At 41.1% G+C, this 72,089-nt stretch overlaps 1 protein-coding gene across 6 annotated transcripts; it reads right to left on the bottom strand.

The window, feature by feature from the left end:
* Positions 1-14,622: 14,622 nt before the first annotated feature.
* On the bottom strand, positions 14,623-62,619 carry LOC148039994 (uncharacterized). 6 transcript variants are annotated; one of them, XM_087695654.1, is made up of 5 exons: positions 62,285-62,619; positions 16,350-16,461; positions 15,996-16,142; positions 15,193-15,760; positions 14,623-15,045 (listed from the first exon to the last, which is right to left on the bottom strand). In XM_087695654.1, the coding sequence occupies exons 2-5, from the start codon at positions 16,431-16,433 to the stop codon at positions 14,747-14,749; spliced, it is 1,098 nt and encodes a 365-aa protein (XP_087551780.1). In that variant the 5' UTR covers positions 16,434-16,461; positions 62,285-62,619; the 3' UTR covers positions 14,623-14,746. The 6 variants fall into 6 exon arrangements, with proteins under 6 accessions (XP_087551780.1, XP_087551775.1, XP_087551789.1 ...); XM_087695649.1 differs by having other exon boundaries at positions 62,280-62,618; XM_087695663.1 differs by having other exon boundaries at positions 16,260-16,461; positions 62,280-62,316.
* Between the last annotated feature and the right edge of the window lie 9,470 nt (positions 62,620-72,089).

Raw genomic sequence — 72,089 nt, 5'->3', positions numbered from 1 at the left:
AAACTATGAGTTCCTAATAATGATTGGCTTTTGCGAGGCTATGGTCGACACTTAGGGACCCACTTGATAATTGGATCCGTAGCTTTGGGGGTGGTTTCTAGATGCTAGTGGGACTTCACAATGGGTGTAGGTTGTGATGCACCACCCCCTCCTTAGGATTGACACTAGGGTTAACTACCAGTGGCACTATAGGCTTTTGGGTGGCTATGGTGTCCTTTTTGAAAGCCATTATTATTCTAACATTGCCTATGGCAAGGTGGATGTGTTGCAGAGGTTGTAATCAATATTATAGTGAACTTGTTTTTTGAACACACAACCCAACAGTGATTCCTTGCCAATACTTTGTTTGTTAGGTAGTACATAAAAGATGATGGGTAGGCTCTCAGTCTTGATAGAAACCATTACTTTGCACTTCCCTAATAGTGGATAGGAGTGTCCCCCGAATGTGTTGAGTTGTGCATTGGTTGGCTGTACTTGGGGTTGACCAATAATGGTCAAGTGATTATATGTTAAGATATTATAGTCAGCTCCCTTATCAATACAGCACATCAAAGGTGTATGCCTTTTGAGTAGTCATTGCTATACGTAGATAGGCTGGTGCTATCGCTTCCTCATTCTCATCCTCTATTTCAATGATAGTTGCAACTCTCACATTCATTGGTGGTTCTATCATTGGATGTCCATGGAGTGGATGTGACGGAGGGTAATACTTTTTTATGTGACTTTCGTTGAAAAAGCCTATGCCTTCCCCATCTAAGGTTTTGAGTTCTACATTGCTTGTTCTGCTGATGTTGCGAACCTTGAAAGGCCCCAATCCCTTGAATTTCATTTTCTGCCTGTGTTCCTTAACAAAGTACAACAAGACTAGGTTTCCTTGCTCGAAGTCTCATTGTTTGACATGCCTGTCAAAACCAACTCTTGTGTCGTGCCTTCTCAGAGATTAGGGCATGGATTACAATGAGACGAGTCTTGGATAGGCGTTCTAGTTCTAGCAAATGATTTGTCCATGCTTCTTAATCTCTCATGGACTACTATTCTCAGGCTTAGAACAAAGAACTCTACTAGTAGAATCGCTTCAATTCCATAGGTCAATTTGAACTATGTTTCTCCTATGGTTGTTTTGTGGCCTATCCTATATGCCTATAAAGCTGCCATGAGCTTGTTATCCCAATCCTTCACTAGGTGACGCAGAGACTACCTTTGTTAGGACATTTACTAAGATCTTGTTTGTGGATCCAGCTTGACCATTAGCTTGAGGATAATACGGTGTGAGGATTTTATGTGGATTATCAATAATCTAGATAACAAGTGAGGAGTCACTTCATTGATAAAGTGTGTGCCTTAGTCACTAACCAACTCTATGGGACAACTGAACCATGAGATCACTTGCTCACAAAGAAACTTGGCCATGATTCTAGCGTCATTTTTGCGAGTTGCTTGAGCTTCCGCCCACTTGGTGAGATAGTTTGTGGTAACAATGATGTGCTTGGCTTGTGTGAGTACTGTGCCATAGGGCAGTTGATTGGACCAATAAAGTCAATTTCCCATTTCTCAAATAGTTGGCATGCGATCACTAGGGTCAACTCCATTTTGTCCTTATGAATAGGGAATTTGGCCTATTGGCACTCATCACAGTGCTTCATAAACTTAGTTGCATTGTAGAATCATAGAAAAGTCAAATTCCAAAAGCAGAAGTAACTATCGAGCAATACATCCTATTGCGTAGGGTTGGTTCACAAGATAAAGCAATGCTTGATGATCCACGAAGAAGATAAATGGTGTCACTAAGAATTTGGGAATTTTCCAAGTCTCAATTTCAAATAAGTGATAAATATTTGACCACGTGGCTAAATCTTGATCCATATTTAAAAGTGGGATTTGGGAAGGTAGCTTATATAGTATTTAGGGTAGACTCCATCTTTAAGTAGGACAACAATATTTGACCATGTGGTCAAATAATAAAGGTATTAGGGATTCCCAAAGTGCATGGAAATTCCCTGATATAGTGTTTAGAGGTATTTACAAAGAAAAAGAATGGAATTGTCCATCATAGTCCAACAAAGGGAAAGAGGTGTCCCCTCAATCATGCCCTCATTATGAGAAGGGATAGGTAAGGAAACTTGGAAGGGAACTCCTTAATGGTTGATTAAGGAACTCGAGGTGCTATAGGGATGGGACTAGAGGTGCACATCAACCTTTTAATGTGTCAGGATTGACCAAAGGAGGTGGGGAATCTCCATCCACCATCTTCAAACTATATGGAGTAGGAAATACTAAAGAAAATTTGAGAATGGAAATAGAGACACCTTTTGTAGGCATGGAGAATGTAAGTAGGGCATGCAAATAGGAGCCATAAGTCACACCCAAGTTACATTAATGAGCATACTATGGGTGACCTTATTGAAGTATTGATCTATTCTCACCCATAAGTGGGCACTCCTATTACAAAGATGGCCCTTTAAAACCAAGCAAGAGACTGCAAATAGTTCCTTTAGAAGATAATGACAAGGCAACTTGGTAGGCATAAATTTGTCCTAGAGGAATTGGTATGTCTACTTCTAGAGAGCATCAAAGATCATAGCTATAGAAACTCTTGAAGTTGTGATGACATGATTTATGAGACGAAATGTCAAGAAGTTTGCTTTCACAATAGTTGCATGGTAAACTCTAATGGCATTAATTGACAACTAGTAGGAAAATTCTCACCACTCTAGTAAGGATAATGCCTCTCCAAGACCTTTAGGAGTCAAGGTAGGGATAGTATTATGGATCGACCCAATGTGCTTATGGTAGGTGAAAAGATATATGTCACAATGGCCTAAATCCAAGGGTTGAATGAAAAAATAATTCGTAAAAAACTCAGTCAACTTGACCTTGCAAATACAAACTACTTGTAGGAGAGAATTGTAACCCATGGGACATATTAGATTATCAAGGATTCCATTTCGACTAGAAAGAATAAGCACGCATACATATAGAGACTAGGAAAGAATAGGACATCCCAAAAAGAAGAAAAATAAGCATTGGCAAGTAGTAAAAAAGGACCCATATACATCGTCAACTCAAACAACACCCCTAGACAAATCACAATCCCACGAGAAAAATTTGACATGATTTACATACACATGCAACCAATAGCTTCATGAGATGCAAAGAAGCAAGCATCTAGACCCTGTAGACAAGCATACGAAAGAAAAATAAAGCAAGCAGATAGTAGCCCAAACGTCAAGCAAGACTTCAAACTAAAGGTGATATAACCATGTGAGAGTGTGTACCAAAAAAAGGAACTAAAACATAGAGAAGACAGCAAGAAGATGAAGGAAGAAAGAAATCTGCACTGACTGAAATAAATGCTAAATACAAATAGAAGGACTGGTCAGTCCTCCTTGCACACAACTAGAGGCATCAGTGAGGGCACCAGATCTAGTTGAAAATGATGATGGTAGTAATGGCAGAACGGAAGACGAAGGAGTTTGCTCGAAGCCAGAGGAGCAACCTGCAAAAGATTATGGTAAAATCGGGGAGGAACCAACTATAAATAGCTGAAGTCTCCCAAATCTTGCTAACCTTCATAAATGGGCCACAAATATGGACGACCAACTAAAATAAGCCGTAGGCATAGGATGGCAAATAAATGCAATTTGGCTACATGGAAAAATGCCATGAATACTATCATGGCATGTCGAACAGTCTGTGACCGGCATGAGGTGTAAACCAATTTACAAACATAGGAAAAAGGGCCTAAAACAAGAGAAATGCGTGCTAAAATGCTAGAGCTCCCATGTCTCCATTAGACTCTGATAAGAGCTCACAACTAGGAGATGACAGACTAACAACGCTAAAAGTGACAAGCTAACACCCCCTCTCAAATTTTGGGGGTGTTTGAAGACCCAACAATCTAATATGATGAAGCATAGAAGCCCTGGGAAAAAGCTTCATGAAGAGATCCACTAGATTGTCCTTATTACTAGGACAATAGGCCACCGCTAACTCATAATCCACAATCCTCTCTTGAACATAGTGGTACTGAACCTTGATGTGCTTCGTGCAAGCATGAAATGTTGGATTCTTGGCCGCCAGAGCAAGGGCACTCTGGTTGTCCAAGTGCAACTCAGTAGATCGTGCCTGTGGAAAGCCAATCACTGCCAACAAATAACAACGGCAAACTACCTCCATAGTGAAAACAGACAAGAGGGGAGAGAGGTGAAGTGCCCAAGAGCATACACACACACACACACACAAAAGCAATGGAGACTTTTGAACACAGAGAGATAGGGCTAAAATATTCTTTTTCTTCTTTCTTCTTCACCCATTCAAAAGAAATAAATCTACAACATGATAAAGGACTAGCATGAAAGTACCACAATATATGTACACACGGTCACTAAGTGTGAACTTGCTAGGAAAGAAGAGGCGGCACAATGAATATGCCATAGCCAATATTGGACTATGTGGGTGTAGTCCAACTGTAGAATCATTGGTATATCCTCATGTTGGTCACCTAACACACAAATAAATAATATCATGCTACATCACCAAGGCATGTAGTGGATGCCAACTCATGTAGAGCTCGATAACTCAACACTCCCCCTCGAGCTCATCATGAGCTTGTGAACTTCAAGCATAGTCTTGAAGCATTGAAGCTTCTCAACTCCCAAGTCCTTGGTGAGAATGTCAAAAACTTGATTCTATGTGTTGACATAAACCACGTCAATATCACCTGCTAATTTATTATGGAACTCATCAAGAATATACACAAGTAATACATCCAAATACTTTCAAATGGAGCAAATTTGACTTTCTACCCATAAACTTTTCCTTAGGTATCATACCATGTATAGCAGCAATGGATGTTTTGTTCATAATGTATACAGCAATAGCAATTGCTTCAGCCAAGAGTAATGAGGTAAGTTTCTTTCTGACATCAGTGCACAAGCCACCTTTGCAACATGCCTATTTTTCCGCTCAGCAACTCCATTTTGCTGTGGAGTATATGCATAGGTATATTGCATTTGTATACATTTTTTGCAAAAAAAAAACTCATTTGAGAGATATTCGCCCCCTCCATTCAACCTTAGGCATTTAATATGCAACCTTGTCTCCTTCTTAACCAAAGCCTTAAAGCTTTTAAAGTGAGTGAACACCTCACTTTTTCTTGCACATAAAGTAAACCCATACTTTGATAGTATGATCATCAATGAAGGAAAGTCAATACCTATAACTACTCAAAGTTGAGTCTTTGTATGACCCCACATGTCAAAATGTATCAATTCAAGTGTCTTCTTGCATACATGATTTTTATGTGAAAATGCATGCCTTGCTTACTTTCCAAACTCACATGCTTCATATACTTTATGTATCCCATCAACCTTGAACTTGGACAAGCCATCCACAATTTGTTTTAAGTACATCTCTTTCAATCACTACATATTCACATGACCAATTCTCTCATGCTATATTTCAATATCAACCACAACACCTGAACCTTGTGCAAACATGACAGCATCCATTTTAGGCAAACTTATATTAAGAATAAATAATCTACTACCACGTTTCTCTTTTGCAATCAACCTGCAATCATTTTTTAGATCGTCTGCATAATAATCATCATACATGAATCGAACCTGCAATCCCTATTCTACCATCTGACCAACAGAAACTAAGTTTTTTGTAATATTTGGTACATGCAACACATCAACCAAGTACTTAGTTTTGCCATCCTACATACTCAAAGGAACATTTCCATCATGAGTAATGGGGTGAGTTATATCATCCCCTATCTCCACATAGCCCGAAGACTCTAGACTGTGCATTTCTCTAAACCACTCTCCATGAGAAGTCATGTGGTTAGAGGCACCTAAATCTACATACCATATATCATTCTTTGATGAACTATCAGTAGTCATAGTATTCATTAAGTACTACATAACAAACAATTATTTTCTATTATCGTTGTTTTTGCTACTACTGGATGCATTATTACCTTGCTACTTTTTTCCATTTCTAATTTCATTTTTCTTTTTGAAGCAATTTTTAAAAATGTGGCCTTTTTTACCACAATGCCATCACTCTCTACTATCACCAAAATTATATTGCCTATTAGAATCTACAACTTGCTCTCTTTGACTCCCCCTTTCTTAGGACTATCCTCCTTTATTTTAATGTGCATCATAACCTTAACCATGACTACCACCTTGGTCTTTTTGCCATGACCTCTACCTCTACTAGTAGAGTAAAATACATATTCAAACTTTTTTTTTTTTAAAGAAAAAGAGAAATCCAAGCCAAGGTTCTTCTCCTCAAGTATCAACATAGAAATCAAGTCTGCAAAATCAAGAATATCATCCCTTGTATTCATAGATAACCTAAAGCTCTTATATTTATCTCCAAGTCTATCTAAGCATGCATGCACAACATCATAATCATAAACTACCACACTTATAGATCAAGAGCTTCCACAATACTCTTGATCTTCAAGTCACAATCATTAGTGGACATGTTTTCTATTTTCACTTGGTTCAATTGAGCCGTAGCTTTCTAGCCTTTGTATTTACTTCGAACAGCCTTGCCAAGTTCTTCCATGCAATAGCAGGGATTTTAGATTCCTACAAATAGCCCATCATACTATCTCTGACACTAATAGACAACCAATATATGACTTTACTCTGTGCATACTCCCAATATTTCTTATCCTTTACCTATTCTATAATAGGATTTCGTGCAGAAACTTCAAGTGCTATTGCGATGTCTCCTTCAATGTAATTCTAAATGCCTTTGCCCTTTAAGAAATTTGTCATCCTAAACTTCAATGCTGGATAATTGTTATTGTCAAGCTTCTCGCTAACAATCTGATTGAAGTTATCAAATATTTTGACAAAACAGAAAACCTTCCAAAAAACTACAATATGTAAGCAAGCTAATACCAGGTGCACCACAACTAAGCACACAACCTTTTTCACTGACTACACAACAATAACTGCAATCTACAATTTATATGCAAATGCCTTTTGTATCTGCAATTCTACAAACACCTGAAACCTTACAGATTCGAAATTTGTAACCTACGTACCTGTAAATGGTGAACACAATCGAAACTGCAGTATACCCAAAAATTATTGTTCGAATCACTTGCAAGTCCAGAACACGAAGGCCAAAATGACCTCAAATCCCAAAAATCATAGCAGATTGCACTAAAGGGTACAACTGCAATATATACATTGTTATTTCTACTCACCAAGTTTCACTGCAATCGAAGACTACAGCCTTGCCTATCTCAGGAGCCTCCTTCAACTATAGCGTAAGGCAAATCAAGCAAGATGGAAGAGCTTTTTACTCGTTGCTTGCTTGCTTTCTTTCATGCTCCAACACGTTCACCTTAGCCTTCAATTAACTACACACAACTGTGGGACGAAACTAATACCATGAAAACAAACAAGAGGGGAGAGAGATGAAGCACCCAAGAGCACACACGCACTAAAGCAATGGAGACTTGAGAACACAGAGAGATAAGGCTGAAATCTTCTTCTTCTTCCACTCAAAAGAACTAAGTCTACAACATGATAAAAGACTAATATGAAAGTACCACAACATATGTACATGCAATCACTAAGTGTGAACTCGCCAGGAAAAAAGAAGGTACAATGAATGTGTTATAACCAAGGATAGACTACCTGGGTGTAGTCCAAGTGTAGAATCACTAATGTATCCTCATGTTAGTCACCTAACATGCCAGTGAATAACACCGTGCCACATCACCAAGGCACGTAGTGGATGCCAACTCATGTAGAGCTCGATATCTTAACACATATAGTAGTAGAACAAAGGGCACAATACTCAACCTCTATAGATGGAAGTGCCACAATAGATTACTTCTTACTACTCCAAGAGATAATTCCCAATCCAAGGGAGAAGGCATAACCAGTAGTGGACCACCACATGTCTATGTCACCCGCCCGATTAGAGTCACTCCATCCTGAAAAAGTTGCCCTCTCTCCATACATGATCCCATAGGATTAAGTCCCCTGTAGATAGCACTAAATGTGCAAAGTGGCTCCCTAGTGCATTGAGTAGGAGTCTTCATGAAAGAAGACAACAAAGCCACCACAAAAGAGATATATGGCCAAGTGTAGATCAGCCATATCAAAGAGACTATGAGGCACCTGTAATGGGTGGTATCACTAAGGGATCTCCTGCTTCCAAAAGCTTGAACCCTGGGTCCATAAGGCAAGAAATAGGTTGACACTTAGCCATACCAAACTCTGAAAGAAGCTTAGAGATATACCATGCTAGAAAACAAAAATGATGTGTGTCATCTCATAGATCTCCAATTGAAGGAAGAAGTGGAGGATCCCAAGATTCGTCGTGTCAAACTCTTAGCCCAATGGCTGTCGAGTACGATCAACCTCTTGTGTATCACTCCTTGTAAGAATGAGATCATCAATATACAAGATGACCAAGATACACTTTTCCTTTGCAACCTTGTAATAAAGATTGGGGTCATGATATAAGTGATGGAAGTTGTTGTCCAAGAAGAATCAATCAATCCACTAATACCAAGCCCTAGGATCTTGCTTTAGGCCATAAAGGGCCTTCCATAACTTATAAACATGGTCCTCCTTCCCCTACACAAGAAAACCAAGGGGTTGTGAGACATAAATCTCCCCCTCTATGACACCATTTAGAAAGGCCAATTTCATGTCCGTCTTATAAATTAGCCAATGGTGATGGGCAGCCAAAGCCAAGATAGCTCAAATAGTGGACATCCAAGCTATTAGTACAAAAGTCTCAAAGTAATCCAAACCTGCCCTCTAAGAGAATCCCTTAGCAACAAGCTATGCATTATGCTTGTTCGTGGCCCCATCTGCAAGATACTTGGTCTTAAAGACCCACTTCACACCAATCACCTTCCGCTTCTTTAGACAAGGAACCAACTCCCAAGTCTAGTTTCGCTTGATAGAATAGAGCTCAGTCTATATAGCATTGTGCCAAACTTCCTATGCAAGAGCCTCACCAACTATAGTAGGCTCATGGTCCTAGAGAATCTGAGATATAAGGGCATAATTCACACACAATGAACTATTCCACCATGCATGCAACCTAGCTAACCTACAGGGCCAAGAGGCATCTTAAGGATCTGAGTAATACATGAATTATATACGCCACCGACACCATCAAGAAATGGTGATAGCCACATCCCTCTACAAAGGATACCGAGAAGCCTTTGGTACCTGTAAAGCACCTATCTGTGGAAGGGACTCCCCCTCACTAACCAAAGGTGGGTCACCCTCTCTCGATGAAGAAGACTCCCCCTCTAACAACTCAATCCCCCCAAATGAAACCCGAGGAGATAGGGGCGGGGTAGAAATACTCAATGACAAAGTAGCAGATGAAGGAGCCATCAATGGTGAAAAGGGAGAAGGGGAAAGAGGGGGAGGAGTCACAAACGAAGAAGGGGTGCCAACAAAACTGATGGTTGTTGTTTTTTTTTTGTTTGGGGGGGGGGGGGGGGGGGGGGCGGGGGGGGATTTCAGTCGTAGACGAAGAACCACTTGTAATAGAAGAACCATCAATCGGATCTTTGAAGGTTGCAACCTCATCAAAGATCACATCCCTACTCACCTCGATCTTTCAAGCTGTCAAGTCATAGAGCTAACAACCCTTCATAGCCTTACTATAACCAATCAAGATAAGCTTCTTTAACTTGGAATCAACTTTGCTCCATCTTTTCTTTTTTTCCACATGGACATATGCCTCTCTTCCAAAGATGCAAAAGTGGAAGACCTGGTAGAGATTCATATCCTTCAATACCGAAGTAAGTAACCTATTGCAGATATGGACCGCAGTAGCCACAACCTCACCCCATAAGGAATGGGGAAGGCACATGTGCTCCAACATCGATCGAGCCATCTCAAGCATGGTTCGATTGGCACACTCCGCCACACCATTTTTAGATGTTGTGCTTGGATGAGAATATTCACCTGAATACTTTTATGCCCACAAAACTCAAAAACTAGGTTAGAACAAAACTCATCACCATGATCAGCTCAAATACCACAAACTTTGGAGATTTGATTCTCCGTAATCACCTTCCGCTCGTAGAAATGGGAGTATGCCTCACTCTTGTACTCCAAGAAATAGGACCACACATACTAACTAAAGGCATCAACAATCAGCATAAGTTACTTGCCCTTCCCAAGGGAGGCCATGCCTATAGGTCCGCAAAGGTCTATGTGAACCAACTCAAGCATTGTAGATGCCCTTCAAGTAGCAAACTATGGATGAAGCTGTCTATGTTGCTTACCCCTCAAGCAACCAGGGCATAGTGTGTGAGCATGAGGGAAATTTGAAAATCCCTCAACCAACTTCCTCCTCGAAGCCCGTCGAGGAGCATTGAGATTCAAATCCCATAATGAGCATGCCAAAGTAGTCCAAGCTCATGTGAAGACCACGCACCAAGGGCTATGAGTGTATAGAGCCCACCCTCCTGTATACCATGTCCAAAGAGCAGTTCATGAAGATGTATCCTCCACTGTAGTTGCATCTTGGGTAAAGATGATGCAGGTACTTAGCTATGTAAGACCATAAACAGACAGAAGGTTAAAGCCCAAATCTGGTGCATAAAGGACTTTGGCAAAATAAGAATGCCAATTGGGCAGTAAGGAAGTGGTCTCCACTCCATGCATAGAGACTAAGAGTTGTCACCAATGGTGACGGATCCCCTCTGAATCGTAGATCCTGGAGCCAATCCTAGCAGTAAGTTGTGTGGAAAGAGGCCCCACTATCCATGAGCCAAGGCTTCTTCTTAGAAGAAGCAAGGGTCGTATCCTCCACCTCAAATAAGTGTACAAATATAAACTAGATGGTAGCAGGTGTGGCCTTCAAACCCTTGGACCATTCCTTAGGCTTCAAATGAGGGTACTTTTGCCAACACTTCTCAAGATGAGTGCCCTTCCCACAGTGTGGGCACTTGGGCTATTTCTTCTTCTCATCCTTGGAATCATCCTTCTTGTCCTCATATTTCTTAGCTTGAGGCTTCCCCTTCTTCTTCCCGCCCCCAGATCCTAAAATAAAAGTCTTCATGGAGTCGGATCCACTAGTCCCCAACTCTCTGAGCTACTCATCATGCTCCAAGACAAGCACTGAAAGCTCCTCCCAAAGAAGCGTATCTTGGGTCCTCAAGGTTAAAAGGCTGGTGTAGAAGACATCATACATAAGAGATGGTAATTGAGTCAATAGAATCATGGCCATATCCTCCAAAGATGTTATTCTCCCTTGGGGATGCAAGCTTGTCCCACATATCCTCTAATTTGTTGATATGATCCTTCAAAGGAGTCATCAACACCGAGCATCCAAAGCTTCTTCTCCAAGGAGATCCCATGGGCAAAAATCCTCTGATGGTAAAGAGACAGATGCTTCTTCCACACCTCCAGTGCAATCTTCAATCTACAAACATGAACTGAGATGGAATCTTGTAAACTCATAAAGAGAAAGGATCGAGCTTAAAAGTTGAGCCGATCCCAAAGGGCTACATGATCCATCAATGACCCATAGGTGAGATCTTCCATGGGCCAGCAAACAATGAGAAAAATAAACTCCCAAAGGTCAAAGGTGTTGAGAATGCACTCCATATTACATGACCATTGAGAATAGTTGGAACCATCCAACTTGTCTTCTGTGGGCAAAGAAGGAAGCACGGGCACATGTACAACAGGTGCCACATAAGGCATCATTAGACTAGTAGACCAAGCCTTATGGGAAAACATGATGGGAGGGAGGAGGAGAGGGGTGTTCCGAACAAGGAGTCTAAACAATGGACTTTGACCTTCAATAATCTTATCGCCTCTCACAAGAATAATGAGAGACCTCATCCTCAACCCAAAAGATGGTCACTGACGAGAAAATGTCGTTTTCAGCAAAACACTACAATAAACAAAGCTTGGAAAAATCACCTCAACTACAAGAAACTCTATGTCCTCTCATTTGGCAATGATACCACTTGAGAGCACAACAAAAGAAGGAACTTGAACATAGAGAACAGAAGGCAACAAGAAGATGAAGGAAGAAAGAAATTTGCACTAACTAAAATAAATGTTGAATGCGAACATGACTAACCAGTCCTTGCATTCAGCTAAGGGCATCGGTGAGGGCACCAAATCTAGATGAAAATGATAACACCAAAGATGGAGTATGCATAGAGTCAAAGGAGCAACCTACAAAAGATGACGGCAAAAGTTAGAAGGGACTAGCTACAAATACCTAAAGTCTCCCAAATCTGACAAACCTGTATAAATGGACCATAAATATGGCTAACTAACTGAAATGGGATGTAGGACTACAATAAATGCAATCCATTGCATGGAAAAAATACCATAAATAATGTCATGGCATGTTGAACGATCTATGACCAACCAGAGGTTTAAACTGACTAAGAGACATAAAAAAAGGGCCTAAAACAAGAGAAATGCATGCTAAAATACTAGAGCTTCCATGTCTCCATCAAACCCTGACAAAAGCTCACAATCAAGAGATGACAAAATTGACAACACTAAAAGTTACAAGATAACAAACTAGACTAGAGAAATATAGAAGGGTGGGAGAAGTGTTGGTGAGTTGCCTTATAAAGACCCAATAGAACAACCACAAAGACCATGCATAAGCAAATAACATAACCCATCCCCAAAGGCATTTATGCTCTTTTATTAAATGAGTGATGAAAATGTGGGTGAATTAAAGTTTAACTTGATTCATTGCTTCTTGTTAGAGAGAGAGATATATATATATATCTATAATTGGGGTGATTTTATTAGGTGTTAAAACCTAGACTAAGATTGTGTTCATTGTTTAATTATTTGTTATTGATGACCAATACATTAGGTGTGACCCCAACTACATGACACACTAGTTTTTAAATGCAAATTTCTTAATTCAAAATTTAATGTATTTCAAGTGCAATTACATATGCAATTCTATTGACAAGTTCATCATTACAATTAAGGGTGTGTTTAACGTGAGCATGAATGCAATAAGTGACAAAGGTCCATTTTTATAAGTTAAAATGTGTGGTTAACACAAACACAAATGCAATGGTGGGGGTGATGGAGAAAGGAATGAGAGAACTTGGATGTGTGAGCACACAACCAAGGTTCAAAAGCAATAATACAAAAAACCATCGATGTTATTTCAAGGTGCGTGGATAGCTTTATCTTTTAGGCCTTTGTTTTTTGTCCTCTCTTTATTTTGGATTGTGTGAATATTTTGTATTTATGGTCTCTATGAATGGTGTGAATAGGGTTGGAGATGTGTAATGATGTGTTCGCTGTTGGGTTGGTTTGTTTTTGTGTTTAAGAGAAGATATTACTCCCTTTATAAACACCCAAAAAAATATCAACTTGGTTCTCAACATTGAAGTAGCTCCTTATCAACCAGCATCATTGGCTGCTTGCCCACCCCCCAACTAGAGTCACATGATCATGAGCTCTAGGATACACAAACCAGTCTTATTGTCAATCACCAGTCAGCACACTCTCATAGGATATAATTGAGCATTGTCAGGGCTAAAGTTGAGCTGTAGTGAGCAGTGGAGGGTAACTATGTAAAAATGGTGAGTGGGGTGATGTGAGGAAGGTAAATGCAAAGCAAGAGTGTTGTGCTGAGAGAGAGAGAGAGAGAGAGAGAGAGAGAGAGAGAGTCTTTTGTGTTGTTCTATTTAAGTGAATTACATAATGTTTTTTTTCTTTGTTTGTTTTTGTTTTGGTTTTTTTTAAAATACCTCACTTCCGCAACTGGCAGGAAAGGAGACCAGCGGAGAAGAATCGTCTACAGATGGCAACAGCCATCACAAGTGGCGGTGTAGGCATCGACAAGTGGCCACAAGCACACCAGGCAGAGTGGCAGTGATGGGCCACAGGCTTGTGTAGGATAGAAATTAATAGTGGCAAAGAAGACTGCCTCTAGTAACAATGATGGCACCCATAGTTTGTCAACTGACTTGTTGCTCTCCATAGGGCAAAAGAAGGGCTGTAAAAAGCAAACAGATATATTGCCTCTGAATAAATCAACAACAATTGCTTCCCGTAGTTTAAGGGCAAACTTAATCTACAAACTTTTAGACACCATTATTCCTCTTACAATTCTAACGTACCTAATTAGCTCTATGAATGGTAGATGAACCATTGCCTTAATCTGACCATTTTGCCCTGCCATCGAAAGGGCAAAAGAAGGTACGAGGGGCAACTTTGCTGCTCATATAAGGTACACCAATATAAAGGGCAACTTACTTGTTGCTGTCTTATTCGGAGTCAAAATACCTGTTCGTTTTTTACAGCCCTTCTTTTGCCCTTAAAACTATTGAAAATGGTCTGATGGTTGTCTATATTGGTGTGTTTCCCGTAGTTTAAGGGCACAAGGGCTGTATAAAACAAACAGGGATTTTGCCTTTGAATAATACAGTAACAAGTATGGTGTACCTTAAAAATATACAGTAAAAATTTTCAGAAGTGCCTTTAAATATTTCACCTTGACATGCATCCACCTTAGATTCAAAAGTCACTTGAGCAATAACCACAAATAGCATTGCAAGGCACCTTAAGCAACCAGATGGGTGAAAAATAGACCAGCATCCACTACTATCAAGAATGTAATATATAAGAGGAATCATTCTTTGACCTATACAGAGTGAGTGCATATTTGGTTATGCCTATAAAAGGCTTCTGTTTGTCTTCCTTTGACTTAGACACACACTTACACATTACCTTGTAGAAAAACACCATCGCTCAAAACACGACTGCAAGTTTGGCCACTCAGAAGAAGAAGACACATACTCCCTCAGCCAGCAAGCAAGAGCAGTCTCCTGCTCAAGGTCTGAAAGTGTGAGAATGTTCTGTTCAAGGACACTTACAATCTGAGACTTTTCAGACGATGTAAAAATAGGGCAATCAAATCCGCTCTTTGCATGGCAAAAGAGAGGAAGCCATAATAGAAGTATTTTCATTTTCAGCTCCCTGCTTACTGTGTCTACTTCACATGCCAGTTCCTTCAAGAGAAACACTGAAACAAGAGAACAATCTAAGAATCACAAGGCAAACTGATGATTACCGGTGTTAGTAAAATCTAAGTCATCACTTTCATTCCAAGATGCACATGAGAGAAGTAACTCGTCAGAACAGTTTTCACAAAAAGACAATGAGAACATACCGGAAATTCTCAACAGTGAAGCTTGTACATGTGGTTGAGCCGATAAGGACAGAGTTGCTAGGTGCGACTCGGTAGCCCACTCTCTGATAGCTTCATCATTGGCCGAGCATCCCTGCAGCTTCTCAGTAAGCCAAAGCAGCTCCTGAGCAAGCTTTTCTGGGAGTGCAACATCACTTGATGTTCTAACACTAGTTGACCATGCAGATGGAAATTCTGTTGAGAATCTCCCACCTTTGACCAATGGAAATAGAAAGCTGCAGATGGAAGAAACAATATTTTCTAAAGAGAAAACCTGAGAAGAGGTGAAGACACCTCTAAAAAAGATTGATTGGATCAAAGACCATGACCAGCTAGTTCCTTTTGCCACTTGCTGCCTCTGCAGTTCTAGCAGTGCAAATGTGAGTAGCTTAAGAGTTCTTGAAAAGGCAACAGTAAGTGCCATTCTATTTGCCTGTCTTAAGACCGCATCACCCTGATCCATATTCTGCCACATTATTTTATCAACTAAAGCCCGTGCAAATTCATACTTCTCAGATGAGACAGGTGTATCATTCACCAGTTCTAGAACCTGAAAACAATCAGGCACAAACTCAGTTTTGGAAAAAGACAAAATGATATATTCATCATATGCTTGGTTCATTATTGTGCAAGTTACAGGCACAGAGAAGCAAAAATGGTCCATAAAATGACATGTTTGCTGTGCCTTGAGAGAATAGGATTCATATCTCGTACAAAGACCACCTGCATAATTTGTTCAAATCAATCTATTTCTGATACAACAGAATGTGAATGTATTTCATGACCTGGCAAAGCACTCTCCCTATGGAAGTGGCTGGCACATTCGTAGATGAGCTCTCCTCCTCTTCATCAAGGCTCCACCATTTACTTTTCTGTATCATCCGTGATGGAACATGGCATGGAAGATGCTCCCAAAGAAATTGAGCAGTCAACTGTGCGAATTCAAAAGCAAGAATTATCACTCTTCTAATCAACTCCACAGCTGTCCATCTTTTCCACCCAGATATATCAGTACTAAATATGTACGCCAAAGTGTTCAAGGCACATGCCAGAGGAAGTAAAACAGGAATTTCACTGAGGGGCTTAAATACTGTATTTAACAGACTTGTCATCTTGTAATATCAAGAAATCTGTCTCACATAGCATGACCACAAAGACTGCTTTAACCTCCCAGAATCTTCTACCCCAAAACTGTACAACCACTGAATCACTGTCTCAGACATGTCCGTTTACTGGACTATATCCACATCTCTGCAAGAAAGGACAAATAACAGATGAACCATTTCCATACAAATCCAAAAGAGCATCAAAAGAGTGGCATGAAGAATATCACCATCTCACTTCATAAAGAGATCTTAAAAACAGTCAACAGATATTGACATCAGTAAAGCTGCAACATTTGTCAAACTCCAGGCTTGAAGTGGTAATGTGAAATACAATGTAAACAGAACAAAACACAAAGTAGCCATTCAAAAGTCTGAGGCACCAAAAGGATCTGAATTATAAAAGCCTGGTTAAATTAGAGTGTAAAGCCTCTTATGAACCACAAAACGGTGCTCGAAGATGCCTAGCCCATCTCTCACCAACAGTTGGTGATAGCGTCTTATGCACTTGCTTTAGTACCTTCTCACCAGAGCTAAAGTAGAGTCCTTTTGAGAGGCAATGATGCAGACCATCATACCTAGAGTGAACAATTTCGAGTCTCGAGTTGATACCAAAACTCAAAAACTTCATCTTAACCACATGGTAAGGTGACTTGATCCAAAGAAATGCCAATGAGCAGCCTAGCAATTGCTTCAGACTGTGCTGCTTCCATGAAAAGAGGAGATGTGAGCAGGTTGAAAGCCTATAATTGTTAAAGCTTCCACTGAGCAAGTTTCTACAATGCCAGCACATCAGGATGTTTGAGTGTGCAATATCTTAAACTCTTATCGATACATAAAGTAAATAGATGTGTCCTGTGCAAATCTGACAAGACAGGACACAAAAGACATCCGTTTCCCTCTCTCCAACGTGTTGCAGATATGCCCGTGACTCCCAACAAGACTGCAAGTGATCACAACCATGGACAGGAGGCTCTCAAATGGCACTATATATCGTACAACAGCAGCCTGAAAATAGTGGCCCAGGGCTACTGAGTTTCACAATTGTGTGCCACACTCCAGATCCTGCATCCTGATTCACCACAGAGTCCATGTGCTGATTCCCTGCAAAGTCCACATGCTGATTCTCCATAGGCTCTACTGCAACTATAAACCTGTGCTTGTAACTATGTAAAAGATAGTCTTGCAACTCGAAGTGTTGCCCATTGCATTCCGTTTCTCTGAAACATGTACTTTATCATGCCAGTTCAATGTGCTGGAATCCCTTCTGCTCAGATCATGTGCGCTATATAGAGCAACTATTTTGCAAAACATCATACTTTTATTCCTTGACATATCTCTCAGCAGCTGAAACACTCTGTTCATGTATTTCAAACCTGCTTTTTCACTTTAAGTTAAATAAAGATATCATCCCGAAAAAGGAGAACAAAATTCCCTACATAAGTTGTGAGGACACATCAATGTAGCAGCTGTATTTGTTGGCCCAAAAAGTAAAACCAGAAACTCACAACACCCACTCTAGTTCAAAAAGCAGTCGTTGCAATTCTCTTCCTGAATCCTTGGTGATATTCTGACCCATTTTTCACGCCCTCTTTTGATGCTCAATAGATCTTGTAAGTACTGAGAAGATACAATGAAAAATTGAAATCAACTATGGGAATGGAAACATGGGACACCCCCAATCTCAGTAGCCTGTCCAAGATAGCATAAAGAATACTTAAAGATGAAGTACAGGATGAAGAGAAACTTCTTCCCACAAAAAGTTGCCAACTAATGTGCAAGATAGTTCAAGGAAGAGCTGCTCAAAGCTCCAAGAAGACCATCCAATAGTCCTCCAAGCATATGCAGTATTTGGGATACCACAGTACATTGAAGAAGCAGAGCCATGTCTCAAGCACTGAACTTGGCTCACAAATAACCTCTAAAGCACTAGTGCTGAATCATACAAAGAGAGAGAACACAAATACGCCAAGGAGGAGCCAAATACATTCCCATTATCCAGAATATGAAATCAAAACACGATGAAAACGTAAAAGTGCAGACTAGTTCTGATTAATTAAATCTCATCACTATTTTGCTTATTTCATTTTAAATTCCAGATGCAAGATTTGAATTTACAGCCTATGGATTAACAGTCACAATGCCCTCTGATAAGTTGAACTAGGAAAACTGCCCCCATGATGTTATGAAAGGTCCACCTGCACGAGGCTGGTGACGAGCTGACAACTGCTTCAAGAGGATGGTGACAAGTGTGAGGCTGCAGGAAGGTGTCCTACGACTGATGGTGATGTTATCTAGTTAGGCAGCAGCAACTGTTGATGGCGGCAACAGCTCTAAGACGTAGAATGGACAGTGTGAGGAGAGGTGACCGTAGGCTAAAGGTGTGATGAACAATCAAGACAAGGTAATGAGGATGCCCACAATTGACTCTAGTTACGGAAGAATTTTGTGCATTTATGCTACTATTCAAAGCTAAAGCCTTTTTTTTAAAATAACCGGCAAGTAATTGCTTTTGGGGAATTAAGGAGAATAAAATACGGATTAATGCATTGTATCATTCAAGAGATACAATTATGTGTTTCTCCCTCCAACCCGATCACAAGTTTGACACATTGTTGCTATGGCTTCTTTTCCAAACAAGGAAACACAAACCACTAGGTGCACCTATTGTGGCAAGAACAGCCAGTCCATCAAAGATTGTTGCCATTGGCCTTTGCTCCCTACACCAATGGAGCACATGCATCTAGCCACACACGTCACATCATTTTGGGCGACAGAGATTGTCCTGCATCGGCTATCAAAGTTCTATGCTCACGGCAATTAGACGCATAAGATACACACTAAGCCCTTGTGAAGAACATAATGCTCTAAGACCTCACAAGATGATAAGCTCTCTTGCTACGGAATTCCCCCCACCTACTATCAACTAGTGTCTTCCATGACCCTTGACTTCATAATCCACTCATTAAGCGGCACCTCCACTCTGCACTCTGCTCCATCGGAGAGAGTGGTGGTTCATCATCACCCTCAGCTCCACAATCTACACCATCGAGAGAGAGAGAGGCTTTTGTCCCACCCTTGGCTTTCCAATCTGCTCCATTGAGAGACACTAGCACTTTGCAATGATAGAGGTGGTTGTCCAATACTCATATCGCCATTTCTACTCTACCTCATATGACATCACTGACACCGACTCAAATGAGGGCATCAAGGAGACCATCTATGGCACCCCTCCTAGGGGGGGGCCTTCCTTTTTGAGTGGATCTGTGATACCCCTCTCTCCCTTCCCTCTTCTACTCAAGTTCAAAAAGACACCCAAAGGCCATGATTCCTGAATTTGTGGGTTCCCTCTCCCCTTCAAAGGAGGCTTTAGAGGAGGCTTCGAGAGAAATCTTGTGCCACTAATTTCATCGTGCAATCCCTTGCACACCTTGGCAAGAAGCCTTTGCATTCTTCATTTATCCTGGATGGGGGTGGTCAGTCTCAAGCTACCATCTCACCAAAGCCTTGGATGTTTCCGCCACGACTTGGTGGTTGTGTCTTCAAATCTTATCCAACAAAGAGAAAGGGATAGGGTCCTCTCTCTTAAGGCCCAAGATCAAGTACGCCTTTGCAGTCTTATCGACATAGATATGGAACTAGTAGCTTCTCTCACAAGGTCGAGTTTCACACACCCCCAACTATCAACTTGTCTATTGTTCTTCTGCACCTTTGGTGGAGTTCCATCCTCTCTTGAGTTGTACGTATTTCCCTCATCATCGAGAACCTTTTCACTTAACTATCCTTAAATGGGTACCCAACTATGTCTATACTTGCCTACTCAAATCACCTTCATTGTTCTCAATATACACTAAATTATTATTATTATGTGTACTGGCCCTTATTTGTTTCAACATCGGAGTGAAATTTTGTTTTATCAAGCACTGTTTTCAGGTAAATCTTCTCAAATTCTACTATTGTTTGCATAATTGGAGCATCCTCAACAATTAATCTCTAATTTCAGCATGCTATCGATTGCCCCTTTGTTTCTCTCTCTTCAGTACGAAACAATATTATATTATTTGACTCGATCGAAGCAACCAGCAGCTCTTCTATAAGTGGTTCATCCTTATTTGAAGATTTATTTCCTCTAGACATTCTTTATTTGGTAATTATCATTTTATTGTTGATTTGCATTCATGGCCAGCAATAATAATGATGATGATTTATTGGGTATGCTTGGGGCTAAAAACAAGCTTGACAGCACCAATTATCCTATGTGGGTATATATGAAGTGACATGTTCTCATCAGGAAGAATTTATAGAATATTATGATTGGCACTAAGCAAAGGCCAGTTTCTCAAACACCAGTACCATGTCATGTGATCTGTCTCCACATCAAGATGTGGCTCTCATGATGCCATGTCCTCTTTCTCTTCTCCACCAGCCCCCACTCAAGAGCAAATCTGTTGGTGCAATAGCAATGCCCAAGCACACGTCTTAATCACCCTATCTGTGAAGAGAGTATATGCTCATGCAAGATAGCCAAGGTTCCATGGTGTTGAGCTACAAATACATTAACTTTATTAAAACAGCTCCAAAACTCAATTAATGAACGAATTGAAACCTTTTATTAAAAAGAAACATGGTCCTAGAGAGTTTGTGTGTCCCACATGCAAACCCTAATTTGGGAGGCCCCAAACTTTCTATAACTAGACTGGCTGCCCTCCCATTCAGTCACTCATTTTTGCAATTTGCAAGTGTTGAAGCTTCTCTGTCCACACCCCATTCATGGAGGATATCTCAGTTGGAGCTGTCCAAGATTGTTGTCCATCTATTGGCGCTTGTTTCTCAGCCTTCCTACAGAGTTTTGGACCGTTTCCAGCCATCTCCCTCTTGTTAATCATCAAGGTGACTATGCAAGCCATCTGGAGCTTGCATTTACTGCCTGCGTTTAGCCCAGAACAGCTGTCACCTACAGCTGGCAACTATCAAACTACTGTGTTTGCTATCTTCTGTTGCCACCCAGCCCTATATGACCTCTAACTGCTGCATTTACATTATTCAACTGCCATCTAGACTCCTTGGAGTGTCCCTGGGCTGCATTTTGTTGTTCTATGCCTTTGACCAGCTGCCACGTCATTGCCTTGGGCTGTGTTTCCTGATTTCTCTGTCTTCTGCCCATCTATCACCAGTTCAGCATCCACTACTGCATTTGCTGCTGCCAAACACCTTCAAAGGCTGCCTTGTTACATTTCGGGATTTGTTAAGAGTACGACACACACTCCAGCTCATACTCTCTGCCCCAATCCTCTAAGCATGGGAGGTTGGGGGTCAGTATTCATTCACCACATAGTGTGTTTGCTGCATAAGCATTGTATTTATTCAATTGATTCATTTCATTATTCACTATATTCGTTGTCTCTAAGTTTCCCTAACCCTAATTGTGTTCTATTATCAGTTTGCACTTTGTTATACGATTATATTTGAGTTTCTGTGTTAGGGCATTTCTTTACATGGGATCACAGGTAGCTGTTCTCTGAAGAAACCTAGACCTTGATCTAAAAGCTCTTCTCAAAAGCCAAGAAGAACTACAGTAGGACAAATAACTTCAAACGCTTCTAAACCTACTCAATCCTCAAAGAAGCTTATGCCGAGAACTAAGCAGGAGTGGCATCCACTACTAGCTCCGCAAGGTTCTAACTTGGACAGAGATCCGACTAACTATATTGGAGACATCATAGATGAGGAGCTTAGCTAATCTTGGCTCACAAAGCCAAAAAGACCAAAGAGCCACATCAACAAGCCTTGAAACAAAAGTTGCAAGAAGAAGGTATACTTGATTCTTTCTCATCAAATGTAGTGCATAAGTTTGACAATGTTGCACGGCCTTCAAGACCTCAATTAGGGATGGGCCCCCTCTTGGAGAGAAAATCCGGAGTATGTTCTTTACTTTCAGCCTCTCTCTTCTACTTCCGTGCAAGCTACACAAGTCTCTACTTTCATCCCTTCGTCTATTTCTTTTTCTTCACCACCTTTGCGGCATGTTGGTAAAGAACAAGTTGAAGCAAGAGTATCATATGCTGATCACAGCAAATCCCCCATTGAAGATCCACTCATGTATGTTAATACAACAAGAGGTGATTATGAGAAAAAGTCTAGTATCTCCACTTCTTCCCTTCCTTCTTTTCATTATGCTTCTCAAAGTCAAAATGACTTTGGTATTTTATCTTCATTACATTTTGCATCCTCACCTTCATTTCAATTTCCATCACTTAATCAAAATCTATTTAATGCATCATCATATCCACAACAGTTTCAAAACCCACCCATCCCACCCACTTCTTTGCTGCATCACCATTATCTTTTACACTATTCACTTTTACATATCAAACAACGGTCCCTCAAACATAGGCATAGTCGTTAGGACCTCTGCACCTATAGTTCTGGGTAGTGCTCATGCACCTTCGGGGGAGGCTTAGGCTCCATTCTATGTACCTTTGGGTTACACCTAGCATGGGGTCCCTCCCCCTACCTACCCAAGTGTCGACCAATTGATACCACAATTTGCCTCCATGGCATTACCTAGTGGTCCTACTAGTCATTCTGCTATGCCCCAACCAACATTTTTGGACAAAGCTTCCATGTGTTGGGGTGTAAATGCCCTTTTATTCACCTCCGTCGTGTATTATTTATTTGTACATCTGAATGCACCCTTATATGCCCTAAGTATAAATACATTTTATTCTTTGTTTACCAACACATTTTTGTTCGTACATCCAAATCATATCGTACTCTCTCTCTCTCTCTCTCTCGATCACTCTCACTCACATGCTCACTCCTCCAACTGCAACACACACTCAACAACTGATATCAGAGCTTAAGGTTTTGCACGCTTCCCGAGACCAAGGGCACCTAGCAAGGCTGATGTCTAGCTAGTAGGTGGCAAGAGACAAGTAGCAAGCAACCAGTCAGCGTGCAGGCGGCGGGAGTTCATGGCGACCGACAACAAGCGTGGTCCAGGCGGTAGTTACTACACGCAGGCAAAGAGTCAGGGTGAGTTGCAGGCGTGAGGCAGGCGACGGGGACCAAGTGTCGCGCGTGGAACGACGACCAGCATAATGGTCAATGAGGCGGGCAGCAAGCACACACAATGGACGGGCCATCAATTGTTACTGATATATCATCAATAAAAGCACTCCCCGCATGAAGCTCTGTTTCAAAACCTCTTTTAATTATTTGTGTGTGTATTTGCCAACTATAAGTTACTATAAGTTATGTCGCACATGCACTTGGTGGTATCTCGTGTCAGCTGTTGGCCTAGATCATTCATTTGGCCATAAGTGTCAATTGGTGATACTAGTAACTAGAGATGTGGTGTTTAATGGTACCTAGCACCAATTTGATGGTCAAAGATAGCAGAGATACTCGAAAATGAAAGTTTCCTAGCCAATTTAATTATTGGCTAGTCAGATTATTTTTCAAGGCACCGAAATAATTATTAGATTAATTTTCAATATTTAAAGACTGAAAATTAATATTTGATTATGGATGATACTAAAAAACCATTTGGGAAGGCTGACACTTGTCAAAAATGCCCATGCAAGACTAAAAAACGTCTTTACAGATTGGAGAGAGGCATTTTAGTGCATTCAACTTGCAAGAGAGAGGGAGGAGATGTTGTCTAATTTGCAGCCATTGAAGGACCTTCTAAGGCAGTCAGGGGCAAGAGAAGGCCAATCAACAGCAGGTGCCAACATCTACAGGCTGTTGAGACAGGGCAACAACAGTAAATGACTGATTTTCTTCAGTTCTTTGTATCTACAAGCTGTTGAGACACGGCAACAGCAGTAAATGACTGATTTTCTTCAATTCTTCGCGACAAAAGTCTAAATTTTCTCTCCCCTTAGCATTCTCTCTGATCTCCCAACCTTTCTACAGCCTTGCTCCGAAGATTACAGCATTGAGATCACTAGAGGCTAAGAAATTTCTCTCGTTGCTATAAACCCTAATCTGCAATATAAATTAAGGTTTAAGAAGTGTGCCAAATTCGGAAGCTCCAAGTCTTAGATTCAACAGGGTTGAAGCTGTTTTCAGTTAAATTTAGGTAGAGGAATCAGCAAATCAAGGTAGAGGAATCAGCAAATCAACGAATTTGGGACATTTTTCATATCCATCAAAGTGGGTGAAGGCCAATTGATTGCCCGAATCAAGGGGCAAATAAGATTGAAGACTTGCTCGTTATTTTCGACAGCAAGGGGAGTTGGAATATCGAAAGGGATTGGGAGAATCCCATTGTACATCAACTTCTTCTTCAATTAAGTTAAAGAAATACCGAAAGGGGCACCAGTTTTGGGGCCAACAGGGTGTCCATTGTCCAAGATTGTAAGTTATTTTGCATGTGACATTAATGTGACATTAAAAGTGATATTTAATGTCACATTAAGGTCATAAATATGGAATGTGACATTAAAAGTGATATTTAATGTCACATTAAGATAAATCTAGGGAAACATGCACGAGAATGACCGTCCGGGCTCTTGGGCGCCCGAACGGGGTTAAGGGGAGCCTAGAGAGTAAGGGAGTCCAGGAATAGTAGGACTTCAGGAAGTTGACGGCTGGCAAAGGAATCCGGGTAGAGGGCCAGCACTTATCTAGGCGTGGCTGGGAGGTGAAGGATACTCGTGCTTTCATCGTTTTTATGAATCTGTCTCTCCGTCATCTATCATTGGTATCAGAGCCTGTAAAAAGGAAGTAAAACGGAGTTTACCTAAGACGCTGGAAGAGGCAATTAAATTTGCATTAATTTATGAAGATAGTACGCGTCCAGGTACACTCACTAGTCTCACTGATACGGAGCCCAAGTCTAAGGAATTGGAAACCTCAAAATTTGTGGGCAAATTTAAAAGAAAAATGCCATTTTTCAAGGGTAAAAAACAACCTTTTGAAAAGAAACCATATATGAGGCCAAAGTTAAGTCCTGATGACTTTGATAAGGCCAAAAAAGAAAAATTGTGTTTTAATTGCCTATCCCCTAACCATGCTGCTTGGAATTGCCCTCAAAAGAAAAAGGGGGAAGATAAAGGAAAGGACAAGGGCAAGGGAAAAGAAAAACAAATCCATGTAGTGCAGACCTTAGAATTAAAGGGCCATGAAAAGTATAAATCTTTAGAGGTCTTGCACATGGATGTACAACATAAGTGTTGTATGTCAACTTCTATGTGGCAGCCTACTTTTGGGCCACATGATTTACTTAGAGTACATGGATTGATAGCTGGAAAACGGGTTAGAGTCATGATTGATGACTCTGCCACACATAATTTTATAAATTATGCACTTGTCAAAAAATTGAAACTTCCCCAACAAAACAGTGAGCATCAATATGTTGTTCGTATGATGCAAGGCCAAGACAATAAAATATGGGATACAATGGTATCCAAATTTGAAATCGAGATTCAAAGATATAAAGATAAGCTTGATTTCCAAATAATAAACATGGAAAGAGCTGATATTGCTCTAGGGAGGGAGTGGCTATGGGGGATTGGAACCATCCTTAAAACGTAGCTATCACCATAATACACTGGAATTTGAAAGGGATGGTAAGATTTTTGTCATTCAAGGTGAACATGAAGTATCTGATAATCCTTTGCTGTGTTCTACTGAAGTTCAGAAGCTGATAAAGAAGGAAATTTGTGAGGTATATATGTTATGGTCTCTTCCTGTACATAATACTTTTACTTTCTGTAATATAAAGCAACAATTTTCTTATGTTTGTGAGTTGAATGTTAATAATGAATTGAACAGTTTGTTAGATGATTTTAAAGATGTGTTTCCTTCTGATTTACCAAGTGGCCTTCCACCAGATAGGGGTGATATAAATCACCCAATTGATATAAATAAAGATACACACCCAATTTCAAAACCACCGTATAGGTTAAGTGAAACACAGCATCAAGAAGTTGAAAAACAAATTAAGGATTACCTGGATAAAGAGTTTATTCAATCCAGTAATTCACCTTGGGCTTCACCAATTTTATTGGTAAAGAAAAAAGATGGTTCTATGCGACTTTGTGTTGACTATAGAGCACTAAATAAAATAACGGTGAAGAATAAATTTCCTATGCCCAGAATGGAAGATCTTTTTGATCAATTGCAAGGGGCAAAATTCTTCACAAAGATAGATTTAAGATCAGGCTATCACCAAATAAGAATTAAGGCACAAGACGTTTCTAAGACGGCATTTCGTACTAGATACGGGCATTATGATTTTTTGGTGATGCCTTTTGGCCTCACTAATGCACCAGCTACCTTTATGAAGCTGATGAATAGTGTTTTACGGCCCTATCTAGGACATTTTGTAGTAGTCTTTTTGGATGATATTTTGATCTTTAGTAAATCAAGAGAAGAACATTTGGAACACTTACAATTAGTATTCCAACTGTTAAGAACACATTCCCTTTATGCGAAGAAAACTAAATGTGAATTCTTTGCATAAGAGGTCAAATATCTAGGGCATATTATCTCGAAAGAGGGAATCAACATGGATCCAGAAAAAGTAAGGGCAATTATTGAATGGCCACCAAGGCTCGACTCGTCTCTTTAAAGACATCCCAGGATTCAAATTTCATCCACATCTGTGAGTTATCTCCCGACAAGATGACTATAGAGGCCCACTCTTTGCAACCAAGAACTTATTCTCCTGTTTAGATTGTGGATAGTGAAGTTACAAATCACATGACCCCCATCCAAGAGATTTCTCACTCGAGCCCTTACACCCAAGCATGTCTGGGTCAAGAATAGTAACTCGGTCAAGATTCAAGCTCATAGTCGTATCAATTTTGCTACTGACCAAGATCCGGATCTCGCTACGTTGAACAATGTCTACCATATCCCCCAACTTGGGGTGAACTTGTTATCTGTTCAATAGCTTTGTGGGTTGAGTCGAGTGGTCTTTTTTACAATAACCACAGTTAAGATCCTTGACTCTCAGACAAGTTTGGTTATTGCTCATAGTGTGACCCAATTTCTTTCTAAGCCGACAGCTAAGGGCTCAGAATTCCACCGCTTCCAAGCTTCAACCACCAATAGGAACCTATGAACAATGAGTCTCTTTGGCATTATTGATTGGGCATCTCAAATACAACTCTTTATGAATTGCTCCTCTCTACCAACTCTTCTCAGAATGGAGTTGTAGAGTATAGAAACCACACAATCATGAACATGGCACGCACTATGTTGCTCGCAACAGAGCTCCTTGAACACCTTTGGGTCGAGGCTGCTAGCACTTCAGCATACATCCTCAACCGGTGCCAAGTCTGTTGGTCTCTCAAATAACTCCATATCAAGCATTCTTTAGCTCTTGGCCTATAGTTTCCCACTTTAGAGTCTTCAAGTATCGTGCTTAACACACACATCTGATGATAAGATAGGAAAGCTCACTCCTCAAGTTGATGCCCTTATTTTTATTGGATATTCCTCCAAGGTGAAAGCCTATGATTTATTTGGCCCTTAGACAAACAAGGTGATCATATGAAAAGACATTGTTTTTTATGAGAGAGACATTGTGCAGTCTTTTGCACCGAACTCAGAGCCAATTCCTCAAGATATACCAGCAAAGATAATGCCTTCTAAGCCACGTCTACTTCCCCCTCTTGACCTTCCCACAAATTCTTCAGTCCCCAGGCCCCCTCTACGAGACCTATTATCTCATTGGTACCAATAAACCATGCAAGATTAGCGGATCCTTCCATCGGATTCCACTCTAAAGGCCCCTAGAAGATTTTCCCAGCTTGTCCCTTAGGCTTCATTTGTGTTGTCATTTACAGCTGACTATATAGCACATTTTGAGCCAAACACTTGGCAAGAGGCTTTTCAACACCCCTAATGGCAAAAGACCATGGAAAAGAAGATAGATAGTATTGACCAAAATGAGACTTGGATCTTGGTGGATCATCCGAGTCACAAGAAAGTCATCGGGACCAAGTGGATTTTTACGACCAAGCTCAAAGTTGATGGCACTTTAGACAACGATGAGGCTCACCTTATCGTGCAAGGGTTTTGACAAAAATAAGGTATTGACTACAAAGACATCTTTGCCCTTATAGCACAGTTGACATCATTCCATCTGTTCATCACACTAGCCACTCACCACAATTGACCGATCTACCAGATGAATGTCGAAAGCGTCTCTGTAAACCATTATCTAGAGGAGAAAGTCTATATGGAGCAGCCACACAAATTTTCTTCTGTTGATCGGAAAGATAAGGTCTTTTGTTTATGGAAAGCTCTTTATAGGCTGAAGCAAACACCTGATCTTGGTTCTAGACGATGGACGAGTTTCGTAGAACTTAGGATACCATTCTACCCCTTATAACCCGAACTTGCATGCCCATATCACTTCAGAGGGAATCAACTATATTCTGCTATACGGAAATTGTTTACTTCTCACTGGCTCCAATTCTACTACCATAACAGAAATTAAAACCCAGTTTAGTTTCACATTTGAGATGACTAGCCTCAATCAATTGTCTTATTTTTTGGGAATGGATGTCCTTCCAAGGGTAGTATTTTTATGTCACAACAAAAGTACACTCTTCAGTTGTGCAATAATATTGCATAAATCAAACATGGCATTTTGCTACGCCTCTTGATCCCACTATCCACTTATCTAAGAATACTCTCAGTCTTCAATGAGCACACCAATAGGTTTGTTGTAGAGTAACTTTTTTTGTTAATTCACACTAGGCCAAATTTAGCATACTCAATTAGTTTGCTTACACAGTATTTCACTGCACCTAGGATGTCACATTGGACAACCTGTTTACATGTGTTGAGATATCTTTGGTGTACATATTCCTATGGATTAACTTTTGGTCATGGTTTATGCTTGCATGGTTACACTAATTGTGACTGGACAAGATATCTTGAGACATAGCGTTCTCATGGAGGTTGCCTCTTTTCCTTGGGCACGACTCCCATCTTTAGGTCAAGCTGTAAGCAAAAGATGTTGTGCTAAGAAATGCACTTAGCCACTTAAACAGCCCCAAAACATGCTTATTTTAGGCTTATTTTAGGCAAAACCCTAAAACGGGGAGCGGATCGAGAAAGTTAAGTGGGAGCGGATCTAGAACCCTACTTTTCTATAAATTGGCGGCCAGTCCTCCACTCTTTCACATTTGTAGGTTTCAGGTTTTACCAGCTTGCTGCTCACACCCCTGTCACAGAGGACATCTCAGCCCTTGCTGTCCATCACTGTTCCCTATAGTCTCGCGCCTGTTTCCAGCCTTCCACATGCTGATTGCTGTTGTTTCTGCCTGGCAACTGATTGTTGTTCATCTGCACTGCTGTCATACAACCTGTCACACCAGCAAACTGCTGCATTTGCAGGCTCCAGCTGCCACCCTGACAGTTTTCTCTCTCCTGTCTGCAGTCGCTGCAGTATTTCTCTCTCCTCCAGGCTGTCTTGCCTGCGTTTTTAGTCTTTCTCTCTCCTGCAGGCTTCGTTTTTAGTCTTTCTATCTCTTGCAAGCTGTCCTGCCTGCGTTTTCAGTCTTTCTCTTCTGCAGGCTCCGTTTTCACTCTTTCTCTCTCTTGCAGGCTCTGTTTTTTGTCTTTCTCTCTCCTGCAAGCTGTTCTGCCTGCATTTTTAGTCTCTCTCTCCTACAAGCTCTGTTTTAAGTCTCTCTCTCTCCTCACTGCTGTCTGCATCAGATCCAGCTTCTCACTACTGTGTTTGCTGGTGTTCGACATCCAAAGACTGCCTTGCTGCAATTCGGGATCTGTTCGGAGTACGACACACTCTCCAGCTCATTACCCCTGCCCTGATCCTAGAGATATACGAGTTCGAGGTTCAATATTCATTCACTGCATAGTGTATTTGCTGCAAGAGCATCGTATTATTAGTAGTCATATCATTTCATTTATTCATTGTGTTCATTGTCTCTGACTTACTCTAACCCTAACCCTAACTGTGTTTTTTTTATCAGTCTGTGCTTTGTCGTACAGTTTCTGTTTATGTTTTTGTGTTAGGGTATTTTTCTTTACATGGTATCAGAGCCTGATACACTCTGAGAAACCTAGGCCTTTAATCTGAAAGCTCTTCGCAAGAAGCAAGAACAACAGTAGGTTCAAATGACTTCGAACACATCAGCACCGATTCAGTCTCCAGATCAGCTTATGCCGAGAACCGAGCAAAAGTGAGCCGATCAGCTTGCTCCACAAAGTTCCGACATGGTGGAAGAAACATCTGAGCACATGGAAGAAAAGATAGGCAAGCTAACCTTTGAGGAATATAAACTGATCATAGCCTATCGACAAAAAAAGATTGAGGAGCTCGACCGAAGGATTGCCCTTCAAGAAAAGCTTCTAAATGAAGGTATGCATGGATTTCACTCTTCAGATGTTGCGCGTAAGTCTGATGATGTTGCAGGGCTGTTGAGATCTCCATCAGGGATGGACCCCCCTCTTGGAGAGCAAGATCCGGAGTATGTTCCATTTTTTCAGACTCTTCCGTCCTCTCCGGTGCAAGGTACTTTTGATTCGTCTTTTGTGCCTTCTTCTTTTACCTCTTCTGTTTTGCAGTATACTGGTAGAGATCATGTGGAAGAAAGAGTCCAGTCTGTTGACTACAGAAAAGGTCCTCTAGAGGACCAATTCTTGTATGTTAACACACGTCACAAGGATTATAAGAAAAAGCCAGGTAACTCTTCTTCTGTCCTTTCTTCTTTTCCGTCTACTTCACATAATCAGAATGAATTTGGTGTTCCTTTCACTTCATTACATGGTGTATCATTATCTTCACAGTTTCATTTTCAGTCTTTATATGATAAAAATGAACAAAAAGAATCTACACCTCATACACCTCACTTTCAAAACCCACCCATCCCACCACATTCTTCCGTTGCTTCACCACCTCCATTTACACCATTTACATTTCCATTTCAGACACCTCATGTCGCACCGCACATCACACCGGGGGGTTATAGAAACATAGACACATCCTTTAGGACCTCATCCTTCCCTCAGCCGAGTGGTGTTCCACCTACCTCATACACATTTCGGGATCATTGCAGCTTGGGTATCGCACTCAGTCTCTCCCAAGTGTGGATCAATTGCCTCCACAGTTTGCCTCCATGGCATTACCTAGTGGATCTTCTGGTCATAATGCTGTGTCCCAACCTTACTTTGGACAAGGCTACTATGTCCCAGTGCCTCCACCTACACCGGCACTTTATGGAAACATTCATGTTCCAGTGCCTCCGCATCAATCGGCACTCATTGGACACTCATAGCCTACTTCTGCCTACCCACCTCTTCCCCCTCCTTCTTACTCTTATCAAACACTCTCACCTCCACCATCTTTCCCACCATCATCTTACTCCACCCACCCGAGACCTCATGGTTCTAGCTCATCTTCTGCCAAGAATGCATTTAATGACAAGACTCATTTTAACGGGTCAAACTTTACTACTTGGTTGAATTTGATGAGCCATGTCCTTGATTCACAGAACCTATGGGATCTAGTGCAGGGGTTAAAACTCCAACCCGATCTCGCATTTGTTCCATACGAGGTCGTCCGCTCATGGAAGGCTAGGAATGCCTCAGCTATTGTCGAGCTGATGCAGGGCTTATTGCCAGAGTTTCATTCTTAGCTTCAGCATTTTGACTTAGCGTCAGAGCGATGGGCACACTTGACTGACCGCTATGCGGCTCGAGATAGGACCCGTCGTATTAATCTTGACCATGAGCTTTAGCTTTTCAAAATCACTATCCGGGATGACTTGAAAGTCAAGTTGGCTGAGAATCGGCGTCTACTCGCTGAATTCTCCACTACAGGGACTCCCAAGTCCTTTGACGATCAAGTCACATTGTTCCTAAATAAACTCCCCAAGAAATACTTCAATTTTGTGGAAGGAATAGTTTCAAAGCCTACCATGCCTACATTCTATGAATTTGAGTGTCAGTCGTTGCGTTATGCACGGTTGTTCGATCAGTTTTATATGAATTCCTCTTCAAAGGAGGCTCTTCTTGCTCATTCTCAGAAAGGGTAACAAGGGAAGGGCAAACCAAACCAAACCTCCACTCAAAATCAAAATCAAACTCAAAAGCTAAATCAATCTGGGGATTCTCAAGGAAACTCCCAGTCACAACACAAAACTGGGTGGCAAAATATACCTAAAAAGAATAGGTATTCTCAACATTGTCAAAAGGCTGGCCATTTTGACAACGAGTGTCGATCAAAGGCACGAGGCACAGCATCAAAACCTAAGTCTCAGACCCCCACCCCTCAGTCGGGCAACCCCCAACACGGGAGGCAAGGTGATAGGAAGGGGCAGTTTAAAGGTCAGACTCACACTGCCACCGCACAGTCATCTCAGTCGACAACGATCTCAACTCCAGAGGGCTTGTTTGACTGGTTTGCAGAGGCCCATATGAACAATGTATATCATATCCCTCAGCTTGGGGTGAACTTGTTATCTATTTAGTAGCTTTTCCGGCTGGGGCGAGCAGTTTTCTTTACAGCAACCACAGTCGAGGTCCTTGACTCTCTAACTGGTTTAGTGATTGCTCGTGGTGAGGCATAGCCTATTGGCCTATACCACATGACACACTTTCTGACCAAGCCAACCGCCGAAGGCTCTGTGTTCCATAGCTTCCAGGCCTTAGCCACATCTCGAGAGCCTACGCACAATGAGCGTCTTTGGCATTTTCGCTTAGGGCACCTTGGTTATGACTCACTTTATGAGTTGTCATGCCGTGAGCTAGTTGAGGGCCTTCCATGCCTAAAGCTAGCTCGAGATGTCAGCTCGGGAAGCAGCACCGTATCCCATTTCCTCAGCAATCTACACATAGAGCTGAAAAGCCTCTTAGATTGATTCACATTGATCTTTGTGGACCGACATCCACTGCTGCTTTGAACGGCGCGCTGTACTTATTTTATATAATGGATGATCATTCTCGATACATGTGGGTGTACTTCCTCAAGCATAAGTCATATGCTTTCACATATTTTTCTGCTTGGGTAATGCTGGTTCATAACCAGATTGGTTGTCGTGTTGGGTGCATGAGGAGTGATAGCGGTGGTGAGTTTATCTCCCACGAGTTTTCCGAGTTTTTACATAAGCATGGCATTTCTCGCCAGCTCACCTCTACCAACTCCCCCTCTCAGAATGGAGTCGTAGAGCGTAGGAACTGCACAATCATAGAAATGGCACGCTCTATGCTGTTCATAGTAGAGCTTCCTGAGCGCCTTTGGGTCGAGCCTATTAACACTTCAGTGTACATCCTCAACCGGTGCCCGACTGCAGCTCTTTCTCAGAAGACCCCGTATGAGGCATTTTTTGGCTCTCGGCCTGTTATTTCCCATTTCAGAGTCTTTGGGTGTCGTGCGTACACACATGCCTGATAACAAGACAGGAAAGCTTACTCCCCAAGCTAATCTCCACATTTTTGTGGGATATTCCTCTAAAGTAAAAGCCTATCGTTTGTTCGATCCTCGGACAAAGAAGGTGATGGTTAGGCGGGATGTCGTCTTTGACGAGAGGGATATTGTGCAGTCTTCTGCACAGGATTCCGATCCGCTTTCTTCTTCCACATCATCAAAGATCGTGCCTACTGAGCCTGGTCTACTTCCCGCTCCTGACATTCCCGCAGTTTCTTCACCTCCCAAGTCCCCCTTCGTGAGATCCATTACCTCGCTGGTACCAGCAGGCCATGCAGGATTCGGGGATCCTACCACCGGATTCCACTTCGGAGGGACCTAGAAGATCTGCCCGGCTTGCTCCTCAGGCATCATTTGCATCATTGTTTACAGCTGATTACATAGTGCATTCTGAGCCGAATACCTGGCAGGAGGCTCTTCAGCACCCTCAATGGCGAGAGGCCATGGAAAGGGAGCTAGAGAGTATTGACCGAAATGAGACTTGGATATTGGTGGATCGTCCGAGCCACAAGAAAGTCATCGGGACAAAGTGGATTTTTCGGACAAAGCTAAAAACTGATGGGAACCCAAGGAATACAGTATTCCGCTTGCAGAAAGCTCTTTATGGGCTGAAGCAAGCGCCGCAGTCTTGGTTTCATAGAATGGATGAGTTCTTACAGACTCATGGATACCATTCTACCCCTTATGACCGAACTTATATGTTCGATCCACTCCAGAGGGGGTTAGCTATATCCTGCTATATGTTGATGACTTACTCATCACAGGTTCAGATTCTGCTACCATAGCGAAAATTAAGGCTAAGCTTAAAGCTACATTTGAAATGACAGCCCTTGGTTTGTTGTCTTATTTTTTGGGGATGGAGGTAGTTCGTTCTGGAGGATGTATTTTTGTGTCACAGCAGAAGTACACACCTCAGCTTGTGGAACAGTTTACTTCGGATCAGACATGGCTAGTGGCTACGCCTATTGATCCTACTGTCCACTTGTCGAAGGATACCCTAGGACAGCCCTTTGATGCATACATCTATCGTTCTGTTGTAGGAAAACTTCTTTAGTTAATTCACACTAGGCCAGATTTAGCTTACTCAGTTAGCATACTCAGTCAGTATTTCACAGCACCTAGGATGCCACATTGGATTGCATGTCTTCGTGTGTTGCGTTATTTGCGATGTACTTTTTCTTATGGCTTGACATATGATTCTAGTTTATATTTGCAGGGGTACACTAATTCTGATTGGGCAGGAGATCCTGACACCCGGCGTTCCCATGGCGGCTACCTCTTTACCTTGGGCACGGCTCCCATTTCTTGGTCCAACCGTAAGCAAGAGACGGTAGCGGCTTCCACAGCCGAGGCTCAGTACCAGGCTCTCTTCGATGGCACCACCGCGGCCATCTATCTGAGGAGTTTACTGACAGCGCTTCATTTTCCATGTGACTCTCCCACAGCTATCTACTACGACAACCAGAGTGTCATTGCCCTTGCGGGCAATCTGATCATCACACCACAAACACGGCATGTGGGAGTCCGCTTCCACTTTTCCAGAGAGCAAGTTGAGCTAGGCACTATTCGCCTAGAGTTTGTGCCTTCATCAGATAATTTTGCAGATATCTTGACCAAAGCAATCAACCGGCCGGTTCTTCAGTACCTGCTACCCAAGATTGGCTTGGGTACACCCTCCCCTACTTCTTCAGCTTGACAAGGAGAGGGTGCTTCCCTCTTGCTTTCCCTTCCAGTTTGAGAGGGGGCGGCTCCTACTCTTGATCGTAACAGTGATGATGCTTACAGTTTTTTAGACATTACATTCACTTATTCTTTTGTATTGTATTATGGGCATTTTTAACTTCATCCGCACTATCAGGATGACCTGATTGTAGAAGGGCACTTGGACAAGTGAACACTTCCCCAGCGAGGGCACTGTCCCACTGGCACCGTTGCATAGCATATTGCATGAGCATGACATCTTGCATCTCCCTTTGCATTATCCTATGCATTGGCATTCTGTTCATGTCAACATGCATCTGTGTGCATTTATCCCTTTTCGGTCTTTTGGAGTGGTCGACTCTAGGATCCAACATATTCATAGCATAACACATGGCAGTTCTCCTAAAGGCAGTTTCCCTACCCTTGCTTGCTTGCTTGTTTGCTTTGCTTTGCTTGTCTTGCTAAGCCCACCGTTTTTTTTTACCTCTCACATATTCAACACATGATTGGCACATACACTCACTTTTATCATCCTTGGGCAGCCGAGAGCACCCTTGGTCCGATGCCCTGACCTCTCTGGGGTGATCACTTGGGCTCCCTTGGTATGATATCCATCGCCTCTGTAGTGTTGGTAGGCCACTGGGCAGCCGAAGTGCACCTTTTGTCCGATGCCCTGGCTACTTTGGGGTGGGACGCCTTGGGGTAAATCAAAATTTAGACTGGCCTACTTTTCTCGCCCTATTTTGGGCCTGAGAGGGGGTATTGTGCTAAGAAATGCACTTAGCCACTTAAACAGCCCCAAAACATGCTTATTTTAGGCTTATTTTAGCCAAAACCCTAAAGTGGGGAGCGGATCGAGAAAGTTAAGTGGGAGAGGATCTAGAACCCTACTTTTCTATAAATTGACAGTCAGCCCTCCACTCTTTCACAATCTCGTTTTTGCATGTTTCAGGTGTTACCAGCTTGCTGCCCACACCTCGGTCAAGGAGAACATCTCAGCCCTTGTTGTCCATCACTGTTCCCTATAGTCTGGCACCTGTTTCTAGCCCTCCGCACGCTGATTGCTGTTGTTTCTGCCTAGCAACTAACTATTGTTCATTTGCACTGCTGTCGTACAGCCTGCCACGCCAGCAAACTACTGTGTTTGCAGGCTCCGACTGCCGCCCTGACAGTTTTCTCTCTCCTATCTACAGTCGCTGCAGTCTTTCTATCCTGTAGGCTGTCCTTCCTGCGTTTTTAGTCTTTCTTTCTCTTGCAGGCTCTGTTTTTAGTCTCTCTCTCTCCTGCAGGCTGTCCTACCTACGTTTTCAGTCTTTCTCTCTCCTGCAAGCTCTGTTTTCAGTCTTTTTCTCTCCTGCAGACTGTCCTGCCTACGTTTTTAGTCTCTCTCCCCTATAAGCTCCGTTTTTAGTCTCTCTCTCTTCTCACTGCTGCCTGCATCAGATCCAACTTTTCACTACTGCGTTTGCTGGTATTCAACATCCGGAGACTGCCTTGCTGCGATTCGGGATCCGTTCGGAGTATGACACACTCTCCAGCTCATTACCCCTGCCCTGATCCTAGACATACAGGAGTTCGAGATTCAGTATTCATTCACTGCATAGTGTGTTAGTTGCATGAGCATCGTATTATTAGTAGTCATATCATTTCATTTATTCATTGCGTTCATTGTCTCTGAGTTACTCTAACCCTAACGCTAACTGTGTTCTTTTTATCAGTCTGTGCTCTGTCGTACGGTTTCTGTTTATGTTTCTGTGTTAGGGTATTTTTCTTTACAAAAGACAATGGTGGCTTCCATGGCCGAGGCTGAGTATAGGACTCTTTATGATGGTACCACTAAGGCCATCTACCTCAAGAGCCTGGTACCGGCACTTCGATTCTTGTCTGCTACTCCAACTGTTATCTATTGCAACAACCAGAGTATGATTGCAATGGCTAGTAACCCCATCATCACCCCACAAAACAAGGAACGTTGAAGTACACTTACAAGTTTCAATTCACCAAAGATTCATTGCGTTCATTGTCTCTGAGTTACTCTAACCCTAACGCTAACTGTGTTCTTTTTATCAGTCTGTGCTCTGTCGTACGGTTTCTGTTTATGTTTCTGTGTTAGGGTATTTTTCTTTACAAAAGACAATGGTGGCTTCCATGGCCGAGGCTGAGTATAGGACTCTTTATGATGGTACCACTAAGGCCATCTACCTCAAGAGCCTGGTACCGGCACTTCGATTCTCGTCTGCTACTCCAACTGTTATCTATTGCAACAACCAGAGTATGATTGCAATGGCTAGTAACCCCATCATCACCCCACAAAACAAGGAACGTTGAAGTACACTTACAAGTTTCAGTTCACCAAAGAGGAAGTTGAGCTACGCACTATTCGCCTAAAGTTTGTGTCTTCATATGATGATTTTAGAAGCATATTCACCAAGATGGTCAATCGACCGATTTTACAGTATCTACTTCTCACGATAGGCTTGGGTATACCGTTCCCTACTACTTATAACTAATAGGGAGTGAGACTTTCTCTAGCTTTCGCTTCCAGATTAGAGTGTTAGCAGAGTATTTGTCAGCTCATGTGTGAGTCTGAGCTTGATCTGGGCTGGGCATTTTTATTAGGTATTTTAGGTATTTTTCTGGTGTGGCATTTTATGCCAGTGGGACATTTTATGCACCAGTCGGCCAGCATTAAATGCTGTCCGACCAGCATTATTGCTCCCCACTTTTTCAGCCTATTTATACTCAGTGGCTCCTCCTCAGTCAGTCACTTCATCTTCACCATCTGCAGACTCTGTGGAGAGAGGAGCCAGTGCCAGTGCCCACGCAGCCAGTGACTCACTGTTGTATGCGACTGTCTCGTGTTCAGTTATATGGATTCCATTTCCCGTGCATACATCTGAGTTCTCATCTGTATCGTGTTCTTTCTTTTCTCTTTTTGTCTTGTGTTTCAGCAATTTATTTCAGCACATGTTTATGCTTCCACCGCTGCTCCACTTCTGACATGGTATCAGTTTTCAGGATTTGTGTTTCTGCTGTGTTTTCTTGCTGATTTCAGGACTGTTTTGTACCCCTGCTGATCAGACGACTGCTGTCGCAGCCAGGCGACCTGTTTTGGGGCTGTTTTCAGCCTGCGTTTTTTGCAGTTTTGCCATCGCCTGCTGCCTCCGCACCCTCTGCTGCCTGCGTTTTTCATCTGCAGCTGCTGGCGACAGTTTTCTACCTGTTTTTCTCCAGTTTACAGCCTGCGTTTTGCTGATTCAGCATCTCTCGTGGCTGGGTGACTATTACTTCAGGCCGTTTTCTCTGTTTTTGGCAGTTTTTGACTGATTTTTTGACTTTCTGCAGCAGATTTTGTCTTCTATTGATTAGATTTTGGGTTCTATTGCATGTGAACTCTCATTTTCTGTAGTCTGTGCTTGTGTTTTGGCTGTGTTTCCTCTCTAAATTCCATCTCTTCTCTACTTCTCTTCTTATCCTTTCCATATGGCTCCTCCGTGCACTTTCACTGATGATAAGTTACATATGACCTCGATGCTTCTTGAGCATGAGACATCCTTGAGATTACACGGGCGGCTTCCGGCACATTATGGAGGTGAGGCTTATGTAGCTTCAGAGAGGGGTGACGGGAAGAAGAAGTCGAAGGCCCAGTGTTACCACTGTGGCAAGAAGGGACATTTGCGGAAGGACTGCAAGAAGTTAGTGGCTTCCAGGAAGAAGGAGCAGAAGAAGAAGCGGGATGCTGACTCTACCGATGAGTCCTCTCCTTCATCAGACTCCGACTCCGATTCTCCGACCAAGGTGAAGTCCAAGGCGCGGAAGGGATCCTCTTCTTTGGATCGCGGGAAGGGCTTGGTGGCCCCTTCCTCGGCTGCTTTCTAGTGGTGGTGATGAGGTCATCCCTCACGACTCTCTTGTGCCAGAGAGGGAGTGTGAGCGGGTGTTCAGATGGGGCAGCCGCGCCTCATCTATATTTTTATACAGGTGCACAGGTTCCAGAGAGGGACGTCCCTGACGCATCGACTTCAGTCTGGCGGAATCAAATCCTGGAGCTGGGATTGACATCCAGGTTCATGCTGAGCTGGTTATTTGATAGAGAGCAGGAGGCATTCGTCTGGAGCTCACATGAGGGGACACTTTGGTGGTCTGGCCAAAGGTGGGGAATCCATGGTCACCTATGTTCCGAGGCATTTTTGACAGGATGGTCTTGTATGCTACTGCGAGACATTGGTGATGGACACAGAGACATGCTATGATCTTCTCTATTTTCAGGTGTTTGGTACGGTCGACATCGACATCAGGTTCTCTCCGAGGCACCTTGGTGGTGGCTTGATCACCCACTGCTTGGGTATCCATGGTTCTACTTGGTGGTTCTATGTTGTATAGTTTCTGATCCCTTTTTCATTGTACTATTGTATTGTATCAGATCACTCATGATCTGAGAGAGGGTGTTAGCAGAGTATTTGTCAGCTCATGTGTGAGTCTGAGCTTGATCTGGGCTGGGCATTTTTATTAGGTATTTTAGGTATTTTTCTGGTGTGGCATTTTATGCCAGTGGGACATTTTATGCACCAGTCGGCCAACATTAAATGCTGTCCGACCAGCATTATTGCTCCCCACTTTTTCAGCCTATTTATACTCAGTGGCTCCTCCTCAGTCAGTCACTTCATCTTCACCATCTGCAGACTCTGTGGAGAGAGGAGCCAGTGCCAGTGCCCACGCAGCCAGTGACTCACTGTTGTATGAGACTGTCTCGTGTTCAGTTATATGGATTCCATTTCCCGTGCATACATCTGAGTTCTCATCTGTATCGTGTTCTTTCTTTTCTCTTTTTGTCTTGTGTTTCAGCAGTTTATTTCAGCACATGTTTATGCTTCCACCGCTGCTCCACTTCTGACAAAGAGGAGGCGGCTTTTCTCTTGATGGGGACAAAGTGCTATTTACAATTTGATTCAAACATTATGTATTTATCTTGTATTTCATATCATAATCCACATCATCTCGAAGAGGGCACTATGTAAGTGGCTCCATTGCATAGCATTTTGCATGAGCATGATCACTTGCATTACCTCGTGCATAACTCCAATGCATCGGCATTCTGTTCTTGTCAAAATACATGTGTGCATTTATCTCTTTTCGATGTTTTAGAGTGGTCAACTTTGGATCCACTATATTCGTGGCATCACACATGAAAATCTCCAAGAGCAGTCTCCTTGTTGGCTTTGCTTACTTTGCTTGCTCAACTTGCCTAACTTGCTTTCACCTATCTTTTTTGCCTCTACCATATACTCCCCACATTCCACTTTTCTTCATCATCAACACCCAATGGTAGTAGGGATAGCTTGTTTGTTTTGTGAAGGTCTTTGACATTACCATCATTCTCCCTTTGGGGCACAATTATTCGATGAACCAAAAACTCACTGAAGACACTCACTCAATGATAAATATTTTGAAAACCAAACAACGACCCCTTTTTTATTAAAAAAACAAAAAACAAAAAAAGATAGTCCATTGTGTTTCCATCTGCCTTTATAAGACTTAGTAGGCCACTAGGCAGCCAATGTGCACCCTTTGTCCAATGTTGTGGCCTCTCTAGGATGAACACTTCGGCTTCCTTGGTAAGATTACCATCACCTCTATAGTCTTATTAGCTCACTATCAACTGAACAATCAATGGGCACTCTTTGCCCAATGCCCTAGTTGCTTTAGGGTAGAATGCTTTGGAAAAACAAAAAGAAAAAAAACATGGGCTCGTTTGCGATCCCTTTTTGGTTCCAATTTTGGGCCTAAGAGAGGGGTGTTGAGCTAAAAACACATTAACTTTATTAAAACAGCCCCAAAACTAAAGTTAATTAATGAATTTAAACTATTTATTAAAAAGAAATGGCATCCTAGAGAGTTTCTATGTCCCACATGCAAACACTAATTTGGGAGGCCCCAAACTTTCTATAAATAGACAATCAACCCTCCCATTTATTCAATTTCGTATTTGCACTTTACAAGTGCTGAAGCTTCACTGTCCACACCCCATTCACAGAGGATATCGCAGCCAGCACCATCCAAAACTATTGTCCATCTACTCTTAGACAAGGCACGCAGCATGGACAACAAGCTGATAATGTTGGCTTATACCAAAATGTGGGTCCTTTTGGGTCTCTTAAAGCTGATGACCAGCAAGGGGAAGAGGAATTTAATGACCAATGTCAAGATCAGCTAAGGACAACAGCTGAAATGTTAAAGCCATTGGCAAATGATCCTTAGTTCATATGCTTTTTGAACCCCTTAGAGGAGGGTAGCGAAGGCAAGAAGAGAAAATCGTCTTTGAGAGCTTCGGGACAAAAAGATGCACCAAAGAAAGAGCCAATACAATAGCATGATATTCCAAATGTGAGTCGCACAATAATAGAGCAGCCATGATACTTTGGTGGTGGCACTAGTTTCCATGCTGTGGTGGGTTAGGGACTGCATATGGGAACATATGACACAACTCCTTATCATATACAGCAACCAATGCGTGGTGTGCAAGGCCCAATGTATCCGGGTATGGCTAGTAATATGCATAATCCCATGCATAGCAATGTTGGCATGATGATGAGGCACAAAGTGGCAAGTTTGGCAACGCATAAATGCAGCTCATTGTGTTTGGGACTCATGATATCAATGTTGGTCATGCAAATGCCCCGTGTAGTACTGGTCCTAAGGAAAAATGCAGCTAGTAATGCTTGCGTGAGGAAAAATGCAGCTAGTAATGCATACAATGTATGGGAAAATGTATCTTGGTATGGCTGGTTATATGCAAATTCCCATGCACAATCACATTGCAATAGTCCAAAGTACATAAACAAGAATGTTTCCTAATGCATCTAGTGCTCCTAGCATGTCAGGTACAGGAGGGGCTAGTCAACTAGATGCAATGTTGGATATTAGTTGAGTTGGAATTGCAGTAGTGTGAAAGTATAAAGCATCGCAATGCTTAAGGGGAAGAAAGACCTACAACCTACTGGAGATTTCGAGGCAAGTAAAGTTAAGAGGTAAAGTTTCTATATGCTTCTTGGTGAAGCTTCAGCATTGTTTCACCAAAATATGCAAAGTGGATGGCTTGGTAGACCATCCTCAGTTGTTACAGCTTTACCTAGATACCTTTCACTTACAGTTGACTTCAATTCAAGATCAGTCACGTTCAACAGACCAAGGATCCGAAGTATTGCCTGATGCTCAAGGGGGGGTAGCACTTCCACTCCGCCAGTTGTGGCCAGTTCTCATATGTAGTGGATCTCGGATGTATTCAACATGCATCCAAGGTACTGTGTTGAAACTATGTCTACAATGGGGTTACTACTCAGTGTACTAGTCACTATGAAATGTATGCAAATGAGTATGGTTGTTACCATGGCTCTAAGACTATACTTTGGCATCAGTTTGGGATTAGTTCATGATCAGTTGGGCATGAGCTTTTGCCTCAATTTTGAGATCAATTTCAGCTCGGTTGTTGATTAGTTTGAGAACTATTTATGGTCACTTTTGGATCAGTTTTGCATCAATTGCTTATCAACTTTTGCAATTAGTTTGGGGTCGCATTTGCAGCAATTTGTGATCAATTCTCAAATCAGCAAGTGATCAGATTATGCTCAGTTTTCAACGGTTTACAGCTGGTTCCATGGATAGCAGCATGTTAGTAAATGCCATTGATAGCCATGATTTATGCAGAAAATATGCTTTATCATGGTTTTGAAGTCAAAACAGTTAAGAAACATGAGTTATGGATGTATCCAATGGGTTTCTAGCAATGGTTTTGGACTAATTTTCAGCTTTATGTCATGTATATGCTGGCTAAAAATTTTCAGTTGGTTTAGGGCATGTGTTATGGGAGCACTAGACTATGCTCAAGAGACTAGACTAGATGCAAGATTTGTTACAATAATTCTGATTTCAAGATAATCCCACATAGGGACACAAGGTACAATGATAACTTAACAAGATTTGGAAAATCCCACAACCCGGGACTGTAGGTATAGACAACAAGACTCCATAGGATATGAAGGATCCCACAATCCGGAACCGTAAGTATGAATATAAGATATTAGAATTACGAGTCTCCCTTGATGGGGATGAACGAGATACAAGACAGTACTAGACAAGATCTCGTACTACAAGATTACAACATGACAAGAAGACAAGACAAAACTAGATACCATGGCTAGACAAAAACTAGAACTGAAACACGAAATTACTTACTTGGAGGTCTCGACTCCTTGAGCTCCCAAGGTTGGCATTGGCAAGACTGAGGAGCTCTATGGCGAGCCCCTCCTTTTATAGGTGTTGGAGGGCAGCTAAAGATCTAGAATGTTCCATGATAAGATCGTCGATGATGCAGACAAGACATGGCATATCTTCTAGAAGGTTCTATGATGACATGGCAACGGTGGATTTGCATGGTTGACTTGGGCATGTCCTGTTAAAGGTGCGTTCGCATGGGGTGTGGATTCATATGGCATGAGCAAGAATTAATCCATACACTTGATCATGGCGTGTCCGTGACATCACCCCCTCGTCTAATGACGAGTTTCACAAGGAGCGGCTTGGTGGTTTGGTCCAAGTTTTGCTAGATTTCTCTTGTGAAATTCTTTAACTTTGAGAGGTACTCTTTGGAGATATTTCTGCGGGTTCTCGAGTGCGATCATTGATGTCAAATCCTTTCCAGTGAACAAGATATTCCAATCGACCTCGGGAGATCCTGGAGTCTAAGACATGCTCGACCTCAAATTATTCATGATCTTCAATCTGGACAAGTGGTGGGGGATTAGATTCCCCTCAGTGGTGAGCTATGGTATGGCTCGAGCAAGGAAACATGGAAGATTGGGTGGATCTTCATGGTACTGGGGAGTTGGAGCCACTAAGCAACTGGGTTGATCTGGGATACGATAGTGAAGGGCCCAAATCTCTAGTGGTCTAGCTTGCTGGTCCGCATAGTGCTTGTGCTGATTCTGAGCCTTTTGGATTTGTTGCTTGAGTTCTTGGTGTATATCTACTAGGTGTTGAGCTTTATCTCGGGCAAAAAGGTCTTTACCTGATTGGAGAGATATACATCCATCCTTGGATGCTGGCCATAGTTTGCAAAGAAGGGAGTTTGCTTGGTAGATGCATAGATACTATTATTATAAGCAAACTCTGCAAAGGGCAAGAGCTCAAACCAATCATTCTGATAGTAGTTGATGGTGCAACGGAGATATTATTCCAAGACTTGATTTACCCGTTCTATTTGACCATCAGTCTGTCGATAAAGGCCTCGTGCCTTTAAATGTGCTCGAGTGTGAACACACCCTTAGCACTTGTACTTACACATATATATCTATCTAAAAACCTAAAGATACACACTCGTCATTGTATCTACAAACGTGCTCACACTCTACTCTGCTCTCTCTTACTCTCTCTATCTCTCCGCGCCTAAGAAACACCTACTGTCTCGATCTTTGTGCCTAACCCGTCACTACAAACTGGTATCAGAGCGGACAAGAGACAGCTCAGGTGTTGCAAGAGTCCCAGGTCGACGACGGACCAGCAAGTAGCGCTTCAAGAGTCGCACGTGTGTGGCAGTGGTGCGACAGGCTGGGCGAGCAAGCAACGGCCTAATACGCAGGGCGACCACTAATCAAGTGGGTAGCAATGAGCAGCAACAACGAGCAACTAGCAGGCATGAAGCAGTCGGGTGCAGCAACGCGTATCGGGGCAGCAATCGGCGACCAGTCCACGCAGGTCCAGCACATGACAGGGCAGCAGTCAGCGGGACAGGTCCAACGCGTTACGCGTTACGGCATGGGCGAGCAAGTCAACGAACCCCGTCACCTTTTTATTTCAAAAATCAGTTGTTTTTTAAATAAAAATCAACTTCTACCCCCTCTTTCTTGACGGGATTTCGCATGCACAAGCACAAAAGGTCAGATTTGTGCAATTTTGGCCCAGAAATTCGGGGCTTCTCCAGACTAAGTACTGTTCATGCAAAATTGAGGCATCTGCGTCAAAAATTGCAGACATTGTGCGCATTTGAATTGGGGATTTCGCCAAAATTATTGAAATTTTGCTCATCTAAGTGAAATTTCTCGACATTGGACCCATAAAATTTGGGGCTTTTATCGTATTGGTGAAATTCTGTTTAGCTAAGTTAGATTGTCTGACATTGGTGCACATTTGGACCCCAAAAATTTAGGGCTTTTGCAAAATTTTGTGAAATTTTGCTAATTTTTCCCGGTTTATGCTTTCGAGAACATGTATTAATGCAAGTGGGACAGATTGGTCATTGAAATTTGGGAGTTTTGCTGAAATTTCTCTATTTTGGCAAAAACTGGCCTATTCTATGCATGTCAGAGATAGTTCAAATGTATGGTTAATGCTTTGAGCACAAAAATTTTGGGGCTTTTGACCATGCGTGTCAAATTTTATGCCCGTGGATACATGTACAACAGAAATTGCAGCTAAAATTTGGGATTTCTCATGTAATGTGATACATATGCCCTTGGAACGACTATAATCAGTGGTGGAATACTATAGCACATGGTTTGGTACTTCTGAAAATTTAATTACAGATCTGAAATCTGTGCTTCTACGTGGTCATTTATTGCTGGCTGGTATTTGTTTGTACCTTGGTCACTTGGGTGACAGTTTGGGCCTACATTTGCTGATTTTTTGGTCACATTTGGGCTGAAAATCATGACTGGCAGCAGTGACAGCAGTAATCTCATGTACATAAAGAAGCTTGAAGGAGCACATAACTTTGCAGTTTGGCAAAAACAGTGCTACAATATCTTGTTGCAAAAGAAGCAGGCAAAGCCGATCAAAACACAAGGGGCAAAGCCCGCAAATATGGAACAGGACGATTGGGATGAGTTAAATGAGCTTGCATGCTCAACCATCGAGCTATCGATTTCTGATGCCTTGCTGTTTAACATTGAAGGTTTGGATTCTGCATATGTTATATGGACTCCACTGGAAGAACTGTATGCACAAAAGAGTGCTGCAAGCAAAGTGTATTGGCTGAAAAAGCTTATGGATTTGCGTATGAAAGAGGGTACAACAATGTCTACTCACTTGAGTGAGTTTAACTCCATTTTCAGCCAGCTGGTTGCCTTGAAGTTCATGATTGATGAGGAATTTAAGGCTACTTTCTTGCTTTGCACTCTATCAGAGAGTTGGGATACATTCAGGACTGCTATAAGCAATTCTAATGTGATCCTTTTGTATGCTGATGTAGAGAGTGCTCTACTCATGGAAGAAATGAATCAGCAGAACAATGCATCCAATAAGTCTTCCAGTGCTTTGCATACTAGGGGTAGATCACAGTAGAAAGGCAAATATGATAGCAAGGGACGCAATAAATCACGTGGCAAAGATGTTGAATGCCATCATTGTGGCAAGAAGGGTCACTTTAAACGTGACTGCTACAAATGGAAGAAAGAGAAAGGAAAAGGCAAGAAGACAGATGATAGCAAGAAAGAGAAGAAAGACAGTCGGCCTAAGAAGAGCAGTGTCAAAATTGAAGAGGTGAATGTAGTCACTCATGACAGTGATAGTCGGAGTGACGTACTCTTTGTCTCTTCACACTTTGGTACACATGCTTTACTTGCAGATACAGATGATGACATGCATACCTGGATTCTCGATTCAGGTGCTTCCTTTCATGTCACCCCTCATCGTGAGTGGTTCTCTAACTATACAAGGGGCCAACATGGTGTTGTCCATCTTGGGGACACCTATGCATGTGACATTGCAAGTATTGGCAGTGTGCACTTGCAGCTTCAGCATGGCTCTATCTTTACACTTCAGCATGTACGACATGTATCTTAACTCAAGAAGAGCTCGATTAGCACAGGGCAGCTAGATGATAATGGTTTTCATACCACCTTTGGTGATGGAAAATGGAAGATCTGTAAGGGATCTAGAGTGATTGCCAGAGGTTGCAAGAGTGATACTTTATATCCACTTCATGTATCTAGTGTGCGTGACTATATTGTTGCCGTGACCGAGCAGCCAAGTGTTTCTTTGTGGCATGGCCGGTTGGGACACATGAGTCAAACAGGAATGAAAGCGCTTTCTCGTTTGGGTTGCTTGCTTTGTCTTTATTATGCTAATTTTGAGCATTGTGATCATTGTATTTATGGTAAACGTGCACAGACATCTCACAAAAAGTCTCTTTCTTTGAAAACGGGGAACGGGAACGGGACCCCCTGGAACGGGGGGAGCGCCCAAAGTGAGGGCACGGGAACGGAGGAAACGGTATATATATATATATATATATATATATAGAGAGAGAGAGAGAGAGAGAGAGAGAGTCAACACTTGTCTTAGAATCTAGAGAGACAGATCATATCAACCATAAATTATAATTCATGAAATTAGACTCTAGAGACATAATAATCAAGTTTCAACTTTCAACAATAATAAAGATTCAAAACATTGTAACCAGCAATGGATTGTCGCATTCATAATTCAACATTGTAATCAACAATGTTGCATAAGTCCAACTAGCAACAAGTGTGCATTGCAAAAACACAAAATATGCACTAAACAGTAAACTTTAAAGCCTAAATAGTAAAGATCCAAGTTACAAGAGCTCAAATTTCCAAGTCAAATACTCTAAAGTTCCAAAAGGCTAGCTACTAAGTGCTCTGATTCATGGAAGATGGCTCCACTGTGCCTGAATGCTCATCCTGTTGAACAACATCCTGCCCATCATCATCATCATCGTCATCTTTTTCCCAACATATAAAAGAATCAACCTTTGCAACTGATGTACGAGCTAGCAAGCGAAGATTGGAGCTCACATAAACTGGGTCATTCGTCTTCATTGTGCCAAGACGATTTCTCTTCTTTGAGTGAATGTGATTGAATGAGCTCCATAGTTGCTCTAAACAAGAAGAGCTAATTGTTTGGCTAAGAATACGAATAGCCAAACTCTGCAACTCTGGAGCTTCTGCCCCGTAGTCCTCCCACCATAAAGCAGCCCCAATATTTGTCCTGTCCTCTAGTGCATCCTCTGTACCAAACATCCCTAATGTTTGCCGATATACAGAGAGCTGATTTTTAATTTTGTGTTGCATTTCACGGCTAGGATAAAGCCTTGCAAGCAATGTGTTCCAAGCCTTGACCACCTCAAGGTCTCTTTCTTGCATCTTTCCTTGAAACTTAGGATCAAGCACATATGCTGTAGCATGCATAGGAGAGTCATACTCATTCCATCTGCTGATGCATAACTCCTTGATCTGCTCATACCTATCTGCATTTGGTTCCAAACTCTCCAACCTCTCAATCATGCGATCCATACCTTCATAGATCTTTCCAATGCATGGATCCATGCCATCTGCAAGCCTCAACATGTGCATAACAGAATCAACCATTTGGTTGGTGAGATTAACCTCATCCCAAAAATCTCTATCAGAAACATATGCATTACATAACACAGCAGTACCAGTGGCAGCCCCAGTCCAATTTTCATACTCATCACTAGCAAATAGCTCCCTAATTGCACCTTTGCAATAGTGCAATCGACCAAGCATAAGAAAGTTATATGCAAATCGTGTATCCGAGTATTTAAGAAGTTCTTTGTCACTTCTCTTACGAAACTCAGCATGCAAGTACTGATGATTACATATAAATGTGATAATCTTGTTGCCTTTCGCAACAAGAGATGCAATCCATGGCAAGTCCCCAATATCCTTCAACAAGTTATTCAAGCAATGCGCCATGCATGGACTAAAGGTGATATGTGGATACATTGCCATTAAAATGTTTCCTGCTGCCCTATTTGTAGGTTCACCATCTGCCACAAACTGCACTACATTTTCTGCCCCAACAGCCTGCACTGCCTCGCACCACTCGGATGCCAATACATCTGCACTCTTTCCAGTCTCTGAAGCATCATAGCTACCAATGAAGTATACATCTCCACGAGAATATGCAACAACACCATGTATGGACCTATGGTGTGTGTCACTCCATCCATCTGCTATCAATGTCACTCCATTTCTTGCCCATTGATTGCGAATATTTGCTGTTGCAATCTCTATGGCTACTTTCTCCTTTTGAAGCAATGTAGTCCTGATAGTTTCTGATGAAGGGGGCTTATATGTGGGTCCATACTCTGCAATCTTTGTCACCATATTTAAAAAATAAGGTGACCTGGCTGATTTGAATGCAATATGGTCATGGTAAAAAAAGCGTGCCACTGCTGCATCTGTTTCCTCTTTTTTCTTTGGTTCCCATGAAGTGTGCAATGAACTCTGTTTAGCACCACGACCTGTTGCCATTGATGGCCCACGAGAAGGCTGCGTAGCCACTAATCCTGGTGGTCTTCTGCATGAAGTACCATGCCCTGCTGGTCTTGGAGTCCATGTTGTTGGATCCACTGCTATATTTGGCGTCCTCCTGGCATGTGAATTCCCCATAGATGTGGCTATGCAGTCAAGTAACTCCTGCCTTTTCTCAATTGATACATTGGTGCAAAAACGCACCTCTTTCCCCTCCTCATGTAGAAGATGGCCTCTCCCTTTATCAGCCCCACTAGTGCGAGCATAAGGCCAAAGTTTGCATTTCCAAGGGCGAGCCCCTCCACCTCTCAATGGCACCCCTGCATCTACCTCATCCCACCATGACCAAGTAGTGCTTCGACTTCGTCCAGTTGTTGACGAAGTACCTGCTGAGGATGATGAAGATCCCATAGATGTCAATGCTGCCATCTATATAAAAGTGACAAATAATCAGTAAAGTTCAATAAAATTGCAGAAATTTGCAGTCAAAATTTCAACATGTGTGTGTTAAATTTTTAGCAATGCTAAAAACACCAGAACTTTGGTGCTACTTCAGCCTGCATTCCTTTTACTGAAAATGCCACAAATTTGGGGCATTCTAGCCTGCATTCCCTTGCTGAAAATGCCCCAAAATTTGGAGTATTTTCAGCTCCCAAACTTGGGGCAATGACTGACTCAAAATGCCCCAATTTTGGGGCATTCCAGCCTGCAATTCCTTGCTGAAAATGCCCCAAAATTTGACGCATTTTCAGCTCCCAAATTTGGGACAATGACTGATTTAAAATGCCCCAAATTTGGGGGCTCTTTAGATCCCGGGATGATGGATCCCAATGCCCCAAATTTGGGGACATTGCAGCCAAATTTAAGTCCCAAATTCCAAAATCCAATCCTTGAGAAAGGCCCAAATTTTGGGGCAACTACCAACAACTGACGTCTGACCCAAAATGCCCCAAATTTGGGGGAGAATCGAGATAATGATCCTCGAGACTTCACCTGATCGCGGGGAGGAGTCACGCCAGGCAAGAGAGGCGGGCCAGGCAGGCGAAAGAGGTAGAGGAGTCCCAAGAGCAGGTGGGAGTAGGCAGTGGGGGCAGGCGGGGCAATCGAGATAGTCGGCGGGACAGTCGGTAGGGCAGGCGGAGTGGGCGGACCAGGTACTCGGTGGGAGTGCAATCGGCGCAGGCAAGCGGGAGCAGTCGACGCAAGCGAGCGGGAGAGTAGTCGAAAAGCCGCAGTCGACGGGAGTGCGCGAAACGGGCGACAGCGCGGGCAACAAACAGGCAGTCGTCGCGGACAACAGACAGGCAGTCGAGGCGAAACGCCTACTCCAATAAAGTTAAAACTTAAAAGTTAAAAATTAAAAAAAAACTCTTGTGCTGGAACGGCCCTTCCAAACAGGGAACGGCCCTGGAACGGCCAGGGAACGGATTGGAACGGGAGTGTGACATTAATGTGACATTAAAGTGATATTTAATGTGACATTAAGGTCACAAACATTAAAGTGACATTTAATGTGACATTAAGGTAAATCAAGGGGAACACGCACGAGGATGACCGTCTGGGCTCTTAGGCGCCCGAACGGGGTTAAGGGGAGCCTAGAAATAAAGAGAGTCCAAGAATAGTAGGACTCACCAAGGTTTGACGGCTGGCCCATTCTTTAAGGGTAAAAAACAACCTTTTGAAAAGAAACCATATGTGAGGCCAAAGTTAAGTCCTGATGACTTTGATAAGGCCAAAAAAGAAAAGTTGTGTTTCAATTGCCTATCCCCTAACCATGCTGCTTGGAATTGCCCTCAAAAGAAAAAGGGGGAAGACAAAGGAAAGGATAAGGACAAGGGCATGGGAAAAGAAAAACAAATCCATGTAGTGCAGACCTTAGAATTAAAGAGGCATGAAAAGTACAAATCTTTAGAGGTCTTGCACATGGATGTACAACATAAGTGTTGTATGTCAACTTCTATGTGGCAGCCTACTTTTGGGCCGCATGATTTACTTAGAGTACATGGATTGATAGCTGGAAAGAGGGTTAGAGTCATGATTGATGACTCTGCCACACATAATTTTATAAATTATGCACTCGTCAAAAAATTGAAAGTTCCCCAACAAAAGAGTGGGCATCAATATGTTGTTCGTATGATGCAAGGCCAAGACAATAAAATATGGGATACAATGGTATCCAATTTGGAAATTGAGATTCAAGGATATAAAGATAAACTTGATTTCCAAATTATGAACATGGAAAGAGCTTATATTGCTCTAGGGAGGGAGTGGCTATGGGGATTGGAACCATCCTTAAAACGTAGTTATCACCATAATACACTGGAATTTGAAAGGGATGGTAAGACTTTTGTCATTCAAGGTGAACATGAAGTATCTGATAATCCTTTGCTGTGTTCTACTGAAGTTCAGAAGCTGATAAAGAAGGAAGTTTGTGAGGTATATATGTTATGGTCTCTTCCTGTACAAAACACTTTTACTTTCTGTAATATAAAGTAACAATTTTCTTATGTTTGTGAGTTGAATGTTAATAATGAATTAAGTAGTTTGTTAGATGATTTTAAAGATGTGTTTCCTTCTGATTTACCAAGTGGCCTTCCACCAGATAGGGGTGATATAAATCACCCAATTAACATAAATCAGGATACACACCCTATTTCTAAACCACCGTATACGTTAAGTGAAACACAGCATCAAGAAGTGGAAAGACAAATTAAGGATTACCTTGATAAAGGGTTTATACAACCCAGTAATTCACCTTGGGCCTCACCAATTTTATTGGTAAAGAAAAAAGATGGTTCTATGCGACTTTGTGTTGACTATAGAGCACTTAATAAAATAACGGTGAAGAATAAATTTCCTATGCCCAGAATGGAAGATCTTTTTGATCAATTGCAAGGAGCAAAATTCTTCACAAAGATAGATTTAAGATCAGGCTATCACCAAGTAAGAATTAAGGCACAAGATGTTCCCAAGACAGCATTTTCGTACTAGATACGGGCATTATGATTTTTTGGTGATGCCTTTTGGCCTCATTAATGCACCAGCTACCTTTATGAAGCTGATGAATAGTGTTTTACGGCCCTATCTAGGACATTTTGTAGTAGTCTTCTTGGATGATATCTTGATCTTTAGTAAATTAAGATAAGAACATTTGGAACACTTACAATTAGTATTCCAACTGTTAAGAACACATTCCCTTTATGCGAAGAAAACTAAATGTGAATTCTTTGCACAAGAGGTCAAATATTTGGGGCATATTATCTCGAAAGAGGGAATCAACATGGATCCAGAAAAAGTAAGGGCAATTATTGAATGGCCACCCCCAAGGAACCTGGAAGAGCTGCAGATCTTCCTAGGTTTATCTGGATTTTATCGTAGATTCATTCGAGATTATGCCAAAATAGTTGTTCCAATGACAGACCAACTTAAAGGGAAAGAAAAAAGTTTTAATTGGGGAACAGACCAAAATGAAAGTTTTCAAAAACTTAAGGTAGCTATTGCTACAGCTCCAGTATTATTAATTGTGGATCCCAATAAACCGTTTGTGGTTGAAGCTGATGCCAGTGATAAGGCGATAGGCACGGTCTTATTGCAAGAAGGTCGACCAATTGCTTTTGAAAGCAAGAAATTAGATCGTGCAAAACAGAATTATTCTGTTTATGAAAGGGAGCTGTATGCAATAGTACATGCAATGAAGAAATGGAGGCACTATCTGTATGGTGCCAAACTTTTAATTTTATCGGATCATGAAAGCATTAAGTGGCTTAATGATCAACCGGATTTACACGGGCGTAAAGCTAGATGGGCCGAACTCCTCCAAGAGTTAGACTATGAGATAAGATATAGAAAAGGAAAGTATAATATAGTAGCTGATGCACTCAGCAGAATGCCCATCATTAATGAATTGAGTTTTACTCAGTTCACTTCCAACTTGCTTGAATCTTTAAAAGGGAAATGCCAGGTTGATCCGGCATATTCCAACATATGGGAAGCAATAAAAAATGGAGATCCAAATGAAAGTGCTTCAATGAGGAAGGAATATCTGAGGATGTTCAACAAGGAAATGGAGCATCAGGGGTTGCTCAAACTGGATTCAAGTGAAAGAATTTTATCATTGATAATGGTTATTTACTCTACAAGGGTAGGGTATGTGTCCCGAAAGATATAGAAATAAGGCGCCAGATACTCTTTGAGTGTCATGATACCCCTAGCACGGGACATCCAGGAGTTAATAAGACTTATAGTCTTATTAAAAGGCAGTTCTATTGGCCTGGAATGAATAAGCACGTCCTTGACTATGTGGTCAAATGTAATAAATGCCAGGTTAATAAAGCTGAAAGATTGAAAATGGGAGGACTTCTCCATCCACTAGAAATTTCTTCGAGAAAATGGGAGAGTATCTCCATGGATTTTATTGTTGCTTTACCCAGAACACAGAGGGGGCACGACTCTGTGTGGGTGATTATGGATAGGTTAACCAAAATGGCTAGGTTCATTCCAACTTCAACTAATGTTAAAACACCAGAATTGGCTAGATTGTTCGTAGAGAACATATACCGATTGTATGGCCTTCCGGCAAATATAGTTTCTGATCGGGATAGAAAATTTGATACCCAATTTTGGCGTGCGGTATTTAGGAAATTGGATACTAAACTTAGCATGAGTACGGCGGATCATCCGCAAACTGATAGGCAAACTGAAAGGGTTAACCAAATTCTTGAAGATATGCTTAGGGCATATGTAAGTAAAAGGCAAACTAATTGGGAAGAGTATCTACCGATAGCAAAGTTTGCATATAATAGTGCCAAGCACTCTTCCACTGGATATAGTCCATTTATGTTAATGTATGGGTTTCAGCCCAGAGCTCCTTTTGCAGTAGGACTGCATAAGGAAAAGGTTCAGGCAGCTAAAGACTTTTTGGAGGATATGAATAGTATGTTAAAATTTGCTCAAGAAAATATTAAAAAGGCTCAAAATCGAACTAGAGCATATGCAGATCCTCACCGAAGAGACATCTCCTTTGAAGAAGGAGAATTGGTCTATCTTAAGGTGCCTGAACAAACTAAAACTATGAAAAAGGGACAATGTCCAAAGCTTTCACCAAGGTATTGTGGTCCTTTCATAATACTTAAAAAGGTGGGAGAATTGGCTTACAAGCTCCAACTACCTACTGGTAGTAAAATACATCCAGTTTTTCATGTAAGTAAATTAGGGAAGAAGCTGGGTGATTTGGATAATCTAATCTTAAATGATGACATTGAGGAGCTATTCAATGACCAATCTAATCCACATGAACCAGAAAGAATATTAAATGTTCGTAATAGACGAACGAGGAATACTATTTATCAAGAATGTTTGGTTAAGTGGAAAGATTATTCAGAAGAAAGCTCAACATGGGAGCGAGTAAGTACTTTAAAGAAAAGGTTTCCCGATTTACAGTTAGACCTTCCAAGTATCGTTTTCGAAGACGAAACCGATTCTTAAGGGGAAGGAAATGTGACATTAAAGTGATATTTAATGTGACATTAAGGTCACAAACATTAAAGTGACATTTAATGTGACATTAAGGTAAATCAAGGGGAACACCCACGAGGATGACCGTCCGGGCTCTTGGGCGCCCGAACGGGTTTAAGGGGAGCCTAGAAATAAAGAGAGTCCAAGAATAGTAGGACTCACCAAGGTTTGACGGCTGGCAATCGGATCACGATGGTCTGGCCAGCAACATACTAGGCAAGGCTGGGAGGTGAAAAAAAGGACTCGTGCTCACCGATTGGGACTATTTTCTTGAGGCTTCATCGTCTTCTTCTGGGTCATCAGACAGGGGAGGGAACGGGTCAGGAAACGGGCTGGAACGTTTCGCCAACGTTTCCTCGGCTCAAACCCCTCGGAACGCGTTAATCCGTTTCTATGTGCCGGAACGGGCGTTCCCTGTCTCTATGTAGTACATTCAGATGTATGTCAGATGCCAGGATTATCTTTAGAGGGAAAGAAATATTTTGTCACCTTTGTCGATGATGCTACACGGAAGGTATGGGTTTACCCTATTCGTAGCAAGGATGAAGTACTTGACAAATTTAAAAAATTATTGGCATTGGCTGAAAATCAAATAGATAAGACACTCAAGTGTCTTCGCTCTGATATGGTGGGGAATATGTGTCCAAGGCCTTTCAGGCATTTTTTGACAACAAAGGGATAAAGAGGGAGCTCACTGCCTCTCATAATCCACCCCAAAATGGAGTTGCAAAGCGTATGAATCGGACTATACAGGAAAAGGTCCATACGATGCTGTCTCATGCTGCATTACCAGAGGCTGTTATGACAGCCGTTCACTTAATTAATCGGTCACCAAACAAGTCTTTTGGGGGAGGGATGGGGAGTTCCCTAAGAAGCGTGGTCGGGCAAGCCACCTTCATATGCTCACCTGAAAGTGTTTGGATGCGAGGCTCTTGTGCACATTCGTAAAGAAAAACGCAGCAAACTTGAGCCAAAATCCTGTAAATGTATTTTCCTAGGATATGGTGACGAGGGTGAAATGGGGTATAGATTATGGGATCCCAAGAAAAGGAAAATAGTACACAGCAATGATGTTATCTTCCAAGAAGATCGCATGCATAAATAGCCCGAAAAGACTGAGGAGGTCCGTAGGGTTGTATTCCGGGAAGAAATACCTCTTGGACAGCAAAATGTGCCCACTGTACAGTAGCAAATACCTGCTGTAAATGAACCTGTAAATGCAGAAAATGATGCTGGAAATAATCAGCCAGCTATTGCCCATGATAATGAGCCACTACATGTGCAGGAACAGCCAGGACAGCAAGCTATTAATGCTGATTTGCAAGCTGAAATGCTAGGACAGCATGCTGAAAATGGAAATTTGCAAGAACTGCCAGCAAACAATGATCATTGGGTTAGGAGATCATCTAGGGCTACTAGACAACCTGACACATTTGTTCCTGGTGCAAACAATGTGGCTGATTATGTCATGTTGACAAACTGTGGTGAACCATCTTGCTTCAAGGAAGCAATGGACAGACAGGACAGCAAGAAATGGTATAAAGCCATGTTGTCAGAAATGGAATCTCTTGAGAAAAATGGCACTTGGAACTTGGTGCAGTTGCCTAAAGGACAGAAAACACTTCCATGCAAATGGGTTTACAAGATAAATGTCACTTCTGATTCCTCACCAAAGTCCAAAGCAAGATTGGTTACAAAGGGGTACAAGCAAGAGCATGGAATTGACTTTGATGAGATTTTCTCTCCTATAGTCAAGATGACTACATTGAGAACCATTTTGGGCTTGGTTGCAGTTGAAGATATGGAACTCATACAAATGAATGTAAAGACTGCATTTTTACATGATCTGCATGAAGACATATACATGCAACAGCCTGAAGGGTTTGTGGAAAAAGGGAAAGAAAAGATGGTATGGAAACTCAAAAGGAGTTTGTATGGGCTGAAACAAGTACCCAGAGAATGGTATCATAAGTTTGATACATTTATGCAGTCTCAAGGTTTCCATAAAAGTCAAGTGGATCATTGCTTGTACACCAAGAAGGCAGCAAATGGCAGCCTAATTATCTTGGTTTTGTATGTTGATGGCATGCTGATTGCTGGTAGGGATACTCATGCCTTGAACTCACTGAAGCAAAGTCTTCATGGCAGCTTTGACATGAAGGATCTTGGTGATGCAAATCACATTCTTGGCATGCGAATACTCAGAGATAGGTCGACACGCTTACTCTATCTCAGCAGGAGTATATCTCCAAGGTTTTGCAACGTTTCAATATGGAGGGGGGAAAAACAATTGGGGTTCCATTGCCTCCATATGTGAAACTCAATGCAAAGGACAGCCCTACATCTAATGATGAGAAGGCTGAAATGGCCAAGATACCATATGCTTTAGCTGTTGGTAGTTTGATGTATACTATGGTTGCTACGCGTCCTGACATTGCCTTTGCAGAGGGAGTGGTTAGCAGATACATGGCAACCCCTAGCAAGAAGCATTGGGATGCAGTGAAAGATATTATGAGATACCTCAAAGGCACAAAGGAGTTGTGCATTTGCTTTGGGAAGCAAAAGGCATCTGTTGTTGGCTTTACGGATGCATATGCTGGTCATGCGGATTGCAAGAAGTCCACTTCTAAGTATGTGTTTACTTTCACAGGAGGAGCACTCTCTTGGACCTCCAGGCTACAAAAGTGTGTTGCATTGTCTACTACAGAGGCAGAGTATGTGGCTGCCACTGAGGCATGCAAGAAGGCTTTATGGCTTTCACCTCTAGTGGGAGAGCTTGGCATCACATAGTTACATGTTCTCCATTGTAATAGTCAAAGTGCTATCATGCTAGCACGGAATCCTGTCTTTCATGCAAAGACAAAGCACATACAGGTAAAGTACCACTTCATTAGAGATGTACTTGATAGCAAGAGCATTGAGCTTGTCAAAGTACATATAGATGATAACCCTCCAGACCTTCTCACGAAGGGTCTTCCAGCAGAGTGGTTTGCTCATTGCCAACAAATGATGGGAGTTGGATAGATGTATGTATTTCAGCTTTGTGCATACCTAGATCTAGCTGATTCTTTTCTCCTCTTAAGGCACATTGCCTTTAGGTTAGAGGTTGTTGGGAATAAAGGCCTCGTGCCTTTAAATGTGCTCCGATGTGAACACACCCTTAGCGCTTGTACTTACACATATATATCTATCTAAAAACCTAAAGGTACACACTCGTCATTGTACCTACAAACGTGCTCACTCTCTGCTCTGCTCTCTCTCACTCTCTCTATCTCTCCGCGCCTAAGAAACACCTACTGTCTCGATCTTCGTGCCTAACCCATCACTATAGATAATTGGCTGTGGATAACTTAACTTGGACTCCAAGGAGGTTGCAAAGGCTGTTCCAAAAACTAGATATGAATTGGGGACCCCGATGCTGATGACCTAGGAGTCCATGTAATTTGTATCTAAGAAAGAGTCTAGCGGTAGCTACGGATGTGTGGTTATGGTAGTAGGGATGAAATGTGCCATTTTTATGAATCTATCTACCACAACAAGAATGGAGTCATATTTGTCTGATTTGGGAAAATATGTTATGAAATCCATGGACAAAGAAGACCAAGGTCGTACAGAAATGGGCAAGGGTTGCAGGAGGCCATGTGGTTTATGACGAGGTATCTTGGCCCTATTGCACGTATCACATAATTTTATATATTCCTTAACTTCTTCCCACATCTAGGGCCACCAAAAATCTCTTGAAATAAGCTCTACGGTCTTATTAACTCCAAAGTGTCCTACTGTTGGGGTGTCATGGCGTTATTGGAGTACTTGGAGTCTCAGCTTTCCTGGAGGAATGTAAAGTAGATCCTTATAATATAAGGATCCATTAGTTTCCTGAAACTCACAAACTTTATTTTCTTTTTCCTCTTGATTTTTTCTCTTAACAGTGTTGGCCAAATCATCATACAGCAAGGTTTCATGGATTAACTCGATCAAGATAGAGTCGTCTTGGTGACAACTCAAGATGGCTGCTAGCAAGAGGTGCTCTAGCTTGAGTAGTATTGCTTGTTGTTGATCAAAAGTTTCTACTCCCTTCTTAGATGCCAGGTAGAATCTTCTTGATAAAGCATCCGATTGGCATTGTTGGCGTACTGGACAATAGGTGATGACAAAGTCAATCCTGAATAAGAAGTTCCTCTAGCGGGATTGTCTTCAATTGAGGATGTGGGTTATCATGAAGTGTTCTAGATTTTTGTGATCTGTATAGACAATAACTTTATGGGCCGCACCCTCTGGATAATGACGCCAAGTATCAAAGGCATCTACAGTGGCAAGGAGTTCTTTGTCATGGATCTCATGATTTATCTCTAGAGGGGAGAACTTCCTTGAGTGGAATGCCACTGGACGCATATGACCATCATCTCCATGCTGGGACAAGATGGCTCCTAAGGCATAGTCTGATGCATCGGTCTCCAAGAAAAATGGCTTAGTAGGATCTAAATGGACTAGGATTGGGGCAGTGGTAAAAGCGGTCTTCAGGGTCTAAAAGGCCTTCTCAGCTTCTAGGATCCATGAGAACTTTGAGTTTCTTGTGAGTCTAGTGAGTGGTGTGACTAAGTAATCCTTGATAAATATCATGTAGAAGTTGGCAAAGCCAAAGAAACATTCGACCTCATGGACACATGTGGATGTCTACCAATCAAGAATAGTCTCGATCTTCTTGGGGTCCATGAAGATTCCTCTCTAGGAGACATTGTACCCCAAGAATTCCACTTCTGTCTAATGGAAAAAACATTTCTTAAGTTTTGCATATAGTCTTTTTTCGCTGAGCTTTTCCAAAACTAATTTTACATCGTGCTCATGCTCCTTTGGATCTTTTGAGAATATCAAGATATCATCCAAGTATATAACTACAAAATCATCTAGATGCTCTCGAAAGATATCATTCATCATATGTTGAAACACTGCAAGACCATTGCTGAGACCGAATGGCATAACAATATACTCAAAGTGACCATACCTTGTGCGCAAGGCTATCTTCCATTCGTCTCCTTCTCTGATCGGTATAAGATTATAAGCCCCTCGCAGATCAATCTATGTGAAGATCTCGGCTTTTCCAAGGCATTCCAAGAGCTCTGGTATCAACAACAAAGGGTATCGATTATTGATTGTTATCTTGTTGAGTCCTTGATAATCCACACACATTCGAAGTGACCCGTCTTTCTTCATGAAGAGAATTGGGGCTCCAACAGGAGACTTCGAGTACCTAATGAACCCCTTAGCTAAGTTTTCATCAATATTCTTGTATAGTTCAGCTAGTTCAGCTAGTTTATCAAGGGATAGCCTGCAGATGGGTCCAAAAGGTGGTTGAGCCCCCTCGTGGAGTTCTATAGCACAATCATATGCTCTATGTTTGGGCAAGAGGTCTGCATTCTTTTTTTTAAAGACATCTTGGAATTCTTGATACTAGCTTCATAGCTTGACTAACTCATCCTTACTAAATTCTTGAGTTGGTATATGATATATCATGTAGATCGGTTCCTACCTTGTTGTGTGTATAAGGGCTTAGGGTTCTAGATATACGGACTATCCTTGATCTTCACGATGTGTAATCTTTTGCTTAACCCAATCAATTTCTGGGTTGTGTTTCTTTAGCCAAGGCATCCCAAGGATGATTGGATTTGTGAAATTGGATATGACATTAAAGCATACGTGAGATTTGTGATCGCCAAGAGTTACCATTCATGCTCAGGCTTCCTTGGTAATATCTCCACATACTAGAGGTTGGATTAGTTGAGGAGATCAGAGGATCTCAATTGTACTCCTTTCATTTGCAATACAAGATAAAGAAATACCGCAAAGGGTATTAATTTTGGGGCCAACATGGTGTCCAATATGTACAAGATTTAAGTGGTAAAGCGTGCATTTTCAGTTTACATGAATTTTATGCTTGCTGTAATTAGTGCTTAATAAAGTTATTTACCACCCCATCCGAGGAAAAGTGCTAGTTTCGAATGCATTCTGAAACATTTCAGATGCAACCAATTAGGCCTTTTATAAAAAGTATCCCACAACATGCATACACAGTTGCAATTTGTGACCCTCAAACTACGGGGTAACCAAGGCAATACCAATATAGCTGCCATAGCATCTTTCAGCAAAGGCCAATTAAACCCTAAACCGTCAATAACCAGTAGTACTGTTTGTGGCTCCAGATTTGGTAAATAAAAGCACTGCTAAATCACATTTCTGCGATGAGCAGCTCAGTGCACCAAGCCATCTAGAAAATCATGAAAAAAGTGAACCGTGTGGTTATTTCAACACTCATCCCAAGCTGGAAAAGACACAACATTAAGCGTGTAGGTGAATCCAAATATCTTCTGTATTTCTTGTATTGACCATGGCTCGTGACTTTTGAGAGACCTTCATTTTGTAGACTGTATTTCTGAAGTGTAGATTCATTTTGCAGACACCTCGAATTCTGTGCTGAAGTGAAGCTTAATCTGATGGAGTACATGCAAGTCCATATTGAATGCAGTGCTTAACAGTTTGTCATAGCAACCCATTTCGGCTTAGTCATGTTTACATTTTTGTTGCATTTTTCAATATATTTAGGCCAAAGCATGTGTGCACTTCCCCTTGCAATTTCTCAGTTTATTGCAATTTCTCATTTTCATTTCGTGGTTATAAATTAAAAAATAACCATACATATAGACATATGTATAGAATTTCATTATTGATGCTGTCCAAGAGTAATGAAAAACAGGGTTGAGGGTCTACAAGAAACTGAAGTGAAAGATAGTACAGGCACACCCAAATGAATCCAGACAAGCAGAGAGTTTGTCTCCAATTTTTCTGTACGTAGATTTTGTGTCAACATTACAGCAGATTCACTCATGCCATAGCAATGGTGTTCGATTATGTTTCTAGCATGCTAAAATCATACCACCAGAAGCAAGCAGGAAGAAAGAACAGAATACCCTTGATGAACTGCATGCAAAAGATTCATTTTCTGCAGTCATTAATTTGAACATAGAAGGAAAAAAAACAGGATACCTTACTAGGTTTGCACACAGAGTAGCTTCCATTTTCTGGAGCCATTGATTTACTTCAGCTGAGAGCTTGTTGCCTGCAATAAAAGAGCTTTCCGCTCTCTCTCAAACGAAGGACCTATTCATGGATTCTGTGGGCACCCAGACGGGCTCCAATTTTTGGAAAAAATAACGAGGAATATCACTGATCCCAGAGTCTAGAAATATTTTACATATTATCTAAAAATGCTCAAAAATCAGTGGTGGTGGGTTTGCCGAGTAGATTCGGGCATGCAAAAAGAAAGAAGGGCTTCGTCCCATACTTTGGAGCTCTTCCCATTGAGACTCAAAACTTTTAAGGAAAGGATGCTTCAAAACTCATACTACATAGGTACTGCAAAGGTAGTCACAAGTAAAAGGTTGTCAATTAGGAAATTTCGAGCCAGGTGTTTCAGTAATAAAGAAAGGTCGGAACAAGGGGTCTCACTCGAGCTAAAGAGAGTGTCATGAAGAAAAATCAAGTGTCTCATGAGGAAGTGAAAAGGTTGCCTGCTTGAGGAAGGATGAGAACCTTTTTGGCCGAGGCTGAGTTTTAATGATACAACATGACTTCAACTTTACAACAAATCCTTAACCTCCACAATAGGTCGAGATCAAATGTGTCCATCCAAATGAAAGCGATTGACCACAAGAGTCTGTTGGTACAACGAGCCCCCCTACAACATGCATGATGTTCTCCCTTGTGGTCCTTGGTAGAGAGGACACATCCCAAGTTCCCATTTAGTTATCAATACCATTTTTTCCATGTACGCTAGTAGAAATACAACGAAGCGTGTTCTATTGAGAATAGTGTTTAAAAAATTTTGATAGTAGATACAAAAACCTTTAACTCAAAATTTTGGGGGGAATTTTGAAACAATTTATATGTATTGGCCATTTTTATCATAAAAATGTATAAAGCTCAAGGTTTTTCACCTTCTTCTCTAAATTTTGAAGGTTCTTTTGGAATTTTTGCATTTCATATTGCATTCGCCATCAACTTTTCATGAACACCAATTGAGAAGCATATAAGGACCAATAGTTAAACAACCCCATAAATTTTGATCATGGAAATGTAACCAAAAAGAGAGCATATATAAATGTCCAGATCATGCTTGTAATCATTTTCTTACCCCACATCCTTGTCCTCCTTTTAATTAATGTTGCAATTATATAAGACCCATCAAATTGTTGGCATTAGGAAGCTATAATTAGAATGGATCTATTTTCAATCACATTATTGGAGCCATGAGGGTATGAAATGTAGTAGCAATGGTGTATTATAAACAAAATGATCTCTATGCATAGTAGTGTGAAAGGCATCCACCAAGGATTAAGCTAGGATGTAAATGGACTAGAAGTGGGAAGTTTGAATATCCATAGTCGCAAACATTAAAACATCAAGTAACTTATGTCCCAAAAGGTGATGGCCAAGTGATTTCTTGTAAGTGTGACGAGGTACATCACATTGTTGGACACCTACATTAACATGGTGTGTTTGGTTATAAGTAGGATATTTTCCACTCAAGCACTTGATTTATCCTCCTCCTTGTTAGGGTCATCAAGGAGGAGGGTCCAAATGCAATCAAGCTCCATTGTTGATTCAACTTTCCAAGCTATCCAAACTATGCACAAAAAAATGTCATCGTAGCTCTTTACCCACTCTTTTTTTGATATTTGAAGGGAAGATTTCCCATTTGCGGGTGTTCTAGTGTGTGCACTTTATTTCATAAACCAATCAAGGTACTTATGTTAGCTAAAGTCAAAGATAATGCATTTGACCTTTTGATGTCTAGAGTTACTTTTGTCTCTTCAAAATACACCAATCATTGAGAGATTAGTACTATGTACATCAAAAAATTGTTTCTCATTCACGACTTGCTTACATACACTATGTTGGGGTAAAGATGAATGGCCAAAGGCGGGCACCCCTTGCACTAGGAAATTTATATAATCATATATAAGTGAAGATAATGAAGAATAAGTGTAGCTTAGTACCCACTAAAAACTATCGTGTACTTCCTATCCCTCTCTCACCCTCTTGCACTCCATAGGTTTGACTCCACATCCCACCAAGTTCCCTCTTCAAACTTGTAGGAGCTTGTGGTTAAAGCAAGGAGTGGAAGGAGTCAAGCTTTGTCACAAGGTTTCAAGCTTCTTTTGTGACATTTGTGCTTGTTGCCTATATTAGAAAGAGGTAATTATCTTAGTACAAGCTCTCCATTTAAAACAAATAAGTGTTTAAGTTTAAGGAGCAATTGAGGTGCTCAATTCAGGAGCTCCCATAGCTCGATTTGGAAGCATTTGGACAATCAATAGTGGATGGATCCAATGCAAAAAAACTTGGTTTTGGAATATTAGGAAAGAGGGTTTGGTCTATGTATCCAATGTGTGCAAGCATAAGGGCTGCTCAAGCTTAGGGGCAGCTTGTTTTCATAAGCAAGGGATTAGCTTGTGCTCATAAGGAAGGGCCTACTTGCTACATTAAGTAGGGGGACTTGCTAAACTCAAGGCCTACTTCTTTGTTTAATAATAATAGGAAAGAGAAGAGATTGAAGATTTTGATGCTTATAGCTTGTTAATCAGCTTGTGAGGCTTGAAATCAATCAATTAGAATCAACAAATGTACTCGTTTAATCAAGCATGGTGAAAACATCATCTTGGGTGTGTGGATTTGTGTCATTTGCTACAATGGCAGCCATTTTTTCTTTCTTTATTGTATTCTTCTTCTTCTTCTTCTTCTTCTTCTTCTTCTTCTTCTTAAGCCTTTTACACTAGGTTGTTTTCATTGCTTCATAAACCCCATTCACATTGGTAAGTTTTGAACTAGTTATTTTGGAAAAATGAGTTCAAGTATATTTTATTCACATTGCAGTAAGGAAATTGGTTATATTGGAGACCATAAAGGACTATTCATATTTAATTGTTATAAGGGTTTTTAATGCATATAAAATAGCTAAAAATTTACTAGAATTATATGCATTGGAGAGTTTGTAGACATCATTTTGACATTAGTTTTAGGCTGTTTAAATGTTGCATTAGCAATTGTTTGGCAATTGCAATGGCACTTGAGTTTCAACTATATTTGTCAATTTGCCGTTGTATTTGACAAATTCTTAATTGCTTGATGTTTGGCACACTTTTGCAAAGACTATGGCTTCTTTTTCTACTTCTGAAAAAGCATTGTTGAACATTGAAAATTTGGATGATATGTATTTTCATATTAGAAAGAGTAGATTTACAAAAGAGGCAGATCAAGCTAATTAAAGTGGATGGTATAAAGCATGAGGACATCAATGCTAATGCATGGGATGAGATGGATGAGCTTATATGCTCTACCATCATGCATAGTCTCTCCAAGTTAGTGTATAAAAGATAGTGCTTTTCCTATTTGGAGGAAGTTATGTGACTTGTTTGAAAAGGAAAGTGTTGCATCATTACTATATTAGATAATGAAACTCATTGATCTTGGCATGGAGGAGAGCTTCTATATCCAATTATCTGAATAAGTTTGATAGCATTTGTAGTCAATTGATAGCACAGAAGATTATTTCTCATGACTTCATGAAGGCTATTTTTTTGCGTATCACCTTACCTAAAAGTTAGGAAGCTTTTAGAGTTTCCATTAGTAACTTAGCACCTGCTAGTGGATTGACTAGTACTAATGTGAAAAGCATCTTGCTTGCAAAATAGGTTATATAGGGAGAACAATGCAAGTTATAAGAACCCCTGTGCATTTACAACTAGAGGGAGGTCCAATGCAAGGGGAAAGTTCCATGACAAGGGGAACTCAAAAGTCTCATAATAGAAAAGACATGGAATGCTAATGCTACAACAAAAAGGGTCATATCAAGAAGGATTATTTCAACTGGAAAAGCAAGAATAAGAGAAAATAGAAAAGTAATGACAAAGTTGAGAAACAAAAATAAAAGATTGAATATTTTAGCTTCGTAAGTAGTGTTGCTCATGATGTGCTTTATATCTTTTCACTTGAGGAAGATTTTGATGATGAGAAATTTAACATGGCTTGGACAAATTGACTTAACTCCTTCCAAAACCTTGTAGAAGTGACTAAGTTTTTGAAGAAAGATAGGTTCTTATATGGGTTTAACATAACCTATGAGCAAAGGTGGAAGCTATTGGACCAACAACTTATGTGGAGGTGGTGTCTCTCACTTAATAAAAGCAAATAAGCTAAATTACAAGATGCAAATCCTAGGACAATGAGATGAGGACATAATGATAGGGGTGCATCTTTCCAACATAATGGCAAAGACATCAACAAAGGAAGAGGCTTCTCCATTCCAACCTTCAACCTTACAATGTGAACTAAATGCCTTCGAGATTCACTCAACAACTTCAGGAGCTCAACATCAACTTGACTCAAAGCATTTATCCTCATCTACAAAACAAGGTCAACGTGAAGGTGTTAAAGCTCCAAGAAGGCCCATCCAAGAGTTTGTTTTCCATAATTGCAATGAGCGAGTGACATGGCATTGTCTGTATGCTCAATGTAACCCACGTGATCCATATCCTACTTACCTTGTTATGATGCCTCATGAATCTAATATGATAGGAAATGAGAACCAAGCTCAAGGAGGAAATTGGACTATAGATCCACCAAGGAGCCAAACTAGGAGCAATACAAGTGTTTTGCTCCAATGCAGATTGAGGATGTATGTGATAGAAGTAAAATAAGGCAAAATAACAAGAATAAGTTCGTGGAATGCTATGTAGGGCAATGAGTTAGAGACCAAAGTCCATCAAGAGATGAAGAGACATTGAATGCTACCCAACCAAGGAAAAATAAGGAATATGGTGTACAAGGAGGCAAGAATAGAAGAAGAAGATGGGTTGGGTTGGCTAACTTCTCACTTGGTCCTGGAGTTGCACCAGGAAGATTTTAGAAGGCAAGGACGACCTAATTTGAATTGGCCACAATTATTTGCTCTATGTCCACAAGTAAGGAGGGAATTTGGCAAGTGTGTTAGCATCAAAGCATCAAAGAATTAGGATAGGCATCTAACATTGATTATCTACATTGCACCTTTTGAGCCCCAAGAGGACATGATCCCAACAATTGAATGTGTGATTGAGGGCAAGAGAATTTCTAAGGTTTAAGGAGGTGGCAGAGCACAAATATGTACTACACTAGAAAATCTTATGCACTAGCTTAGCTAAAGGATCACAAAGGCTTCCCTAATAAAAGTGAAGATGGTAAATAATAGTAAGGCAAATTCTCTCAAAGTCATTAAAGATGTGAAAGTAAATGTTTATAGTATTCAAACCCTTTGGATTTTCATGTCATGTCCATCAAGGGGGTTGGCTATCCCATGGTCTCGGGTAATACATCGATAGTTTTTGTGAAGGTTGGGATAGTGGTCACCTTGTCATGTAGCTTGAAGTGAAGCAAGTGGTGGTCTATGACATGAAGAAACACAAGCAAAAGGGCATCTACTATGAAGGTACTTTATATGAAGAGAGTAGTGTTTAAGATCTTGACTTTGATTGTGTGAATGAATATGATGTTGAGGAAAGCACCATTGACATGGACAAGTCATCCTTAGAAGTCACATGAGTCACCATCAGACCATCAAGGAAGGAGAAAGAAGATAAAAAAATGGCAAAGACCAAACAAGAGGTCCAAATCAAAGCTGGAGAGTATATTGTCTAAGGACTTAGACCCAAAAGAGAGAGTATGTTGTCCAAGGCCTTAGACCCAAAAGAGAGAGGATGTTGTCCAAGGACTTAAACCCAAAAGAGAGAGTGGAATATATTATTGTGCTCAAAAGTATCTAAATCTCTTCATCAATAAGTATGATCAGATTAGGGAAGTGGAACTATTCAACATCATAGTGATGAGCTCACAAAAAATATAAAGCCTATAGCCCAAAAGCTAAGGAAATTATATGTAAGGAAATGTAATTCCCTTTGTAATGAGGTTAATTGGTTGTTAAAAGTCAGCTTCATCTACCCTATAGCTAACTTAGAATGGGTTTCAACAATTATTGCAACACCAAAGAGGAATGGAAAGCTAAGAAAATGTGTTGATTACAAGCCTTTGAATGTAGCAACTAAAAGGTATCACTTCCTTTACCATTTTAGGATGACAGTCTCAATGAAGTTTAGGGCACAGGCACTACACTAGATATTTAGGATACTTTCAAATTAGGATAGCAGAGGAAGACCACATGTATCACATAGTGGGATTGTTTTGGCTACTATGTGATGCCATTTGGGTTAATCAATGCTCCATCCACCATCCTAATGATTCACAAATTATGTGTTTCAACCAATTTTTGAAAATTCTATTCAAGTCTACATTTATTATTTTTGTATTTTTAGCTCATGTGCTTCACATCATATGGGAGTAGAGAAGGGATTGTAGAAATTGGATAGTCTTTATAGTCAATTAGACTATGAAAAGTGTAGCATTGCCAAAAAGGAATTTATATTTCTTGGTCATGTTGTTTCAACACAAGGGATCTCAATGGACTTGGGTCAAGTGAAGGCACTACTAGATTTAGCTACACCATCATGTCCAAGGGACTTGATCTCATCATCCAAATGGTTAGATACATGTCAAGGTTCATTCACTTGCTATCTTGAATATTGCATCCTCTATAACTATTGGCAAATCAGGTCACTCTCACTTAGAATGATGTGTATGGACACCATTTTATGAAATTTAAGGAAGTTTTGAGTACTCCCCACACTTATGCCCCCAAATTGGGATTAGGCTTTCTACAAAAAATCAAGTGTTCGTAAGGAGATATTTTTTGTTCCTACCACCCATTTATTTTTCAAATGGAGTGATGATAGCAAGTGAATTACATGAAGTTTGGGCAACTAATGCTAGATCTTATTTTTGTAATAAGGAAATTTAGGTCTTGTTTATTAAGTAGGACTTTTAGTGTCATCATTGTGGATAAGCTTTTTCTTATAGTTGTGTAGCACATGACTTCCTCATGGAGGATCAAAAAGTGGGTGTTAGAGCTTCAATAGTTTGACTACACATTCAAAGTGGAGGAAAGGAGTTGAGCTATGTTAGCAAAAATGGTAACACACAAGGTATATGAGAAGCACATCAAGGTTAAGAAACATGTTAAGAAAGCACCCACTCCACTAAAGGACTCTCATCTTTGTACTTTGATGGTGCCTATAGAAGGAAATATGAGAGATCAAAAGAGGGACTAATAGTTATTGATACTAAAGGACTTTAGACGTTAAGGGAGAAGGTTTCTTTTGAGTGATGTGCAATCTAACGATGAAGTGGATTATGCAATACTCGAGCTTGATTTATTAAGATGCAAGGAGCTAGGCATAAAGTGACTCATCATCAAAGGTGATGCTCTACTACTCGTAAAAAAGTGATTGGAATTTGGGCATGAAAAAGTGATAAGCTAAGGAAGCACCTTGGATGGGTAAGATCTCTTCTCATGCAGTTTAATGAAGTTCAATGCTACATATCTATAGAGAGGAAAATCTAGTGCTAATAGGCTAACAAAGCAACAAGTGGAGGCAATGCTATGTAGCACTACCCACAAGGATACAGAATTATAAGGGGTAGAAGCATTGACAGACATCCTATAATGGCTTCATGCATGTGACCTTCCTAAGGGCTTCACAAAGGTGCAAAAGCAAAGGGTGTTGAAGAAGGTGCTTTCCTACTCAATAATTGGAAATGATCTTGCCTAACTTGTCAAAAGGTCAAGGTGGAGAGAATTGAGATATTTGGAAGAACTTCAATCCCTAGATACTCTACAAATGAATTGGAAGTCTAAAATCATAGACTTCGTAGTTGAATTACCCACACAACTACTGGTGTATATGACTCTATCCAATAGTGATAGGTAGATTTATCAAAGTTGATCACTTGATTCTGATCAAGACTACCTACAAAACCTCCAACATTGCATGAATCTTTGTCAAGGAGTTAAGGTTACATGGATTTCCAAAGTGTATAATTAGTGATGGAGATTCCAAATTCACCTTAAAGTCTTGGACTTGCATGTCCCAAGCCATTGGAACTCAACTATGATTCAATATTGCTTATCATATGCGATCTGATGGTCAAACTAAAAGGGTGAATTGAAGCATTAAATATATTTTAAGGTTCATCTATAGTCACATTTGTTGTAGGTTTGAGACACCATTAGAATCGGTAATTGATCATGGTCTAAGATTTAGAGACAATGTACTCAAACAAGTTCTTCACAAGCTCAACATTAAGCATAGGTACTCAACCCCTTATTACCCTCGATGGAATGGATTATTTGAAAATGTGAATGCAAGATCATAAGGAAATAGGTGGAATCAAAGCTTGCTAAGACTTGGGATCAACATTTGTATGGGGCTTTATGGGCATGTATGACAACATTTAAACTTGCACTTTAGTTTACTCCCTTCCACCTTATGTATGGTCAAGAAGCTTTAGCACATATTGAAGTATATGTACAAAGTGTTGAGTTTCTAAAGAAGGTGAATAGAGATTCAAATGCCTTATTTGATGACATCTTGCTAGCTCCTCAAAGCTTGGAACTTGACAAGGAATAAACCATAGACCACTACATCAAAGCATCCCAAGAGGCCAAAGCAAGATTTGATGCATTACTCAAGGATAAAGGGCTTAAAAAAAGGAATGTTAGTACTCATGTATGGTAGTCATCTTGACAATGGCTTTTGATGTCAAGTTTTTCCAAAGATGGGAAGGATGATTCATCATTCATGCGACATACAAAAATGGTAGTTACCAACAGACACTTGTTAAGGAATATTCATAATACTCAAGTCCACTAATTGCAAGTTAAAGACTTACTTTACAAGGTATGGAGGGATACAGACTACAAATTATAAGAAGGATTTTGAAGGCACAGAGGTGAAAATGATCAATCAACCAAGAGGTTTAGGGAATCACTGATTCACTAGGATGGTGCAAATTCTTTTGATGCGGTGGCTCCTTATTTTCCCTATTTTAAATCCATACTGAACCACCTTCTATCTCTACTTATGCTTTATTGAATAAAGTGCAAGCCTCTTGCTAATAGGTGGAAAGCCACTCTAATGTCTTAATATGTAAGAGTTACTTGGGAGGAACTAAAGGTGCAAAGGAGGAAACTAAATTTTGAAGGAGGGTGAGAGACAACAAATGGTGAACCATGTGGAGGAGAAGGAGTACATGGAGAATGTGGAAAGAGAGCTCATAAAACATGTGAGGGGAAAGTAGGAAGAATGTGAGTGATGTGAGCCAAATTAATTTACAATATGATCTTGTTTGGGTAGGTTCAAATTTAGATTTTAAGCATTTGGGTAGGTTAAAATGGAAAATTTAAGCCCCAAAACTTGTGTTTTATGAGATAAGGAAAACCCTCTAACTCCAAAATTCCAAAATTTGTTTGGAAGTATGCTAGGATGCACAACCCATGTAACATAAGAAAGGTAGACACTTTTTCATGTGAGAAGAAACACTTGGATCTCTTTGGCCCTCACCCTCCTTTAAGATTTGGTTTTCCTCTTTATAGCTTTACTTGTTCCAAGAAACTCTTGCATGGTAAAACCATTAGAGGGGGTTCCCACCTACCAGCAAGAGGCTTGCACGTTAGAAAGGTTGAGATAGAATAGGAAATATAAGGTGCCAACATGTTATTTAAGGCAAGTATGGCTCTACAAGAAAACTTGCATCTCCTAGCCATGCTCTAAGTAAGGCATTCATGCTTTACAATCTTCATTTCTTGGTTGATTTATCATTTTCACCCATGTGCCTTGCAAATCCTTCTTACATTGTGTAGTCCATATA

Source organism: Lygodium microphyllum, chromosome 2 (genome assembly GCF_053477565.2).
Source record: "Lygodium microphyllum isolate KBCC chromosome 2, Lygodium_microphyllum_v1.1.10, whole genome shotgun sequence".
NCBI classification, from domain to species: Eukaryota; Viridiplantae; Streptophyta; class Polypodiopsida; order Schizaeales; family Lygodiaceae; genus Lygodium; species Lygodium microphyllum.
Note: the sequence above shows the minus strand (reverse complement) of the source record. Positions and strands in the feature narration are given on the sequence as shown.

Bases quoted from the DNA above. Each gene is read 5' to 3' on its own strand.
- LOC148039994 (XM_087695643.1), bottom strand. From the start codon at position 16,322: ATGACAAGTCTGTTAAATACAGTATTTAAGCCCCTCAGTGAAATTCCT. The intron at 15,761-15,995 runs GTCATGAAATAC...GATTGTTTTCAG, and splicing joins TAGGGAGAGTGCTTTGCCAG to GTTCTAGAACTGGTGAATGA. The intron at 15,046-15,192 runs GTATGTTCTCAT...CTCTTGTTTCAG, and splicing joins TTCACTGTTGAGAATTTCCG to TGTTTCTCTTGAAGGAACTG.